General features: G+C 46.2%; 2 protein-coding genes and 2 non-coding genes across 5 annotated transcripts; all 4 read right to left on the bottom strand.

Moving 5' to 3' along the window:
- Nucleotides 1–38962: 38962 nt before the first annotated feature.
- On the bottom strand, nucleotides 38963–41465 carry RASL11A (RAS like family 11 member A). Its single transcript, XM_055426838.2, has 4 exons — nucleotides 41226–41465; nucleotides 40798–40854; nucleotides 40614–40693; nucleotides 38963–39633 (listed from the first exon to the last, which is right to left on the bottom strand). The coding sequence occupies exons 1-4, from the start codon at nucleotides 41332–41334 to the stop codon at nucleotides 39160–39162; spliced, it is 720 nt and encodes a 239-aa protein (XP_055282813.1). The 5' UTR covers nucleotides 41335–41465; the 3' UTR covers nucleotides 38963–39159.
- Nucleotides 41466–52158: 10693 nt separating this feature from the next.
- Nucleotides 52159–57668, bottom strand: RPL21 (ribosomal protein L21). Of its 2 annotated transcripts, none has more exons than XM_055426344.2 (6): nucleotides 57600–57668; nucleotides 54200–54278; nucleotides 53887–53948; nucleotides 53309–53421; nucleotides 52367–52517; nucleotides 52159–52282 (listed from the first exon to the last, which is right to left on the bottom strand). In XM_055426344.2, the coding sequence occupies exons 2-6, from the start codon at nucleotides 54264–54266 to the stop codon at nucleotides 52193–52195; spliced, it is 483 nt and encodes a 160-aa protein (XP_055282319.1). In that variant the 5' UTR covers nucleotides 54267–54278; nucleotides 57600–57668; the 3' UTR covers nucleotides 52159–52192. The 2 variants fall into 2 exon arrangements, with proteins under 2 accessions (XP_055282319.1, XP_055282320.1); XM_055426345.2 differs by having other exon boundaries at nucleotides 57544–57621.
- LOC129556674 (small nucleolar RNA SNORA27) lies at nucleotides 53149–53275 on the bottom strand. The gene has a single exon (XR_008686075.1). It is a non-coding gene; the product is annotated as a small nucleolar RNA SNORA27 (small nucleolar RNA).
- Nucleotides 53523–53593, bottom strand: LOC129556671 (small nucleolar RNA SNORD102). Its single transcript, XR_008686071.1, has one exon. It is a non-coding gene; the product is annotated as a small nucleolar RNA SNORD102 (small nucleolar RNA).
- Nucleotides 57669–71015: the final 13347 nt, after the last annotated feature.

Raw genomic sequence — 71015 nt, 5'->3', positions numbered from 1 at the left:
GATCCCTGGTCAGGGAGCTAAGACCCAACATGCTGCAAGGCAGCTAAATCGGAGCGCCACAACTAGGGAGACGCCTCTATACCGCAACGGAAGATCCTGCATGCCACAACTGAGGCCCGATGCAGCCAAATAAAGAGTATTAAATTAAAAAAAAAAAGAGTGGCTGGCCCTGAATATTCCATCAGCATGGCCTCAGTGCCCACTCCTCTTCGCCCCCTGGTCTCCACTGTCCCATGCACTAAGGAACGGTCTGCCTGAGAGCCCTAGAAATGCCTCTGCAACACTGACCCAGCCCAGCCTCGGATGCTGAGCCAAGTGCTTCCAGCCTCCTCAGCTCTGCCTTCCCTTCGCACTGTAACTGCTTGATCTCACCTGCCAGGCTGTGCGTGGCCATGATGCCCTCAAGAGATGCTCTCACCTGCTGACCCTGGTCAGTGCTTTTCCTATTAGCTCTCCTCTCCTAAAACCAGGACTTTGGAGAGAAGTGCAGAATCCAAGGCTACGTCTGAGCTGTAAGGGATGGTCTCAAAGCGAGCTTCCCTCTGATCGCTGGAACTTTCATTACAAAACGGCTTGGGGGGGGGGTTGGGGGGGGAGGGGGAGGGTTGGATTTGTTTGAGGCAAGGAGGAGGGTGTGGGTCAGGAGTGCCCCTGAATTCTTAGAGGGTTGCTGTCTGGTCAACTGAGGAAGCCAAGGAAAGCCGGTGGATACAATGGAGGAGGGTACATGGGAGACCACCGTTCCCAGACTCCTTGCAGCTGAGACTGTGGGTCATGGTAGGAGCATCAGGAGCGGGTTGTACTGCTGCTGCCCTCCAAGCCTATCTGTGAACACGCCCACCCAGGTGATGGGCTTTTCTGCATCAGCGCGAGCAAAGTCTGCCTCTTACCACGCCTGTTCACTAGCCCACGGATGTCCAGAGGCAGGGCACCAGGCAGCAACTCTGATGCTCTCGTGTGATTCAGGACCTAGACAGGTGATTGTGAAGCAGGAGGCTTCCATTTACAACCTGTTGCCTTAGATATTGCCATGATTCTATAGGCAATTTAATACCCTTTGCCAAATCCCTGTCTGATGAAACTCATCAAGAGCACTCTGTCCTCTGCAAGTCAAATCTCCCCATGCAGGATGTGAAGACCTCCAAGGTCACGTGTCTGTGGCGTTGCAAAGAAGAAACTTCTAGATTAAAGAAGCAAAACAGATATAACTGAACGCAAGCTCCTGTCCTGGAGTGAGAGAAATGCTAGAAAGCTTGTTCTTGGTCAACTGACAATTTGAAAATGAACAGTGGCTTAAGTTAAAATTACAGGCCTATGAAAATTCATGCACTTGATGACTTTGGTTATGTAAAAGAACATCCCTGTTCTTAGAAAATACACACTGAAGTATTTAGGAGTAAAGGTTCTCAGTGGATGTAACTTACTCCCAAATGGTTCAAAAAATTGAGATGTGGAAAGAGGGAGAGAGAGGATGACAGAGCAGTAGAGCAGATGAGTGAAAGTGTTGACAGTAGGTGAATCCGGGTGAAGGGTTTATTACTGTTCCTTTTATATTCTTGGGTTTTTAAAAAATATTTTTTTATTTTTGGCTGCATCGAGTCTTGGTTGTTGCCCACAGGCTCTGGAATGTACAGGTTTCATTGTCCTGAGACATGTGAGATCTTAGTTCCCCAACCAGGGATGGAACCTGAATCCCATGCCTTGGAAGGCAAAGTCTAAACCACTGGACCACCAGGGAAGTCCCCTCCTTTTACTCCTCTTGTTTTTAAGGAGACGGTCACTCCTAGGGCCACAAGTGCTTCTTAAGCCAGGGGCCTCAGCACCTCTCTGTCCCCAACCCCAGCCCTGAATGTCCCTCCTGCCATGTCCCCCTAGCAAGTCACTCCACCTCCCTGGGCTAGACCAGTGATGGACAGTCCCTTCGCTCCCGGCCATCCCATGTCCTCCTGCCCCAGGCTTGCTTTGATGTGTCCCAGATGTGTCTTCACAGAGCAGACGGGCTGCCCCCACCAAGCTCCCCAGGGCCCGGGGTAAGGATTACGTTTTCCTTCATTTCCTCCGCCCTTCCTGTTTGCTTGCAGCTGTCAGAGCCACTCTCCTCCACTTAGCCAGGGAAACTGAGATTATCGCAATGCCGTTTTACAGTGAGGAAAGGAATCAGATTCTAATAAGTTTTGTGTGGGAAATGAGTTTCTTAAGTACCAGGCTGAGCAGTTCCATATTGTAACTGAGGGAAAAGGAGCCTGAAAAATCATTAAACTCTCTTCTTCGGTGAAGAAAGATGAACCACAAGAGAAGGGCCATCCACTGACTCAGTCTGCAAAATTACCAGCGCCTGGGGGAACTTCGGGTCCCTCCTGACAAGTAGAGGGAGGAAGTAAACACTTGTAACAATCTTTAGCAGCTGTACGTTTGTCAGAGACCACTGGCTGCTCCTCCATGGAGCTATAATCCTTACATCTGACTACTAGACTATCCGCTCGGGTGTTTACACAAGTACCGCAAATTCAACTTACCCCAGACATAATGTAACATCCCTTCCAAATCACTTTCCTGCTACCCAGACCCCTGCTACCCACCCACCACAGGCCATCCGGTCCCGTGGCTGGAAACCTAGGAGTCACTGGATGTTCTAGACAATTCACTGGCCCTCATTAAGTGCAGCATCATTTGCAGATGCCGTGGGGTCTAACCTTGAGGTCTAACCTTGGGGTTTAACCTTGGGGTCCACCATCCTGGGATCTAAACCTGGAGTCTACTCTGGGGTCCAAGCCTGGGGTCTAAGCATGGGGTCTGCCCTTGGGGGCACCGCTCAGGACTCCATGATGCCCCCTTGGTGGTCTATGCTGCGGCCAGCATTCTGACCCTCAGCGCTTCTCGCCGGGATCACAGAGTAGCCGCCTCACTCCTTGTCCCCTTTAGTCCAGTTCCTCTGCAGACAACCCTCTCTCCTGCTGCTTTTATTTTTCATGCTTTTTAATATCTCATCTGCAGGTTAGAAAAGAAACACAAGAGTCACCAGTGCCCAGCTGAAGAGAGAGAGGCTCTTTAGAGGAGCCGTGCAGCCCCCACCCCAAGCATCCTCCTGCTTCTCCCCAGGGGGGAACCACGACCCTGATCCTGAGAGGGCTTTCACGTTTCTACACACAGTCCAGAGTCAGGTCCTGGAGTCGCACGCGACAGACCAGCTGAGACTGTATGGACTCTCTGGGTTAATTAGGGGAGGGCCGGCGTCTTCAAAGCACAGAGTCTTCAGTCCGTGTACACCGTCTACGTCTGTCCTCCTTTCCTGCACAATGCAGGCCTATATTGAAGTCTGGTAAATATTTGGTTATTTTCCCCCAAGTTGTTCGTTGCTGTTTTACCAAATGGCAGTTGCTTTTAGGTTGATCTTGGATCCAGAAATCCCTAATTTATCTGCAGAATCTACTACAAAGCTTTTGAACAGCGTCACCCAAAGCACGTTCCTTTGTGGACAGGCGTTCACACAACGGTTTCGGGTTCTGAATCCAAACATCCTGAGAGGGAGCATGCTGGTGTTTCTGGGGGCTAGACACCCCTGACCTGGTGAGGGGTAGCTCTGTGGGAGGAGTGATCACCCAGGCGAGGCAGGGTTCTCTGAGCCCCCTTCTGGGTCTGCACTGAACTGGGTCCTGGGGGACCGGCCCCACTCTTGGGGGTCTCCTTCCAGCCCGGTGGAAGTTAGAATTACTTATTCTTTGCCAGACTACAGGGGTTTCTCTCCTGAGAACAGCAAGTGCCCACAGCTTCCCTACTTTCTCCCCTGGAACTGCCCCCAGGCTCCCTTCTTCCCTGTCCCTCCAGTGTCTTTCCGTGTCTGGCTTTTCCTCTCCACGGTAGCTCCCAGATCACGGAGCCACTGAGGGAGCAGGGAACTCACCCCCGCCCACCCAGCTTCTGGTGAAGTGATTGCTGAGTGCAGCTTCATTCCAAACGGCTCTGAGGGAACCTGGCACTCAGAGTCCTCATGGGAGGGACTCACCAGGCTCTGCTGGACTCTCTCTAGCGATCACATCCTTGCTCGCCTCCTCCCCACCTTGCTATCCAGCCTCTCTGGGAGCCGCTTCTCCAAAAACTACTTGTCTTTCCATCTCTTCCTTCTGTTCCCTTTTTAGTAAGAATATTTGGCCTGATCTGGGTCTTCACCAGACACCCAAGTGGGTAGGAATCTCCAGGCACACGATTTAGTGTCCAACTGTGAAAGCAGGGTGCCCTCCCCATGATTCAGAGCAGGAACTCAACACAGGGGAAGATTGAGCCAACAGACTGAGCAGAGGGCCACGGGGTGGCCAGAACCAGCAGCAGGGAGCCGGACCCCTACCCCCACCAGCTGGGAGGCAGGGCTGAACCCCCAGAGGGCCTGTCTGCAGGAGGTGGGGCCCCAGAGCCCACACCGCTGCTGCTGAAAGAACAGAAACCAGGTGGAGAGGTGGGCAGACGAGGCTTGACAGCAGAAAAGCAACAGGCCATGGACCAGCTTCCAGCAGAGAAACCTGCTACCCCAAGCTAGGGCATTGCTTTCTGTTGAAAACATCCATGTTGAGAGCACATCCCTCCCAATCCAAGAGTCACCCCAGAAAATTCAGGGTCAACCAGTTGACCTGAAATACTCAGCAGCTTTGACCTACAGAGAAGTCATCAGAAGTCCCTAACCTGACCCATTTCCCTGCATCTCCAAGACACCTGCAGCCAGGAGCTAACCCCTGTGACCTCCGAGCTCCACCAGGATCCAGGGACGCAAGCCGGGGTTCAGTGACCTGCCAGAGCTGAGCCCGTGGGCTTCAGCCGGATGAGGGCCCTCCCCACCCCCGTGGGAACCCCTGCTTGGGGAGCAGCGTCAGGAGGAGCCCAGTCAGCTCTTCCTGCAGCCCCGGAGCTCCAGCAGCAAGAGAATGATAAACAGGGCTGGCGCAGCTGGCGCAGGGACTTTGTGTCGGGTCCCTGGGAAAAGAGGACTGGCCTCAGCATAGCAGGGTGATCTGTCATCATTTTCTGGGGGCTAATTATGGGCCGGAAACCAGAACTTTGCCAATTTTGCCCTCTCCTCTGAGGACAGCAGACAGCTGACAAAGGTTTCACTTTGGGCAAAATGGTCCGACATGCCGTGACCTAGATTTCCCAGGCTCAAAAATAAGATCAAATGATTTGTTCAAAACTGGGCCACCACAACACTGTGAGAGGTGCTGGACGAGCCAGGGGCTGGGGAACTGTGATGTCTTGGGAGCCTGACAAGATCACCCGGCTTGTCCCCTGCCTTCAGACAGGCACTGCTCATGGAGTCCGCACGGATGAGGGGTTTTTCTCATCTTATAGTCCTTCTAAGCAGATTTCACACTACTGTCGGTTGACTGTTTTGTTTTTTTCATATTTATTTATATGGCTGTGCCAGGTCTTAGCTGCAGCAAGAGGCATCTTTAGTTGTGATGTGCGAACTGTTAGCTGCAGCATGTGGGGTCTAGCTCCCTGACCAGGGATCAAGCTGTAGCAGGTGGGGTCTAGTTCCCTGACCAGGGATCAAATCCAGGCCCCCTGCACAGGGAGTGTGGAGTCTTAGCCACTGGACCACCAGGGAAGTCCCCGTGTCAGTTGATTTTGACGGTCAAGAGCTTGTTAAGAAATCCCCCCACCTTGCTGTCCTAACTCACACAACCTGCACCCCTTGCACAAGCCCTGTCTGCCTCCTTATAATTCCTGGTACTTGCTATGCTGACCAACGATGACCCGCCTGTCACTACCCCAGGAGACGGCCACACCTCCGAGGCAAGAAGTCAACATCCCCAGAGAAAAGACAAAATCCAAAGATCTCCGCCAGGAAAGAAAATGTGGGAGGATGGAAGCAAATCTGGCTGCTGGGGCCACAGTCCCTCAGGACCTGCAGGAGCTCAGAGGACTCCCAGAGCACAGGAGTTATGAAAGGCTTCTGTGCTGTGGAGGAAGTGCAGGAGCTGGACCAACAATTATCCACGGAAGGACCTCGGGGCGAGCATGTGACAGCTGTGTGACACGGCTGGTCACACACGGCTGAGTGTGCTGTCTGGTCCCCCTGGCTACACTCCAGAACCCCCCACCCCAAGATGAGCATTCCCTCTAAACTTCTCTAGGGAGCAAGCTTTGATGGAAATTTTGAGCGGTACTGTACTGTAGCGTTTGTTTAGCGGGAATATTGGGCTGTCGTTTCTTTTCATCTTGGGCTTTCCCAGTGGCTCAGCTGGTAAAGAACCCAGTCACTTGTGCTTGGTTGCCCAGCTGTGTCTGACTCTTTGCAATTCTGTGGACTGTAGCCCACCAGGCTCCTCTGTCCATGGGATTCTCCAGGGAAGAATACTGGAGTGGGTCGCCATTTCCTTCTCCAAGGGATCTTCCTGACTCAGGGATCGAACCTGCATCTCTTGCATTGGCAGGTGGGTTCTTTACCACCGAGCCACTTGGGAAGCCCAAGGCTCCACTCCATGGGGTCTCAGAGTTGGACACAGCTGAGCACGTGTGTACACACTATTCACCTTGCTGCCCAAATGCTCCCTGGTGCTTCTCTCATCCCTTGCTTCATTCCCCAAACATTTACAGAGCAGTCACTGTGTGCTCAGGGTTGAGGACTAGCTGTGAGCACAGTCTGCGTGGTGCCTGTCCTGCGGGAGGGTCCAGTCTACAGGGAGCAGGTTCTCCTGTTCCTGAGCCTGTGTCCCTGCTATCCCCTCCCTGGCTGTCTCCCTGCTGTCTACTCTCAGGGCCTTCTAAATGTGCGTGTGATCTCATGTCTCTGTGAGACCCCTGTGTTCTACCTGCGAGGTGATGTTGGGAAGGTACGTGGTCCAGAGGGTTCCAGAGGGTCCCAGTGGGGTCGGTGGTGCTGTGTGGACGCTGAGCCACTTCTGGGCCAGGGATTGCTCACTTCAAGACTGGCCTGTTTCAAAACAGACATGACTGACAAAGGAAAACCCACTAGGCTGCTATTAAAGTAGCCAGGTGCTCGCTCCCTCGCCCTCCACGATGAGTCACAGTTAATCCCTAGACTTAATGACATAGCACAGCTGGAGGAAGCCCCTGCTACCAGGAACATGAGTGATAAGGAACCTTGGCAATAGGACTGGACTTTCTGGCGCAGGACCAAGCCGTCGCCAGCCAGACTCCAGCCACTAGGGTTGGGAGATCAGAACCATCGCGCTATCACTCCAGCCCCGCGGCTTGGCGTTATCCGGCAGAGACGGGGTGAGAGTTAGACACACAGCATGGGATGACACAAGGCAGTGATCTTCCAGAGGCAGGTAGTTTGCAGGACACCCACAAAGGCGTTTTGCCTCTTAACCAGCTCTCCCTCCTAACCACCTTAACCTGTTCTCTAGAACGAAGGAAGAAGAAATTTTAACTACCCATGGGCCCTCTATGAAGTGTTTAGAAAAAGATGAAGCATAAAACTTGCCTGAATGTTACACGGAAGCCTGGATGGAAGGGGAGCTTGGGGATGAATGGATACATGTGGCTGAGTCCCTTGGCAGTTCACCTGAGACTGTCACATTGTTAATCAGCTACTGTGCTCTACTTAGTCACTCAGTCATGTCTGACTCTTTGCGACCCTGTGGACTATAGCCCACCAGGCTCCTCTGTCCATGAGGATTCTCCAAGCAAGAATATTGGAGTGGATTGCCATGCCTTCCTCCAGGGGATCTCCCCAAACCAGGGATCAAACTCAGGTCTCCCGCATTGCAGGTGGATTTTTTACCAACTGAGTCAGCAGGGAAGCCCATTAATCACCTATATCCCAATACAAAATAAAAAAATTTTTTAAAAAGAAAATAGATACATGTATATGAATAACAAAATCACTTTGCTATACACCTGCAATTAATACAACATGTTAATTGACTGTCGTGGTTCAGTTGCTCAGTCGTGTCCGACTCTTTGTGACCCCATGGGCTGCAGCACGCCAGGCCTCCCTGTCCTTCACTATCTCCCGGAAATTGCTCAAACTCAAGTCCATCAAGTCAGTGATGCCATCCAACCGTTCTGTCATCCCCTTTTCTTCCTGCCTTCAATCTTTCCCAGCATCAGGGTCTTTTCCAATGAGTCGGCTCTTCCCATCAGGTGGCCAAAGTATTGGAGCTTCAGCTTCAGCATCAGTCTTTCCAATGAATATTCAGGGTTGATTTCCTTTAGGATTGACTGGTTTGATCTCCTTGCAGTCCAAGGGACTCTCAATAGTCTTCTCCAATACCACAATTCAAAAGTATTAGTTCATTGGTGCTCAGCCTTCTCTTTATGGTCCAACTCTAACATCCATACATGACTACTGGAAAAACCATACCTTTGACTAGATGGACTTTTGTTGGCAAGGTGATGGCTCTTCTTTTTAATATGCTGTCTAGGTTGGTCATAACTTTTCTTCCAAGGAGCAAGCGTCTTTAATTTCATGGCTGTCGTCACCATTTGCAGTGATTCTGGAGCCCAAGAAAATAAAGTCTCTCAGTGTTTCCATTATTTCCCCATCTATTTGCCATGAAGTGATGGGACCAGATGCCATGATCTTAGTTTTCCGAATGTTGAGTTTTAAGCCAACTTTTTCACTCTCCTCTTTCATCTTCATCAAGAGGCTCTTTAGTTCCTCTTCTCTTTCTGCCACTGGAGAGATATCATCAGCATATCTGAGGTTGTTGATATTTCTCCTGGCAATCAACTGTACTTCAACATAAGATAAAAAAGTTAAAAAAAAAAAACTTGCCTGCAGTGATTGGAATGGCCTCTTAATGCCCACATCTGCATTTTCCCAGCTGAGTTTCCCTGCAGCCTTTGGCCATAGCCCACTGTGTGACCGTAGCACTGGGCAGAGCAGAGCAGCACCCAGACAGAAGCCACAGGAAGTCCTGGCTCCGTTAGGATTAGCACATGACGTACGTTGAGTGTTTTCCCAGACATATCTCGTACAATGTCCCTCTAATTATTTACTAGACAAGAAAAAAATTCTGGGGAAATTGAACTGCCTGACTAGGAATGGCTGATTGTTTTTCTTTCTTCTCATCTGTTTCCTAGGAGAAATAATCCTCCAGTGAACCCCAGGCAGCCATGTTTCTAAACAAGCATGTTCGGTATAATAAGCCTGGTAAACTATTGTATTAATATTAACTCTGACTAGCTAGGCTCGGGCAAAGTGCCAGGCTCGAGCATCAGAGGATTCTCTCAGGCCCTCTTGAATCCAGACATCAGCTGTTACCTTTGGGTAACAGCATTTCCACCAGGCTCTGAACCAATCGATCATTTCCATGCCCTGTTGGAGGCAGCTGCTGAAGTTGGAGCTAGAGCACGGTTTCATTTTTATTTCAGATGGAACGAGCATCTAATTGAACCCTTACACAATGGCATTCCAGCCTGGAAAATCTACCTGCTGGTTTCACCACCAGCTGGGAGTTCTCAGAAGCAGGTGACACTTCCGCAATAGCGGTGGCGATTTCATGAAATTGCAGCTTCTGGCTTGATTTCCCCTTCAACATCGCTTGCTCGTAAAGCCAGTGACGGAGGAGAGACACTGTCGCCTTCTACGCCAACTTCAACTTAGTCACCCCGAGTGATGTACACATGCATAACCACTCTTGTCTCAAAATAAAGCAAGGAAGGGAGTCAGAAGAGGAGTGAGGGGGTGTCTGCTTGCCACCGCGCCCCTCCCGGCTCCTTTTTCTTCAGTCTAATGAGCTGTTGTTAATTCTTTTCCTCCCACTCAAGAATGATCACATTCCTGTTCCTTTCATAGTTTCCAGTAGAAAACACACTTATTTTCCAGAATAATATTTCTTTTTTTTTTTTTTGCCCTAAAGCAGAAGTGCTTCCAGATTGATAAACAAAGTTTTGTGACTTTTATAAGACATCAGTGACTAAAGTTCTTCACTAAATTTGAATGTGATTCTGAGTCATAGTTTTAATTATGCTCATTTAACTTTGTGTTTGGGGGTTACTGCTCTAAGAGTTTTTACATCAATTCAAACAAAAGTCACCAGAAAAGGATGTCTATATAGGGGAAAAGCTAGGTAAACCAGAGAATGAGCCATACCAAACATCCGAGTACACTGAATAGCTGTTAAAAAGAAGCGTTAGCCATGAAAACTGTTCAATTTTTTAAAAAGATCAAATTAGGTAACCTGATCTTATTTTTGCAGGAACAGAAGTACGGGTGTGTGTGAAGGTGCTCAAAGTGTACAGAAAGGAGCCTGGGGAATCGCACAGGAGCCCTGACAGTGGGGGCACGGCGCGAGGGAACTGGTGTGGGAGTGGGAGTAAGGAGGGGGTACGTACTTTCTTTCATTCTCTCTTCTTGGCCACGTGGCAGGAGGAATCTTAGCTCCTTGGCCAGGATAGCACCCACATCTCCTGCATTGGAAGTGCAGAGCCTTAACCCCTGGACGACTAGGGAGGTCCCGAGGTATGCTTCTTTGATTCCTGTTGTGTCACTGGATCTGTTACAGGAGAGTATCTCACATCTGTAATATATATGTGTGTACACATACACACGTACACTCGTGAGTGAGGATGCATGCGTATAAAACAGAACAGTAACTTTAAATTTTATTCCACTGCCACCGCAGTGTCCATACAGTAGTATGATCACTCCTGGAGGCTGGAGACTGATCCTCCTCTTTAGTTGATGGACTTTGGGAGGCTCTATCTTTCCTTTATTGCAACAACTCCCAACCTTGAATGCAGATTAGTATCACTCAGGAGCCAAGGCCACAGCTCAACCAAGGGAGCAAGCTTGGCATCCCTAACAGTGGTACACGTGGCACTGGGCCTCTTGAGGTGATGCCACAGGCAGCACTTCATTTCATCTGTGAAGCATTTCCTCCACCTATGGAGTATTTAACCTGCCCCTAAATGAAGGCTTTGGGGCTTCCCAGGTGGCACTAGTTGTGAAGAACCTGCCTGCTAATGCAGGAGACGTAAGAGATGCCGGTTTGATCCCTGGGTCGGGAAGCTCCCCTGGAGGAAGGCATGGCAACCCACTCCAGTATTCTTGCCTGGAGAATCCCATGGACAGAGGAGCCTGGAGGGCCATGGTCCCTGGGCTCTCAAAGAGTCGGGCACGACTCAGCGACTAAGCACAATTAAGCCTTTAGTCCTACCTTCAATGCACAGAAAATTCGATAGCTAGGACATCAAGATAATAACACGACAAGGATGTAATTAGGCATGTGGGACATTCTACAAGACAAACTGGCCTTGCCTCTTCAGAAAATCAATATGATAGTGGAAAGCAGATCAATGGATGCCTGGGCCCAGGAGCAGAGAGGGAGAGTGACTGCGGAGGGGCACAGTGGAGCTTTTTAGGCTGATAGAAACTTGTATCTTGATTGGCGTGATGATTATTAACTGATGCTTGCATCTGTCAAAGGTATGAACAGTACATGTGAAATGACTGCAATTTACAAAATCTAAATTATACCCCAGTACAGTTGATTTTAAAAACAAAAACAATATATCAGTGTCAAGAACTGAGACAACTGGTCCATATTTAAATAGACTAAAGAGCCTTTATAACCAGATGTGATGAGAGAAACTTGGTAAATGTGGGCTTGAAAAAAAATGAACAATCAAGAAAGGCGCTTTGGGAATAGCTAGGGGAATTTAAACATGGACTGGATATTAGATCATATTGAAGACTTTTGAAAATTTCATATGGTTGTGTAAGGCAATATTCTTATTATTAGAAGATGATTAATGAAATATTTAGGAGAGGGGACTTCCCTGGTGTTCCAGTAGTTAAAACTCTGCACTCTGCGATCCCTGATCAGGGAACTCGACCCCATTCACCCCAACAAAGAGTAAAGATCCCGCGTGCTACAACAAAGACCCAGCACAGCCAAATAAATAGAAATAGATAGAAGTAAATATTTTTTAAAAGATCATATGACTCTCCTACTGGAAACTCTTCAATTGACCCCCACTGTGTTCTTGCCTGGAGAATCCCAGGGATGGGGGAGCCTGGTGGGCTTCCGTCTATGGGGTCACACAGAGTCGGACACGACTGAAGTGACTTAGCAGCAGCAGCAGCAGCACTAAAAATAAAATGCAAATATCCTCCCAGGTCCTTCCTGATCTATTTCTTGCACCACTCTTTCAGCAGTTCCCTGGCCTTTCTGCTCCTCGAACATGTTAAATTTCTTACTCCCTGAGGACCCTTGGAATGGTCTTCCTATAGGTCTGCTCATGACCTCTCACCCTTGTCTCACATCACTTCCTCACTAGCCCCTCCACCACCCAATCACCCCACTCCCCTCTAGAGCCTTCAGCCTGGGTTATTTCCACCTCAATGCAACCTCTGCTATGCCCACTTTCTGTTTTCCCTGAACATCCTTTTCACTTTCGACCTTTCTTCTTTGAGAATAGCACAGAGCCAGATTTTGTTAATTTCTCATAAGTATTAATTTGTTACTCTGCTCATTAGTACATAATTCAATATATGATTTAACTGCCCAAGTTTATCATGATGGCTTGTTTCCGAGACTTGTCTCTACCAGATAATTCTTGGTTTTCTATTTATCATGCATTTTTCATGCTTCTTTTTGCTCATTTCCTACCCACGATATTTTTTTATTCTCTTAGTTTCTTCTTTTAGTTTGAAAATTATATATTTTATTTCTTTTTTATTTAATTTTATTTTTGATTGCCCTGGGTCTTCATTGCTGCACACGGGCTTTCTCGAGCTGCAGTGAGTGGGGGCTCCTCTTCTCTGTGGTGCATGGGCTTCTCATTGCTGTGGCTTCTCTTGTTGTGGGGCGCAGGCTCTGGGCACATGGGCTCAGTAGGTGTAGCATATGGCTTTAGCTGCTCTACGGCATGTGAAATCTTCCTGGCCCAGGGATCAAACCTGTATCCCCTGCTTTGGCAGGTTGATTCTTAACCACTGAACCATCAAGGAAGCCCTACATTGTATTTCTATTGTTAAGTATACTTGTAACCATGGGTACTTAACAAAAGTCTGAAGTTAGTATACTACTCTTCCCAGAGAACAAAATGAGGCTCTCAGAATCCTTTCATGCTATACATCAACAGTCATGCTAAAGTATTAGTCCAACTTGTCATGAAAGTACCTTGAATTGGCTTTTTTTGTGTTTTACAACCAGTGAAACACATCACTGGTTGTAAAATGTGATGTTCATGTTCTCAAAGCGTTCGTGGCGTCTCTCATGAATCTTCTCCAACACCACAGTTCAAAAGCATCAATTCTTTGGCAATCAGCTTTCCTCACAGTCCAACTCTCACATCCATACATGACCACTGGAAAAACCATAGCTTTGACTAGATGGCCCTTTGTTGGCAAAGTAACATCTCTGGTTTTTAACATGCTCTCTAGGTTGGTCATAATTTTTCTTTCAAGGAGTAAGCGTCTTTTAATTTCATGGCTGCAGTCACCATCTGCAGTGATTTGGGAGCCCCTAAAAATAAAGTTGCTCATGAGTCCCTAAAAATAAAGTCGCTCACAATGGAAATAAAGTTTCCATTGTTTCCCCATCTATTTCCCATGAAGTGATAGGACCAGATGCCATGATCTTAGTTTTCTGAATGTTGAGCTTTAAGCCAACTTTTTCACTTTCCTCTTTCACTTTCATCAAGAGGCTCTAGTTCTTCTTTGCTTTCTGCCATAAGGGTGGTGTCATCTGCATATCTGAGGTTACTGATATTTCTTCTGGCAATCTTGATTCCAGCTTGTGCTTCATCCAGCCCAGCATTTCTCATGATGTACTCTGCATATAAGTTAAATAAACATGGTGACAATATACAGCCCTGACGTACTCATTTTCCTATTTGGAACCAGTCTGTTGTTCCATGTCCAGTTCTAACTGTTGCTTCCTGACCTACATACAGGTTTCTCAAGAGGCAGGTCAGGTGGTCTGGTATCCCCAGCTCTTTAAGAATTTTCCATAGTTTGTTGTGATTCACACAGTCAAAGGCTTTGGCATAGTCAATAAAGCAAAAGTAGATGTTTTTCTGGAATTCTCTTGCTTTTTTGATGATCCAACAGATGTTGGCAATTTGATCTCTGGTTCCTCTGCCTTTTCTAAACCCAGCTTGAACATCTGGAAGTTCACGGTTCACATACTGTTGAAACCTCGTTTGGAGAATTTTGAGCATTATTTTGCTAGCATGTGAGATGAGTGCAATTGTGAGGTAGTTTGAGCATTCTTTGGCATTGCCTTTCTTTGGGATTGGAATGAAAACTGCCCTTTTCCAGTCCTGTGGCCACTGCTGAGTTTTCCAAATTTGCTGGCATATTGAGTGCAGCACTTTCACAGCATCATCTTTCAGGATTTGAAATAACTCAGCTGGAATTCCATCACCTCCACTAGCTTTGTTCATAGTGATGCCTCCTAAGGTCCACTTGACCTCTCATTCCAGGATGTCTGACTCTAGGTGAGTGATCACAGCATCGTGATTATCTGGGTCATGAAGATCTTTGTTGTACAGTTCTTCTGTGTATTCTTGCCACCTCTTCTTAGTATCTTCTGCTTCTTTTAGGTCCACACCATTTCTGTCCTTTATCGAGCTTATCTTTGCATGAATGAGCAAAGTAGTGTCTCTGCTTTTTGAGACGCTGTCTAGGCTGGTCATAGTGTGTTTGAAATGAGTCCTTCTCAGTTAGTAGACGTTGTTCTTAAAAGTGTTCAACAGCAGGAACGACGACAGAAGCACGGAGATGCGACACAGAATACAGGTTTTCTGGTAGCAGCACTAAAAATGAGTAACCTAAGGAGGGCTCCCCGGAGAAGGCAATGGCACCCCACTCCAGTCCTCTTGCCTGGAAAATCCCACGGACGGAGGAGCCTGGTGGGCTGTAGTCCATGGGGTCGCTAAGAGTCAGATACGACTGAACGACTTCACTTCACTTTCACTAGGTTGGTCAGGGATCAAACCCATGCTCCCTGCATCCCTGCATTCAGAGTGTGGAGTTTTTTAACCACTGGACCACTAGGGAAGTCCCATGAACTTACTTTAATGAGCATACTTATGGATTTTGCTTAGTATTATACTCAAGCCCGGTACAAAGTCATAAAATTGGCTTCATTTTATCATTTTTTAAAAATATTTTATTTATTTTCGGCTGTGCTGGGTCTTCGTTGCTGCATGTGGGTTTTCTCCAGTGGCAACTAGCAAGGGCTACACTTCCTTGTGGTGCATGGGCTTCTCATTGCAGTGGTTTCCCTTGTTGCAGAGCACGGGCTCTAGAGCGCGAGCTCAGTAGTTGTGGCACAGGTGCTTAGTTGCTCCACAGCATGTGGGATCTTCCTGGCCCAGGGATCGAACCCGTGTCCCCTGCGTTGACAGGCAGACTCCTGTCCACCGTGCCACCAGGGAAGTCCAAAGTTGGTTTCATTTTAATGTCACAGGCCTGTTTGTTTGTTGACCTTATTTTCTAAAGCTATTGGGTGACTTTCATTTCTCTGAGTTTTTAAAGTTATTATCTATCTGTGTGCCTTTACAGAAGCAATGATACTTTCTTCCTAAAGTGCCCTTGCTACTTGTTCTCTGGTCAAAGAGTGCCTCCTTCATCATATTCAGCCTTCTCTTCGAAGCTTCCTTTCTTCCTTTCCAGAACTTACACAGGACTGGAAAATAGACTCTTGAACCTTGTGCACCAGAACCCAGGGGAAAGGAGCAGTAGCCCCACAGGAGACTGTCCTGAACTTGTCTGTGGGTGTCCCAGAGCCTTCGGTGGAGGCGTGGGATGGTGGTGGCCTGCTGAAGGGTTGGGGGAACAGAGGGTAACAGTACATGCATGGGATCTTTTGAGGGAGGTCACCATTATCTTCATTACCTCCACCACAGTTTGGCCCCAGGTAAATAGCAGGGAGGGAACACAACTCCACCACAACAGAAAATTGGATTAAAGATTTACTGCCATGGTCCCAGCATCAGAACAAGACACAGTCTCTCCCTCAGTCAATCCCATCAGGAAGCTTCCATAAGCCTCTTATCTTTCTGCATCTGAGGGCATACAGACTGAAAACTATAACCGCAGAAAACTAACCAATCTAATCACATGGACCACAACCTTGTCTAACTCAATGAAACTATGAGCCATGCTGTGTAGGGCCACCCAGGACGGACAAGTCATGGTGAAGAGTTTTGACAAAATGTGGTCCAGTGGAGCAAACCACTTCAAACCACTTGCAAATCACTTCAGTATTCTTGCCTTGAGAGCTCCACGAACAGTATGAAACAGCAAAAAGATAGGACAATGAGAGATGAACTCCCGAGGTCGGTAGGTGCCCAATATGCTACTGGAGATCAGCACCTTAGGTCTTGGGAATAACCTGTGGGTAAGAAATTCTTGTCCCTCAGCAGTCTGGAGATGTCATTAGGTAGCTGCTGGCATCTGCTAAACCTGCTGTCAGTCAAAGCATCCTCGTTTTTAGGTGCCTGTCTTTCTGGTGATGCTAGGCTGCTGACATCCTGTGGTTCTCCCTGCTATGTTTGTGTGAGGACATATTTGTGTCTATTCTGCATAAGACTGGGTGTGTCCCTTCAATCTAAATGCTCATCTTTTCTTTTCCCTTTTATTACTGTGACTATATCCTACATTGAAAAGACTGCATGACTGTACAGGTACAAAAGTAGTAAAATAAACACCTGGAGCCGCCAACCAACTTAGGAGACAGAGCTTCATCAGAATATCAGAAGTCCCTGTGTACTCTCCCTGACCACACCCCTCAGCATCCTCTAAGAGGTATTTGTACACCTGACTTTTACATCAACAATTCCCTCGTTTTTCTTGAAGGATATACCACAATTGTATGAGTTTCTACACAACACATTGTTTGATTTTGCCTATTAGTCTGGAACTTCCCTGGTGGTTCAGTGGCTCAGACTGTGGTCCCAATGCTCTGGGGTGGGGTGGGGTGGAGGGAGTCTGGGTTCGATTCCTGGTCAGGGAGCTAGAACCCACAAGCCACAGCTAAGAGTTTGAATGCCAAAACAAAGATCAAAGTTCCTACGTGCCACAACTCAGCCAAATAAATAAATAAACCTAATTTTTTTTTAATTTCAACTATTATTCTACTCTGTATTACTATAATCATATATTCTCCATGCTTCTGTGACTCTTTTCATTCAGCATAATGCTTTCGAGACACATTCTTATTAATACATGCAGCTATAGTTCACTTAAACTACTGTATGGTATTCCATTATATAAATATACCAGGAAATAAATATTTATGGTATGAATAAGTATATGAATAAATAAATTTACCATTACACACAGCCCCATTCTGATGACTAAATTTTGCTATCAACATCAATTTTTGAAGGAGGCAAAGATTTCCTAAACAAGACAGAAAAACTTTGGTAATAAAAGAAAAAAAATGACTTCAGTTGGAAAATATTAAAATGAAGACTCCTATTCATCAAAGAGACATTATTAGCAGATAAAAATAGAACCTACAGATTGGAAGAAGCATTTGCAATACATGCTCAACAAAGGACTCACATTGTGAATAGGAAAAAAAAACCTTCAAATCAATAAGGAAAAGAATATTTCGTAGAAATAATGAACAAAAGACTTGAACAGAAACTCAACAAAAGAAGATATCCAATAAATATCTGAAAAGTTGTTGACTTCATTAGTCACCAGGGAAATGCAAACTATAATTTTAATGTGATATCGTTATACACCTACCAAAAGAGCTAAAGGGAAAAACACTAAATACTGCAAGGGTACAGAGCAACTTAAACTCCCACCTACTTCTGGTTGGTATGTGAATTTGCCAAACAAGTTTTGGAAAACTGAACATAAACTGAATGAAACCTTAACATATGCTTTCTCCACAATTCAGCAGTTCTACTGCTAGGTAGAGATAGGTAGAGACCCACCAAAAATGTATATAATGATTACATTCAACACAATCTCAATCAAAGCACCAGAAGGTTATTTTGTGGATATCAACAAATCAACTCTCAAGTTTATATGGAGAGGCAAAAGACTTAGAAGAGCCAATGCGAGTTTTAAGGAGAACAACAGAATTGGAGGACTCACACCGCCTAACTCTAAGGCTTATTATAAAGCTGCAGTAATCAAATAGTGTGCTCCTGGTGAAAAGATAGACAAATAGAGCGACAGAGCAAAATGGAGAGCCCATAAAGAGACCCACTCAAATATAGTCATCTGACCTTTGGAAAGGGAGCAAAGGCAATTCAATGGAGAAAAGATAGTCTTTTCAACAAATGGTGCGGATCAGCAGGACATCAACACATTACACAAACAAACCAAGAATCTAAACCCAGACCTTATACCCTTCACAAAAACTGCCTCAGAGTGGATCAGATACCTGAATGGAAAATGCAAAACTATAAAACTCCTAGAAGATAGCATAGGAGAAAATCTAGATGACCTTGGGTTTGGCAGTGACATAGATTCAACACCGAAGGCACAATCCGTGGAAGAAAGAAGGGTGAGTTGAACTTCATTAAATTTTTAAAAATAATTTAAACATTTTGTTTCCTATTAGGGTTCAGTCAGTTAACATTACTGGGATAGTTTCAGGTGAACAGTGAAGGGACTCAGCCATACATATCCACGTATCCATTCTCCCCTCAAATCCCCTCCCATCAGGCTGCCACACAACATTGATCAGAGTTCCCTGTGCTATATAACAGGTCTTTGGTGGTTACCCATTTTAAATATAGCAGTGTGTACACATTGGTCCCAAACTCCCTAACTATTTCTTTCCCCTATCCCTTTCTCCTGGCAACTACAGAACTTCATTAAAATTTAAAACTTCTGCTCTGTGAAAGACACTGTCATGAGAATGAGAAGATAAGCCATAAGCTTGGAGGAAAAAATTGCAAAATGTATATCTGATAAAGAACTGATATCTACAGTATGCAAAGAACTCTTAAAACTAAATAAGAAAACAAAAATGAATTTCAGTTGTGCAAAAGGGAATTCCCTGGCAGTCCAATGATTAGGACTCAGTGCTGTCACTGCTGGGAGTTTGGGTTCCATCCTGATTGAGAAATTGTCCCACAAGCCACTCAGTGTAGCCAGAAAAAAAAAAAAAAATGAGTGAAAGATCTGAAAGGACACCTCATCAAAGAAGACATATTACTACAAACGGCAAATAAATATATGAAAATATGATCAACATCGTAGTCATTAGGGACTTGCAAATTAAAACAACAATAAGCCATCACTGCACACTATTAAAATGCCTAACACCTCAGCTACTGATCACCCCAAATGCTGGTAAGAATGTGAAGCAACGAGAACTGTCACTCACTGCTGATGAGAATGCAAAATGGCACAGCCAGGGACTTCCCTGGTGGCCCGATGGTTAAGAATTTGCCTTCCAATGAGGGGGGTACAGGGTGGATACCAGGTCCGGAACTAATAGTCCATGTGCCATGCGGTGTGGCAAAAAACCAAAACAAAACCAAAAAAACCGTTCAAGTCCATGACCCTGTAAAATTCATTTGTTTAAATCATCTGCAATGATTTAGCCTTCTCCCAAGACTGACTTGGAAAATTGCCTTAAAGTAGTGTTATTCTCACTGCTTTTGTTGTTGTTTTAATCACTTCAGTCGTGTCTGACTCTTTTGTGACCCCATGGACTGTAGCGCCAGACTCCTTTGTCCTTGGGGTTTCCCAGGCAAGCATGCTGATTGCTTTTTTGTATTATAAAGTCATTTTATCTCAGTTATAATTTTATTTCCATTTTAATGCTATGACTTTGTTGCAATGATCTGAAAAAGCTAATTTCAAAGAAGGATTATTTTCTCATTTTTATGATCATGTTCTTATATCCTGTAGAAAAATATTGTCTGAAATGTGAAGAAGTCTTTTCTGATTCGAAAATTTAAGAAAATCTTTTTTCTATAAAATGTTACATGCTTGAGCCAAAATCTTTCAGGACCCACTTTATTCTCTGCAAGTAGCAAACCGAGAGAAGTTGCATTTTCTATCTTGATGCTGTATCTACACAATTTGCAACTGATTAAAATGAATAAACACTCGTGTGTGTGTGTTAGTCACTCAGTCATGTCCAACTCTTAGGGACCCAATGGACTGTAGCCCACCAGGCCCCCTGTCCATGGGATCCTCTAGGGAATAGCATATGCTTTGGGGAGCTTTTTGCCAGAATTAGTAAATTGCATTCTGTTATCCTCATATAAGGGGCTTCCCTGGTGACTGAGACAGTAAAGAATCTGCATGCAATGCAGATTCCTGGGTTGGGAAGATGCCTTGGAGGAGGGCATGGCAATCCATTCCAGTATTCTTACCTGGAGAATCCCCAAGGACAGAGGAGCCTGGCGGGCTGCAGTCCATGGAGTCGCAAAGAGTCAGACATGACTGAACTACTAAGCACACATATCCTCACATAAACCTTCAAAAAGACACCATAGAAACAAGCTTTTTGTGAGTGATAAATGGGAAAAGGCAGAACTTCCTGCCCAGTTCATGTTTAAGATGAACAATGAATGATAAAAAATGATAATGTGGAGTGGTAAAAAGGGAAATCATTTTGTGGAGGAAGATTTTGGGTGGAGTGGCAGATTTGACAGCTAGGACAATTGCTATGTGATTTTGCAATTCAGTTATCATTCATTTCTAAATTTCTTTTCCTCTGTCTATCTCTCTCTGCAGGATGTTTCAAAGTGTTTCAATAGCAAGAAAGGGTCTTTTAAATAATTCAAGCAGAATGACACCTGTGCCTCTTTGTGATTCATCCCCCTATCATCTGTGTCTCTCTTTGTTATCTCTGGAAAGACAAACACCATTCAGGGACTGAGCCCAGGTCTGGAGAGCTCCAAGGATAAGCATCAACATGCCTGAAGTTACCAGAGAAAGAAAACCCAGAGAGGGGGCCTCACACCTGCCACCAGTATATAGACTTGAGGTTTAAATCTTCTGCTCACTTCCCTGGCATTTCCCCAAGTTGTCCCTTTGAATAACTACTAAATAAGTCCAGACAATTGTCAGGTAACATGTTACCCCATACCTGATGGCCACTGTTAGCTAACTTTATATTTAAGCAGACATATGGTAGCTCAGCTGGTAAAGGATCCACCTGCAATGCAGGAGACCCTGGGTTAGGAAGATCCCTGGAGAAGAGTAGGCTACTCACTCCAGTATTCATGGGCTTCCCTGGTGGCTCAGATGTTAATCTGACTGCAATGCGGGAGACCTGGGTTTGAACTCTGGGTTGGGAAGATTCCCTGGAGGAGGGAATGGCAACCCACTCCAGCATTCTTGCCTGGAGAATCTCCATGGACAGAGGAGCCTGGCGGGCTACAGTCCATGGGGTCCCAAAGAGTCGGATACCACTGAGCGACTAAGCCCAGCACAACACATAATGGTTTTTAAAACAAAGTGTTTCCTTCACACAGAAAGAAAAAAAGATATTGAACCTTAATTATCTGGGCTCTGGCAGTCCCCAGGGTCTAGGAAGCAGAGAGAGGTGGGGCAGAGAAAACATCCTCAACCCTCGAGTCCAACACATGGCTAGAGTTTCAGAGGTTCCCCCACCCCTGGCTCCAACACTGACAGCTGTCAGTGGGGAGTCAGGAGGTTTTACCACCTAACAGGCTGACAGATCGCGCACATCATGAGTCTGCCTGCTCAGACCCAGTGTCTCCTTGGACCACTCCCGGCTCTCTTCCCCTGTCACAGCCTTGCTCACTGCTCTGCCCTCCAGTGCTGTGCCGTCATTTAGAGCAATTAATAGGGCATCTGACGCACCGGGAAGATCACGGGGAGTGTTGTCAGAAGCCCCATCAGCTGCCAGCAGCTCTGCTTTGCTGGGAGGGTTGTGATTCATGAGGGAGGGCACCCAGCCCGGCTAAAGGAACTGGGAGTTGGTGTGTTTGCTCTGCTTCCCACTGCACAGAAAACAGGGGCCGTGCCCTGCTGCCCCAGCCCCCAGCCCCCTGGCACACAGGCAGGCCTTCCCTTCCCCAGAGGAGGAGGCCCAGGGCGCTGCCCCTGCACTCCTGTTACTACCGCCGTCATCCTTCACCCCATTCCACTTCTCCCTCCAATATGAGGGTAGAAAAGTGGTGTCAGCCTGCAGCCCTGGGAGCCTTTGTTGGAAGGGGCCAGGGGGTGGAAAGGGTTCCTTCTGGCGCCTGTCCAGTCTAGCAGTCACAGATTCCTTCTGAAATTCCTCCAGGTTGGAGCAAGACCCCCAAGCAGGATCACTGAGAAACTACAGAGCTTCTTCAAAAGGCCAAACCCTAAGCTCCCAAGAAGGGTTGTGCCTCCCTGGTACTTTGCTGGTGGTCCAGTGATATAGACTTCATGTTTCCACTGCAGGGGGCATGAGTTCAATCACCAGTCAGGAAACTAAGATCCTACAAGCTGCATGGTGCAAAAAAAATTGAGGTAGAGAGACCTAGCTGCTAGCCAACTGTTGTTCAGTTGCTCAGTCATGTCTGACTCTTTGTGCAGCCTGCCAGCCTTCCTTGTCCTTTGTCCTACACCAACTCCTGGAGTTTGCTCAAACTCATGGCCATTGAGTTGGTGATGCCATTCAACCATCTTATCCTCAGCCGCCCCCTTCTCCTCCTGCCCTCAATCTTTCCCAGCATCAGGTCTTTTCCAATGAGTTGGCTCTTCGCATCAGGTGGCCAAAGTATTGGATCTTCAGCCTCAGCATCAGTCTCTCCAATGAATATTCAGGGTTGATTTCCCTCAGGACTGACTGGTTTGATCTCCATGCAGTCCAAGGGACTCTAAAGAGTCTTGCCCCTCTATTTTTCCTTAGTGAAAGAACTAGGGGTGCCAAAGACACTCAGAGAAAAGTCTACGTTTCCCAGCTTCTCTTGAAGCTGTGTGTGACTAAGGAGATACAAATGCAAGTATTGTGTAGGACTCTGGGAAGATTCATAAATGAAAGTTAGGTCATGTGGGATCCTCCTTCCTGCTGCCTGGAACTTAGATAGCTGGTGCGCCACACCCATCCTGGACCATGAGGAAGACCCCGAGGATAAGAGGTACACACTAGCTAGAAGGGCAGAAAGATAACGGTTTCCTCAGTCTTAGATGGCATTAAAACTACCACTCCAGCCCAAGGTATCCCACGCTGGACTTTTTTTTTTTTTTTAATTCATTTGCTTCATTTTTGAACAGTGTTAGGTTTACAGAAAAAACTGAGCAGAAAATTCAGAGAATTCCTCCTACCCACGGTTTTCTTGCTTAAATCAGAATCTTGATTGAATGTGGTACATCTGTTACCCTCAATGAAGTAATATTGATGCGTTATTTATTAACTAAAGTCCATAGTTCACATTAGGTTCACTCTTTATGCTGTACATACTATAGGCTTTGACAAATGAAAATGACAGGGATCCACCATTCCTGTATCATATAGAATAGTTTCACTGTCCAAAAATCCCCTATGCTCCACCTGTTCATCCCTCCCTCCCTTGGAATCCCGGACAACCACGGATCTTTTTACTGTTTCCATAATTTTGCCTTTTCCAGAATATGCTTAGATAATACAAAGCCTTTTCAGACTGGCCTCTTTCACTTATCAATATGTGCATAAGTCTCCTGCATGCCTTTTTGTGGCTTGAAAGCTCACTTCTCTTTATTGCTGAATTAGTATTCCATAGCCTGGAGAAGGCAATGGCACCCCACTCCAGTACTCTTGCCTGGAAAATCCCATGGATGGAGGAGCCAGGTAGGCTGCAGTACATGGGGTCGCTAAGAGTCGGACATGACTGAGCGACTTCACTTTCACTTTTCACTTTCATGCATTGGAGAAGGAAATGGCAGCCCACTCCAGTGTTCTTGCCTGGAGAATCCCAGGGATGGGGGAGCCTGGTGGGCTGCCATCTATGGGGTCGCACAGAGTTGGACACGACTGAAGCGACTTACAGCAGCAGCAGCAGCCTGGATGAACAACAGTTTATCCACTCATCTCATAAAAGATGCTGGATTGCTTCCAAGTTAAGGGATGTTTTAGATATGAGAAGAAGCTTCTTGTTTATTTAAGCCACTGTCATTTTGGAGTTTCTATTGTAGCCAAAAGTAGTACTCCTAACTGACATGCCTCCATTTTAAGAAAGACTCAACCAAGTTCCAACTAAACCCATAACCCATGCAGCCCCTCCTAACCAGGCCCTCCCCATGTGCAGTGTCTTCTAGGCCCCAACTCTGCCTGCGGGAAGAGGGAGGAAACAGCTAAACTTAGAATCCCAGTTCAACAGAAACTTGTGGGGAGGGAGGTTTGTGTGGAGGGGACTTCGAAGGAATCCCGTGATGAAACAACAGGTCCTGCTTACACTCCTGGGGCAAAAGTGAAGTGTGAGTCACTCAGTTTTGTCCAACTCTTTGTGACCCTATGGACTGTAGCCCGCCAGGCTCCTCTGTCCACAGGCTCCTCCAGGCAAGAATACTGGAGTGGGTTGCCACACTCTCCTCCAGGGGATTTTCCTGACCCAGGCAGGCAGATCTTTACCATCTGAGCTGCCAAGAACTTCACTAAATCATAACCAGGATAAAAAAGATGACTTGCTTTCTCCAAACCTGGATTCCTCACCTCAGGGAAGAAGTCAAGTGAAAAGGAGCCCTGAAATGTATATTTCTAACTGGTCAAGAACTAATTCAGCCAGTGTCTGCCCCTCACCTACCACATGCCTTGCACAGCTGTGGGTTGGGTGGGCACATTTCTTCTGGTGTAGTTCTTACCTGCACAAGGCACTGAACATTTTCCTGGAGCACCTGCTCGCCCTCTGGCAGGTCACTTGCCAGGTAGGCAGGTATTCCCATTTTTTCTCCTTCTTGGCTCCAGCCTAGTTGTTTCTAATGGTTCCTGTCATTGAGGGAGGAGTCCTTGGCTTCTTACCTGGTCAAGGGATGACCTCTCTGACTTCTAGGTGCTGCTGCTTCTCGTTTCTTCTCCAGCTCATAACCTCCAACCCCTCAGACCCTGGGCACCTCTCCAGCCCTGACTGGTGCCGTCTCCCCTCGAGCATTTAGTCCTGGCCTGTGGATTGCCCTTGTTTCCACTGGCCTACCTGTCCTCGTCTCACCTGTCACACCTGACTGCACCGATTCAGCCCACACTCTGGATCTCAACCTCTGTTTCATCTCGAAGGTTGGCTTGTTGAGTCCAGCATGAACTGGGGCCACTTTCCTCTCCAACCAGCTTCCATGCTGGCTGCCCAACCCTCCTGAACCTCAGACCATTGTCCTATATCATCCTGGAACCAACAGTGTGTCTATACAAGGCAAGGAAGAGCAACAGGTAAAATATTTGGGAAAATAACACTGGCACAGTCTCTGCAAAACTTTTCCCAGCAAGGAGGGAAAAGGGTGCCAAATGAGAGCAGACACTCTTGGAAGGGATTCACCATCATTTATCAATGTCCTATTCTATTTGATTAAGCTCTACACGACAGCCAAGGGATAATACACATTAGAGCATAAACGATAGATATGAAGACAAGCAGGAATCATCTAAGAGTTAATTTCAACAACAATAAAAATGCAAATTTCTTGGGTGCCTACTTTGTGCCAGATGCCTGTGCAATTACGCGTCACTTCACTTACCCCTCACACAAATCGCGTGAACTGAGGGTGGAGAGGCTGGGTTCTTTGAGCAAGTTATAAAGTGGTGCAGTGGGAATTCCAGCCCAGATTTAGCTAATCCGAATGTGGGCTAGTTGCTGAGTGACTGAAGCCAGCAAGAGGCCCACAGAACAGGGGGACTCTCCTGGGTCAGTCTCACTCAGACCGACTCTGTGCTCTGTGATCCAGAGACTGTCTACAGAGGAGACAACTGGGGCTTGTTAAGGAAAGGAAAGGGAAGATAGCGCTGTCATGTCCGACTCTTGTGATCCCATGAACTGTAGCCTGCCAGGCTCCTCTGTCCATGGGATTCTCCAAAAGCACATCAAATGGAACTCCCCTGGTAGCAAGAATCTGCTGCCAATGCAAAAGACACGGGCTTGATCCTGGTCCAGGAGGGCTTACATGCTACTAAGCCTGTGTGTCACAACTACTGAGCCTGTGCTCTAGAATCCGTGCTCCACAACAACAGAAGCCACTGCAATGAGAAGCTAGTGCACCCCAACCAGAGAAAGACCACCTGCCTCAACAGACCCAGTGCAGCCAAACATAAAATAAATGATTTTTAAGTTAAAAAAAAAAGCACATCTAAAGAATGAGAATGTCTGATGTCTGGTGTTGGGGGTCCATGGATCCAAGTTGAAAATTTCTGGAAACAGAGAGTGATGGAAATTTCAAATTGCTATTTCTCCAGACCCTAATGAAAATGTAGACAGCTGTCCTGATTCAGAGCTGTCAAACCATCCAGATGATGCTCGGGGCACGATGGCACAGGGCCCCCCAACTTTTGGGGTCCCTCTGCTGCTAACTATTGCCTGCCCACCCACCCCGGCTTCCATGATTGAAAAAGGACAAATATTTCCCAACCCCTGTGATTCGGTCCTGGAGTCTTCATTTCCACTGACTTCTCTGACTGTGCCATCTCGCCCCCTGCCTTCTCAGTGGGGTTTTATGTGATACGTGCTTTCTCCTTTGTGAGGCGCACCCCAGTCTGCCCCCACTGGTCATTCATGCAGACTGAGAGGAGCTAGCTACAAAGGACTTGTACATAATTGCAGACTGAGAGCTGAGGAGTCACCTCTAATCCTCTTTATCCTAGCACAAAACAGAGGTCGGGGGAGGGCTTTCCAAGATACTGAAAAGACACAGAATGGACGCCTTCTCTGCTTTGACCCTCTCTCCTGTCAGCCTGCAGAGGGTCAGCGCCTCAGCTCCCAGGGTGAGGTCTGTCCATATCCCTGCCATCTGCAATGGGAGGTGGCGGCACCCGCATGCACACATGCACACATATGCCCATCTGTGCACACACTTTGGGGATCCTGCTTCTGTGCTGTGCTGATGCCTCGGGGTCCATCAGCCGCTTCTGCTGCCCTTCCACGTGGTTCTCAACTCCGCTTCAATCCACAGCCTCCACTGGACATTACCCAGCGAGGAAGAGGTCTCAGCCCTTGTTATAATCCATTGTTAGCTATGTTTTTGGTACATTTTGAGTGTTATTCCTTTCCTTCGTGTGACATGTTTACTGCTATCTCCCCAGTCACTTTCAGCACTATTGAAATTCCTCCTTTGTGAAACTGAATAGCCAGAATTAAATTACTAGAGGCGCTCCTGTTACAGGCATTGATATGGGACTGTAGAAGATGTTTTGCCCATGGGTCCCTGGTTTCACCATAGTCCTTGTCAGTTTGCACCAGAACAGTGACACCCAGACTCAAACCAGCTGGGAGCTTGAACACCACATCACATTTCATGCACTTTACTGAATCCTAATGTGGACCCACTAAACACCACTTAGCAATACAACAGGAAGATGTCTACTGGGTCAGAGTCCTCAAGGGACTGAGTCAGGAGGCATGACTGTTCCTTGGGTGAATTCAGCTTCTTCAAAAGGCTATTTGAACACTGCCAACACTTGAATATTTTGTAACTGTTTTCCCAGCTGAGTAAAAAAGAACCCAATTCTATAACTATACAAAAATACTACTCCTGGGGTTTACCATAAGATCTTTGGTTTCAGTGGTAAAGGATCCACCTGCCAATGCAGGAGACATGGGTTTGATCCCTAATCCAGGAAGACCCTACATGCTGTGGGGCAACTAAGCCCATGTGCCCAACCACTGAGCCCGGGAGTTGCAACTGCTGAAGCCCGTGTTTCCCAGCAAGAGAAGCCACTGCGGTGAGAAGCCCACTCACTGCAACTAGAGAAAGCCCATGGGCAGCAGCAAAGACCCAGCACAACCACAAATAAATAAATAAAATGATTTTTTAAAAAGACCTTTGGTTTGAACTCAAAGTCAGATTCTAGACTCGACTGGTAAGTTTTTCTTGCTAAACCACGTGACACTGGGATGTCCCCGGTGGTCCAGTGGCTAACACTGTGTGATCCCAGCGCAGGGGTCCAGTGTCAATCCCTGGTCAGGGGACCAGAACTCACATGCTGCAACTAAACACAGCCAAATAAACAAAGACAAATGAATAAACGACTCCACATTGTCAAATGAATCCATATTCCAGAAAAGAAAAGACTCCAATCAACCTTGGTCTGGAGAAAACATATTTGAAACAACTTGTAAAGTGGTACAAGTGGTGAGCCGCCTGGGGGAGTGCGTGTGAAATGGGGTGGACAGGGACAGAATGAAGTGAAGATGTCCAGATTTCCACTTTATGCCTTTTTATAGTTTCACAGTTTTCTGAATTACATAATACACCGGTTTTAAAAACGTAAAACAGGAAAATTCTGCTCCACCAGGTATATTTGACTCTGGGCATCTACAGAGATGCGGTGATAGTAGTAAAGAATCCACCTGCCAATGCAGGAGACATAAGAGACACGGGTTCGATCCGGTTGGGAAGATCCCCAGGAGAAGGAACTGGCAACCCATTCCAGTATTCTTTCCTGGAGAATCCCATGGACAGAGGAGCCTAGCTGATTACAGTCCATAGGGTTGCAAAGAGTCAGACACGCCTGAAGCAACTTAAAATGCAGCACATGATATACTGCTATTATCACATTATATCACCCAATAAGCCAGCTTAATGCCAATGACTGGACATCGAATGGCACAAAGCTCTTAATGTTTGCACAAGGCGGTGTGTAGAGTGGAGAGAGCACGGGAGCAATCATTAAAACAAGGCTCTGATTCCTGTGCTGCCACATTCGAGTTATGTGGTCAAAGCTGGTAGTCTTTCTGAGCCTCGGTTTCCTCCCAAAAGTGGAAATAACAGCTTCACTGCCTAATTTACAGGCTCCTTCCATGGCTGAATGACGCAGCAGCCATGAAAAACGTGTGCAGGCTCCAGAAAGCTGCACCAGAGCAAAGGTCAGTTACTAACAGAAATTCCTTCGCTTCTAAGGAGCTGCCATGTGGACAGCGGGTCAATGACACGGGAGCCCAGCTCCGTCAGTCTTGAGGCTCCTGCTCCCCTCCTCTCCTGCCCTGCGGTCAGCAAGGAGGGATGAAACAAGACCACGGATGGCAGAGAACATTCAACCAGCTGCAGGGGTGGGGGAGTGGTGGGAGGTGGCGTGGCCCCAATGACACGGACCTTGCAAGGTAGGGACTCACAGGATCTGAGCAGGTCAGTTTGGCCTCTGCCACAAGCATGAAACACTTGGATTGTCAACCCTCTTCCAGAAGAACTTATACAAACAACCTCTACCCTCAATGCTTGCATTTAAAGGAATATTTACAAACATCAGACTTCTGGTTCCTGGACAAACTCAGCATCATCAAGACCACATTCTTGTCAGGGCCAAGTAGCCTCATGTAGTCATCCCTATGTCCAGCCTCCCAGCACAAACAGAATAAGAACACGTAAAGTTCAAATTAATTTAATCCGACCCTTGGCAACCATCCACTCTCCTGTGACCCGGATAGTCCCTTAGGCCACTTGTGCTGTAATTTCTGTGACTCTAATCAGCATTACTAAGAGTAACGGAGGCAATGAATAGTTTGGGTTTTTTCCCGTCGTTTACTCAACTCACTTCAGAGTAACAACCAAGCACCTACTATGTGCTTGGGGCCCAGGGAGGAGGCATGAAGGGGTCAGAGGAGGCTCCATGGAGGAAGGAGAATGTGCGTCTGCTCTTGCAGGCAGGCTAGGAGCTGGACGGGCAGGAGTTCCATGTGGAAGGAGCACACGAATTTGGGCCTGGAAACAGAACAGACAAAACTGTGTTTAGGGTTGATGAATACATAAGGTCTGGTAGGAACCAAGAGAAGATTGTGTCTGGGAAATTCGGACTGCCACTCTAGACGGGCAGGTAAGACTCGACTGTGACTAACGAGGGAGGACCCCTGCCTCCGACAGGCTTGAAGTCAGCCTGCAGAGATCAAGGCAGGAGGTGCAGTGGCCTTCCTTCCAGGGGAGAGGGTGGAGGGAGTGGGGAAGAACGATGCTGATGGGCTGCTCCGACGACCGTCTGCACAAGTTTACCCCCACCTGGAGTCTTCCATGGCTCCGGATCCTGACCATCCTTCCAGTGGGCGTTCGGATGTGTGTGTCAGTGTGAGGGAAGTGACGTGACTGCCTGTTTTCGAGCATCTAAATCTGTCACCAGTTGAATGACTTCACTTGGAATCGCTTCATGGAATGAGTATTATTATTACTCACACAGATACACCTTTCAAATGCCCGGATGGCTGGGAGAAGAGAGAAGCTGGGACCAGTAATGGGTCTCTGAGACCTGAGCATCTGTTACAAGCCCCTCCTCCAAGTGTCCCTAAAACACAATCACAGGTGAGCACGCTGACTTCTTAAAGTGCGCTGGGGAACGGACACAATGAAAAGGGGGACTGAGGAAGGGGTGCTCCCGGACTGCAGCCCATGGGGTGTCATGAGGACTCATGAGTTAAACTGTCCTCAGTCCTAACTGTCTGATACAACCGGTCATTCGAGCAACCAGGGCCTTTCTGTTCAAAATCATTGGTCAGGTGCCTCCTTCTTGCTTGTTCATGGCACTCAGGGTTTTCAGTGTACTGAGAAAGAGAAAAGGGAATCTTGTAAAATGCTCTTTTTTTTTAACCTTCTGAAGCATGAAATTAAAAAAAAGTGGTCTGCTTTGTGCCAAAGGAACCACACCTTCAGAAAGATTCAACAATGCTGCTCAGGTAGTCATGTTGAGGGTCTGAAATGCTACTGAAGTATGTTATTTTCTAAAAGTGACTTTGCCAATAAATGTTGGGCTTTGGACAGAAGAACCTAAAAATATTAGAGCTGGGTTAAAGGAGATGGGCAAGACATGACAGTTGAATAACGTGATGCGACTAGATCTCCTGCCACAGGGAAAAGACGCCATAAAGAACATGACTGAACGCTAACTGCATCCTTGTCAGAATCACAGTGAGAGGCCTCTGCCCTGTCGGTTCACACGCCTCCTCAGGAGCTACCTGGGTGAAATCGGAAGAAAGAGACAGACACCTCAGACTGGTAGGCAGCAGGTTTAATAAGCAAGGGAACTCACGTGGCATCTGACAACAAGATCTCTGCCCCGCCCTCGAGAATCTTGAAAGTTTACCCAGAGGCCTTAGCTGGGTGCAGTCAGACGCACAGTCCAGATGGTCTGGACACATCACTGTCTCAAGGCTAAGTCCCCTGCAGCTTCTGGGAGCAGGGAGGACAAGCAAAGGGCACATTCCAAGGACAGGGGGTGGGGTGAAGGACCTCCAGTTGCCCGGGGCCAGCTGTCAGGTCAAAGCAGAGGTCACATCTTCCTGGGGAACTCCTCCAGATCTCCACCCTCGTGATCGGCTCTCACAAGCTCACATGCCCTCTCTCCCACAGTGTGTCCTGCATGGTCAGCGAGGGTCCCACTAACCAGAGGTGGCTCCTCTGGAGGCAAGCTGGCAGCTTTGAAGGCAGATGTCACCGCAACCATTCAGGCATATGCAAGAGAAAGCATGGATTAAGACAGTCATTGCTGGAACTTCCCTGGTGGTCACACGCCACACTCCCAATGCAGGGGACCTGGGTTCAACCCCTGGTCAGAGAACTAGATCCCACACGCTGTAACTAGATCCCACATGCTGCAACTAAGACCTGGCACAGCCAAATAAATAAATATGGCCTTGGCCATCGTCACATTTACCTTTAAGGTGGGAAACCCTCTGCGCCACTCAGTCACCTTTCAGTAGGTGCAGTGGCTTTTGCCACTGCTCGGTGTCAGAACCCCTACCAATGTCTGGATTGACCCTTCACCTCAAAGGTGTGGGTGGGAAGTGGGGACCACCTACTAAAGCAGTTGCTGAAAATGCCAGATATTTTCTTGGCCTCTGTCTAACTCTGCAGCCCCCGCGGTTGTTCTCTAGCTTACCCAGTGATTCTGTGAGTTACTTCAAAGCCTTTTTAATAAACCCCTGCCACCCTTTTTTTTTCGTAATCAGCCAGAGTCTTTTCTATTGTTCGTAAGTGAAAACCTTGACGGGTGTACCATGCAATAGTCAAGGTCAAATGCTTCATCAAGAGAATGGAAGCAGCTTCCAGGGGTGCCTGCAGGGGGATGAATGGCTTGGAAAGAAGCACAGTACAGTGGTTTTCAAATCAGAAAGACTTGGACTTGACTCTCAGCTGTGCCATTCTACCTGCTGAGAGGCTTATGAGAAAGTTAATGAACCTCTCTGAGCCTCATTTTCCTCAGATGAAAACAATGAGTTACTCTAATAGAATCATTGGGAGGGTTAAATGAGTGAGTGCACCTAAATTACTATACGTGATTGGCTAAATTACTCTATGTGTCAACTTGACTGGGCCATGGGGTATCCAAATATTTGCTCCAACATTATACTGGGCATGTCTGGGAGGGCCTTTCTACATGAGATTAACATGTGATTCAGGAAACCAAGGAAAGCAGATTGCCCTCCCTGGTGTGGGTGGGCCTCATCCAATCAGTCGAAGGCCTAAATAGACTAGAAAGGCTGACCCTTCCTTAAGTAAGAGGGAACTCCTTCCAGCCTGATTGCCTGGAGCTGGGACATTCATCTTTTCCTGCCTCTGAACTCAGACTGAAACACTTGCTCTTGGATCTTGAGTCTAGCTGCTTCAGACTAGAAACACACCATCAGCACTGCTGGGGTCCCAACGCTCTGATGGCAGAACTTCTCACTCTCCATTATTACATGAGTCAGTTCCTTGTAATAACAGTCATAAGAGGGCCTTCCCTGGTGGTCCAGTGGCTAACACTCCATGCTCCCAGTACAGGGGTCCTGGGCTGAATCCCTGGTCAGGGAACTAGATCTCACATGCTGCAACTAGGAGCTTGCATGTCACAGATAAAGATCCTGTGTGCCATAACTAAAACCCAAATAAATAAATATTTAAAATAATGATAATAAATACAAATACATCTTTATTTTGTTGGTTCTGTTTTCTGGAGAACATGTGCATGTTACGGTAGGTAATTGCTGTTTCTTATCTAATTATCATGCGACAAAGACATAACCAGCCCACAGATCACCAATGGCCTCTCAAACATTGGGGCGAAGCCTCATATTTCCTCTATCTGGAGAAATTCATTGGCCTTTCTTTTTAAACCTTTTTCTTTTCCCTCTCTCTTGCTCCCCACCCCAGCAAGTACACTCACCCTGAGTTGGGGTGGGGAGGCACTCGTAGCCCCACTGTGCACTGTGAAGCTCTGCTCCAGCAGTAAACCACTCTGCAGTGACCTGCTCACTGCCACAGCCCCTGGAAGGTGACCTTCAGCTCGCCTCTTCCTCCCTGGCAAAGTGCTAACCTCCCGCCTCCTGGAGAAAAGAAAGCACGTGAATCACCAAGGCTGCTGTGGAGGTATCTCCTCCAGAGAAGAGTCTGGGGAGAGAACACAGCCCTGGGGCCCGCACGTGTTGGCCATGCCCATCACCCCAGCTCCCACCCACTGCCCGAACTCCCACCCCCATAGCCTTCAAAGCTGCAGCTCAGGGAGGAGCTCTCGAGGGAAGGGCAGCCCTGCCACCTGAATGCAGCACCAGCCTCACCTGCCTCAAGAGCCACAGCACCAGGCCAGTCTGGCCCCCTGCTCGTGTGACACCCCTGCCTTCCCCCCTTCAAGTCTGACTTCCCTGGTTAAACAGGAAGCCTGGGGTGGAGTCCAGGAGTCCGGACTGGGATCTTGCTCAGGGCTTTCAAACAGGAGACAGCCTCAGGACTTCAGGGTGCTTGTGGAAATCCAGATTCCTCTTCCAAGGCTCAAATACTAGCGTCAGGGTCCCAGGGATTCCCCTAGAGGTGCTGGCAGGCCCTATGGAAGGCCAGGGAAGCAGCCTCCGAAATTCTTTCTTCTTCCTGGAGCCAGGCCTCCTGGTTCCTGGCTTAAATAAACTGAGGCCACTGTGTGACTTCTCTTAGCCTCAGTTTCCTTATCTGAAAGATGGGAATGATCGTAACAGTACCCAAAGGATTGTGGAGAAAATCAAGGTGCTGCTGCTGCTAAGTCACTTCAGTCGTGTCTGACTCTGTGCGACCTCATAGACGGCAGCCGACCAGGTTCCGCCGTCCCTGGGATTCTCCAGGCAAGAACACTGGAGTGGGTTGCCATTTCCTTCTCCAACGTGTGAAAGTGAAAAGTGAAAGTGAAGTTGCTCAGTTGTGTCCGACTAGTAGCGACCCCATGGACTGCAGCCCACCAGGCTCCTCTGTCCATGCGATTTTCTAGGCAAGAGTACTGGAGTGGCTTGCCATTGCCTTCTCCGAATTAAGGTGCTCAGTCAGTTCAGTTCAGTCGCTCAGTTGTGTCCAACTCTTTGCGACCCCATGAATCACAGCATGCCAGGCCTCCCTATCCATCACCAACTCCAGAGTTCACTCAAACTCATGTCCATAGAGTCGGTGATGCCATCCAGCCATCTCATTCTCTGTCATCCCCTTCTCCACCCGCCCCCAACCTTTCCCAGCATCAGAGTCTTAGCACATGGTAAAAGATTAAGAATTGTTAGCTATTATTATTGATTGAATAACTGCCCCTTGGCAAACCTTGTTTTTCCCAGATGTGAAGTGGGAAAAATCACGTCGTTCAAAGCAACTACTTATACCTTTTAGAGTGCTCAAGTACGCCCTTTCCTAAAACAACTTCAAAATAATAATAGTGACAGGGGACTTCCCTCATGGTCCCCTGGTTAAGAATCCATCTTGCAAACCTCAACATGAATCAGCCATAGGTATACATATGTCCCCTCCTTTTTGAAGGTTTGACAGAAAGCAACAAAATTCTGTAAAGCAATTATCCTTCAGTTGAAAAATTGAATTAATTAAAAATTTGTTTAAAAGAAAAAGAATCCATCTTACAACGCAGAGGATGCAGGTTCGATTTCCAGTCTGGAAATTAAGAATCCACCTGCCACAGAGCAACCAAGCCTGCGCAACACAACTCTTGAGCCCGAGGACCACAGCTCGAGAGAGTCCGAGCACTGCTGCCATGAAAGATCATGCAGGATGCAGCAAAGATCCTGCATGCCACATGGTCAAATAAATAAATTAAATAAATGCTTTTAAAAAATTTTTTAAAAACAACAATCATACAACAACCACAACGGAGTACCCCGTGTGTGTCAGACTCCAACAACAATTCTGCTTGACGGGAAGTGTTAGCTCCACTTTAAGATAAGGAAACTCTTCTTTTTTTCACTTTGCCCAAGTTCACAGGGGATCGACGACAAGGCAGGGTGTGAAGCTGGTCTCACGCAGGAGCCCACCTGTGCGGCCTCCTTAAGGCAGCTTGGTAACTGTTCTTTGGCGGGAGCTCTGGAATCTTCCCAATTTTTCCAGAGTTATAAATCCATGTGAGTGTTTCCAGACAAAATAATCTTTGCTGTTTTTAACACTGTTCTTCTAATGTAAATAGAGAGTGCTGGTAAGAAATGGTAGCAAGTGTTTTTACAACTTTGCGCGTTAATCCTCATGAAACATGAAATGATGCTCAAAGGAGATGAAAGTCTTAGTCACTCCATCGTGTGCGACTCTTTGCAACCCCATGGACTTTAGCCTGCCAGGCTCCTCTGTCCACGGAATTCTCTAGGCAAGAAAACTGGAGCCGGTTGGCTTTTTGAATGAACTTTTTGCCCAACCCATATATAGGGTCGATAAATAACAAGGTCCTACTGTATAGCACAGGTAACTATGTTCACTATCTTGTGATAAGGAGACTTCCCTGGTGGTCCAGTGGTTAAGACTTTGTCTTTCAGTGCAGGGGACTCGGATTTGATCGATGACCAGGGATCAAAGATCCCACATGCCTCACCCTCAGGACCAAAACAGCAAACTATAAAAAAAAAAAACAGAAGCAATATTATAATGAAGTCAATAAAAGACTTAAAAAATTGTCCACATCAAAAGAAATCTTAAAAAAAAATAAATCCTGTGATAAACCATAGTGGAAAAGAACATGAAAAAGAATATCTGTATGTGTGTAACAGAATAACTTTGTTGTACAGCAAAAATCAACACAACACTTACCTAGTGGCTCAGATAGTAAAGAATCTGCCTACAATGCAGGAGACCTGGGTTCAGTTCCTTGGTCAGGAAGATCCCCTGGAGGAGGGTATGGCAACCCACTCCAGTTTTCTTGCCTGGAGAATCCCATGGACAGAAGAGGCTGGCAGGCTACAGTCCATAGGATCGCACAGAGTTGGACACAGCCGAAGTGACTTAGCACACAATGTAAATCCACTATACTTCAATTAAAAAATTAAAACTTTTTTTAAAGGGATGATACCTACTTTGTTCAAGTAGACCTGCTCTGGAGAACATTCTCTTTCCAATTCACCAAGAGAAGAGCCACCTCTGACAGTTTGATGGAGGATGCCCAAAATATCTTTTGGGGGGCTGCTATTATGCACGGGAGAGGCTTATAGGTGCTGTGGGGCTGAATTCAATGATGATGACACGTCCAGTCTTGAGAAAGCTGATTTTCTACTGGGGTGGAGGCACCTGATGGCATTCAAACAGGAGATGACTACGTTTCTTTTGGGACCAACAAATTTCTACTCTGTTGAATGTCTGCTCGCACAACCCACTCATCACTTGCGTCCATTCACTCGCCTTGAGCCCTGGCTAACTTAATGGTGTTTGAAAAATCATTGTTTGGGGATTCCCCCCCCCAGATCACATATTTCAAAGTAGCTTGAGACAAATTTCAGCCAAGTCTTTCCAAATCTCCTTTTGGAGACAGATCAAATGGTAAGGATAAACTATTAACCACACAAAGTATGTTCACATTGTAAATTTGAATTGGTAACTTTGCATCATGAGCAGTTAAAATTGCGACACATACAAGGGAAAAAAGCTACTCGAGCCCCACATCTTTGACTAAACAGTCATCTGGTCTCTCCTATTTGCTCTTCTGTTCACTGCCACCTTCCATGGCTATTTACTTTAATCCATTTTCTTGAAAGGGATACTAATAAACTCCAGAACTTCTGTGGTGCCCTTCATCTCAATATGAGCAAAACAAATTTATTTTCTTCTGTTCTAATTGATTTATCTTCCCATCATTCAAGTTTGCTTTTTTCATAGGTCGCATGTCAAGTACAGAATGTTTGCAGGATATACCACTTAGCCATTTGGACCCTGTCCAGTCCTCCAGAACCTCACTGATAGGCATGGTAATTAAATCATTCTGCAGTTTAAGGGCAGAATTAAAGTCGAAGCTTGACCAGAAGGAGGATGATTGGTGGATAAAGAGTCAGGAATTTCAAGACAGAGTGATGATGGGGAGGGGTGAAGAAGGACCAAGGATGCTTAGTTCCTCCCCCCTCGTGAGGATGGAGGTGGCCCCCCCCAGACTGATGATGACACTTTGGAGGGAAGGCAAACCTTACGAATATGCATAGACTGTCCTGTCCTCAGCCATCCAAGTTTTCAACATTCTGCCAAATGTTTCAGGAGTTCTACCCTCGTCAGCAATATTTCCTCTCTGCCACTGCTAATAAAGAACCTTCAACTACTCTGATTACCTCCTGCCCTCATTCTCCAGAAGTGACAAGTTATTTCATCATCATCTGCCTTGATTGTTCTGGGCACCAAAAATAATGTAGTCACTCATTCATTCATCCAATATTTACTGCAAACCCCCCAGCCTATGTGAAAGCACTGGGCTAGGAGCACTGGAGTACAAAGTCATAAAATGCCGTGACTGCCCTCAAGCAGGTTGGGTTATAACACAAATGCTACAGGAGGATTCCGAGAGGGCAGCCCGGGAGTTGAATATCGTATGGGACTTGAAAGACCTTTTAGGTGGAGAATAGGACAAAACATTCAAAGCAGTAATTTGTGCCAAGGCAGGGAGGCATGAAAGAACCTGGTGAAGAGTAAGAAAGGCAGAGTGTTCTGTTGGAATGAATTGTCAGCTCTGTGTGTGTGTGTGGGTGTGGGTGTGTGTAGGGGGGCAAGGGTTTTGGGAGGAGGGAGTAATGAATCTGGAGAGGTGGTAAGTAATCCTGATTTCATGCCTCATTAATATTTTATCTAGTATATAAGGGGAAACTAGCTGAGTTTTTTCAATCACAGAAACAAGATGATCAGGTTTGGTTTTAGTAAGTTTGTCCAGGTGCGAAGAAAGAAACCATTCTGCCAAGAAACCAGGGTCTTGTCCACATGCTGGCCTGCCAATCCAGGCAAGTGCTGCAAAGGCCTAGATTAAGACAAAGTGATGCTTTAGGGAAAAATAGGAGAACAGACAGACCAGGTGCCCCACTGGTGAGGGTAAGGGAGACAGAGAGGGGTGGAAAATTTTTAAGCAACTCCAAGGAGGGTGTACTTACTGCCAATGGCAATACTCAAAGGGAGATTGCATCTCTAATATGAAGGAGAGGATAAACTTCCATTTGAATCAATAAATGATAATGTTATTCATGTTATAATTTTTTAGCATCTATGTGCAAGGAACCTCTCCCCTTGAAAATTACCTGGTGTCAATTTCATGCCTGGGGAAAAGTGCCCGAATTAAAGATGTGTGTGGGAGCACAGGCTCAGTCAAGCCCAACTCTTTGTGAACCCATAGTCTGTAGCCCACCAGGCCCCTCTGTCCATGGGATTCTCCAGGCAAGAATACTGGAGTGGGTTGCCATTTCCTTCTCCAGGGGATCTTCCTGATCCAGGAATTGAACTCGAGTCTTTTGCATCTCCTGCATTGGCAGGCAGGTTCTTTCCCAGCTGAGCCATCCTGCAGCTATCCAAATCCCATTCCTCCTCCACAGACTCTTCTTTCTCCCACAGATTCCTTCTAAACCAACCCCACACTGCGGAAGCCACCAATCAGAGTTCAGACCCAGGGCAAGCTCAGAGCAGTTCTGGGCTCTGGTGCAAGTATGATTTCTATAAAAAGACATTTAAAAACAAGGAGCAAGGTTACCATTTGCCTTTAATGGAAAAGTGGCTAGCCGCTAGTTTTTTAAAAACCTTTTATTAAAAAAAAAAACAAAACAACAATCTTTATCCAACTTCTAGACAATCACTGTTTGAATTTTCAGAAATACATATACACTTGAAAACCAACAGTCTGTATAAAAATAAACTCTGAGTGTCTGATTAAAAAGGGGGACCCACCCCCCGCAGTCTTCTCAGCAGCACGAATGCAGGGGCTAAAAGCAGCGGCGGTGCTGCGTCTACCCCAGGGCGGGGGCAGGGGGGGCCTTGGCCTTGGAGGACAGAGCCTGCTTGAAGCGCCTCTTGAGGTCCTGCATGTTGGGAGAGCGAGGCCGCGGGACGACCGACGCCCTCCTCCTCTCTGCCCCCAGGTTGTGCAGCTTGCTTACTTCTCTGCACAGATGCTGGAACGCATCACATACATCTTCGTAGTTCTCGCTGGTGGAAACTTCCAGGAACAGGCTGCCCAGCTCGTTGGCCAGCTGGACGCCCTCTCGGGTCTGCACCTGCCGGGCATGCAGCAGGTCCCCCTTGTTGCCCACGATGACGACGGGGGCTCTGGAGTCGGGGTGGACCTTCCGGATGTGCTGGTGCAAGGGGCGGATGGCCAGGTAGCTGTCATAGTCGGTGATGGAATAGACCAACAGGAAGCCCTCTGCCCACTGCACGCACTTGGACAAAGGGTCACCCGCCTGCGTGAGGCTGTCCTGGACCTGAAAAGAGCAAAAAGAGCCCGGATCAAGGAAGGCCTCGGTGGGAAGGCACCGAGAGAACATCAAAGCCACCCTTGGGAAAAAACATTGGAAAGAGAAATCACTAAATATAGCTTTCAGATGCTACCCGGCTTCTGCAGGAGGCTTTTAACATGGAAAGACCCGATCCTCAGGCAGGGTCCCGGCCTGGGTTATTTTCTGAGCTGTTACCCATGCATCACTTTTAAGCTTGGCAGGTTGTCTGTGATGAACCCTGGAGGTCTGACTGAAGAAGGACTTCAGTGAGAACTTTCAACTCAGGATGGCGCAATTTTTAGGGAACTAACTTCGAACAAACAAAACTTTGAGCATAAGCCAAGATAAATACTTATTCCCAAACCCATAAAAATATTTTTAGCATGTCCTTCTTGAGAATGTTACAGAAACAAATTCCTTCTTTCAGACCTTCCCTCCCTAGAACAGAGAGCAATTAGTAACTTGTTAATCAAGTTACATTCCTGACAGCTTGGCCAGGGGTTATCTGAATGCAAGTACTGCAGAAACAGCTAGAAACTGGAGCGCTTCGGGGGTCCTCCTGGAGAGAAGACCCTCTCCAGAGTCCCACCCCATAGTTTTGTTCAGGCTCCAAGGCTGAGCTCTTACGGAATTCCTGGGATCCCTGTAACCAGTGATGCCCGGGCTGCTGCTGCAGAGAGAAGGTAAGCCTGACTCCCCGTTTCCGAGGCGGTCGACAGGAGGGGGCGGCCTCTAACGACCTCCTCTCCCTGCCCCCTCTCCCTATCTTGGCCGGTTTCTAACACTCCAACGACTGGGACCCCCTGGGGACGGCCCACCCCTGCATCTCCTGCCATGGCAGGCGGATTCTTTACCACTAGCGCCACCTGGGAAGGCCCCTGCATCTCAGTGCACAATCGGCTCGCTTAGACACCTGACTCCGGCGTCCGCAAGCGCGTGGGCCGCCGGCTCCCCGCAGTCCTTACCTGGATGCCCCCGGGGGTGTCCTGGATCTGCAGGGAGACCTGGTCTCCCTCCACGTACACAAGCCGCGAATACAACTTGCCTGGAGGATTAAGGAGACTTGGGTTTTAAATTCTCACACTCAGGAAAAAAACAAAAAAACAAAAATCCAAGCACGCAGCCCCAACAGCGCGAAAGGAATCTAACCTGTATTCGGCTCATAATCGCCGATGAATCTCTTGGTCAGGAAGCGCACGATCATCGCTGAAAAGGAAAGAGGAAAATTTAGCTGCAGGACTAGGACGAGACTTCCAAAGCCGATCGGCTCGGGAAAGAGGGCGTGACCGGCCGCGGAGCCGCGGTTACCGCGCGCATCCTCAAGGCTCCGCAGCGCCCAGGGCGCGGCCGTGGCCTCCGCAAGTTCTGAGGCGGGTGAGGCCGTGGGTGTGCTACCGCCGCACCGGGCACCACACAGGTTCCCACTGGCTAGGGCCCGGGCGTGGATGCTCCGGGGGAAGCCGCAGGAGGCCGGGCGAGCGGGGCGGGCGGCAGGCCAGCACGCGTGCGGACACGAGCGGGTCTCCCCTGCCCTCCCCCGCCCCGCGGAGAGCCCCCCTTGTTCCCGGGGCACTCACCGCTCTTGCCCACGCGGCCGGCGCCCAGCACGGCCAGTTTGATGTCCTTGGGCAGGAGGTAGTCGGAGGAGGACTCGGGGATGGGCGCGAGGAGAAAGTGCCCGGACATGGTGGGCGGCCACACGGAGCGCGCGCTGGAGCGCGGGGACACCGGTGCGCGGGGACCGCGGTGGCCGGCGCGGCTGGCCAGGCCCGCGGCTTTTAAAGGGCTGGGCGCGCTGGGGGCGCTGCAGCCGCCTCCTCTTCCCGCCCCTTCCCGCAGCGGCGGGCAGGGGGCGGAGCCGGAGGGCCCGGGAGACCGTCGCCACCGCGCTGCAGCCTGACGCTCCGCGCCGGCCCCCGGGCCCTGGAGACCCCGCCTCCACTGCGCCCGCGTTGCCTGGGGGGCCCCTGCATCCCGCAGAGGCGAGCCCTCGGTCTCTGGACCAGTGGGTGAATCTGAGATCAGAGTTACGAGCGGGGGGACGAAAAGAAGAGGAAACAGGCGATCGGCCTGATGTTTCCGTATCAATGGGAAGGATAAGCTCCTGTCCAATGTTGCCATTTGTATCGTTGAAACATGCTGAGGGGCGGCATGTTTTAAGAAGTATTAAGAAGTGCCCCGACTGTCAGTGGAAGGGAGGCGCGGTCAGTGTGACCTCGCTCCAGATTTGTGAAGGCCCCTTGGGGGAAGCTGTCGTTCACAGCTCAGGCTCCAAACCCAGCCTGGCTGCTGACGCCGGCGGAATTGACTCGTTAGCGACACTCAATCAGCGTCCATCCACTGAGAGCTCTGACTCCGGAGATCTGACTCCATCAGATCCCGTCCTAGGACCTGAGTCACTCGTTCTCTTCGTTTTCCAAGTGTTTATGTCTAGGTGTCAAGTGGAGTTTAGGGTAGGCGTGGAAGGGGGAGGAAGAGGACACAAAAGCAAAAGCGGGCCTGTCTTGGGTTTCCAAGCCCTCAGTGGCCAGGCTAAACAGCCTGGCTCTCAGTTCCCACCCTTGAAAGGCCTTGACTCTGACCCCTCTCACACCCACATGGGTTAATCGCCAAGTTCCCGCCTTTCTTCTGCCTCAGTCTCCTGGGGTCTCTTCTGCTCCCTGCCTCATGCTCGCCTGGCTTCTTGCCTGAAGAATCTGGGAGTGGACTGTTTCCCTCCCCCTCCCCCTGGGTTCGCTTCCTCTGATCTCTGTCATCCCCAGCCTCCTTGCACCCCAGTGATGCACTCTCAGGACACCCTTGGCAGCACTGACCCCCAGCTGTCATTACTGCCTGGTGGAGTGTTTATTTCATGTCTGTCTCCCAGAATGCAGGGCTTCTAGCTTGGTCTTGGGTGCCCAGCTCATAGTGGTATCTTGCTAAGTCGCATCAGTCGTGTCTGACTCTGTGCGACCCCGTAGACGGCAGCCCACCAGGCTCCCCATCCCTAGGATTCTCCAGGCAAGAACACTGGAGTGGGTTGCCATTTCCTTCTCCAATCTTAGGAGGCCATTAATAAATGTCAGTTCACTGACTGACTTTCTGAATGAATAGGGTCGTCACTGTGTAAACTGGTGAAGATAGAAGTCACATGTGTAACCTCATCCCCAAACCCTGGTTTTGAGATTAACTTGCTCTCAGGAGAAAGTGTCCCAAGAAACACCCTGAGAGGGACTGCCTTACGTCAGCTGAACTGGCTTTTGGCTCTGCACAAGGCAGTCCCTTTCTGTGCAGCCTCAGTCTGACTGGAGAGACGTGAAGCCCAGTCCCTCCTTCCCTGACCGGGGAAAAGTCCCACAAAGATGGTGGTGACTTCTTACAGAACCACCTTGAAATCACCGGGTTCAGTGGCAGGGACCTGGGCTGTTGCCTCTCGGGTTCTCTTGGCCTCTGCTTCTTGAGCGCAGAATGGCTCCTGCTTCACCAAACATCAAGTACTCATCCAAGCCAGAAGGGAAGGAGGGGCCCCTCTGTCTCTTTTTATTATGAAATAAAGTAATTCTCGGAAGAACCCAGGAGGCTCTCTGACGGCCCGGTGGCCGGAACTGAGAAGCTGGGAATGAGTGTTTCCGATGCCCGGCAGAGAAGACCAGGACTAGCTCGAGTCAGCTCCCCTGGAGGTGACACACACTGCTGCTATGCTGGGAGCCAGCGATGGATGAGGGGACACGTGCTGAGCGGCACTCATGGGCTCTGTCCACACACCCTTCACTCTCCTGAGGCTGAAATGTAGAACTTACAAGGGCCCCTTTCTTGGCTGAATCGTGGTCGTGTCTCCTCACCTGACTTCCTTACCTTCTCTGTGGTGTATATAGGATCTTGTAGGTTCAGGTCGCCCCATAGGGAAGATTCCTGACTGTTCTCTGCCCAGCGGCAGTTACATTCTGTCTGTACTTACCTTTGCTCAGAGAGCTTGCGATGTTACTCCATTTCCTTGGAAAGCTCTTTGCATTTACAAACACACGAGATCACCCATGACCTTTCAATGCAGATGTGTACCTGAACGGTAGAATTATAAATAGCCTTGCCTAAACTGTAGTTGCTTGTCTTCTATTTCGTTTGAATTTCTTTGTGTCCAGAGTTATGTAATATGGCGGTGCAAGCAACATAACACAGGCATCCTGAAGTGGTTTTAAAAAGATAATAGAAGTGTGTAGGCACAGATATGAATATACAGATCCGTGGGTGTTTAGAAGTGTGAAGAGTAGATTTTGTAACACGCAAATAGCAGGTTCCGGACGCTATTAACCTTCACCAGCCGCAGGAGCTTGATTTCCAGCCCTAAACAAAACTTTGCCAGGGGTCCTCCTGGACTTCAAGAACATCTCTTCCGGCACCATCACCAAATATCAGCTACCTCCTGTGTATCCTAAATTCCCCAGTATAAAAATTAGGCTCTGCCCTCTACCCACTCCCTACTTTATTTCAGTTCAGCCATCAAATGATTGAAATCTACTCTCAGCAAAGCTGCTAAGCGCTGGCACAGAACACAGAGAACAGCTTTCTATTATCAAACATTTACCAAGAGGACAACAATGTGTAAGACACTCTTACCTGCCTTCACAGACATCCCCATTGTGAAGTTAATTAAAATAATTATCAAATTATCATTTATACATTATTCTTGAGTTTACAAAAAAATTCTCAATTATCTTAATTCTCCTTTAATCCTGTGAAATGTGTAAAAAAAAATTTTTTTTTAACTTTTTGGCCACGCTGAGAGACATGTGGGATCTAGTTCCCTGATCAGGGATCAAACCCACACCCCCTGCAGTGGAAGCGTGGAGTCTTAACCAACAGGATGGCCAGGGAAGTCCCTTTAATAACTTTTAATGGAGTATAATCTATAAAAGTATTGAAACACTATGCTGTGCACTTAATATAAGTCAGCTATACTTAAAAACAAACTCATGGATATGGAGAGCAAGACTGGTGGTTACCGGAGGGGAAGGTTGGAAGGGAGGCGAAACGAGTGAAGGGGGCCACCTATATGCTGATGGATGGTTAACTGTAGCTTGGGCGGCGATCGCTTCGCAGTGTACACAAGACGCTGGTTTATAATGCTGCATACTTTGACATTATGTTAGAAATATGAGGTGGGGATCGGTTATCAGGGAAAGCTACAGGGAGAAAAGACTGGTCTCGGGCATACTGGGTGGATGGAAACACAAAAGGCAGAGACAGGTCTTATCTAGCTGGGGGAGCAGCATGAGCAAAACCAGGAAGGCAGGCCGTGTGTGGCACAAAGTCTCAGATTAGACGCAGTAGACCCTGATGCTGGGAAAGATCGGCGGCAAGAGGAGAGACTGGGGCAACAGAGGATGAGATGGTTGGATGGCATCACCGACTCAATGGACGTGAATCTCAGCAAACTCTGGGACACAGTGAAGAACAGGGAAGCCTGGGGTGCCACAGTCCATGGGTCGCAAAGAGTTGTGTCATGTTGTGTCATGTTGTGTCATGTTGTGTCATGTCGTGACATGTCGTGTCGTGTCGACTTAGCAATTGAACAACAATAAAACGATCCCAAAGGTTGGGGAGCAGACTGTGGATGGTAGTGAAGGCCATACTGTGGCTTCATCTGGGGGCTCCTGGACACCCCTGACCTGTCCCTGAGAAGGCGGCCCCTAGTACATGCAAGTGCCAGAGCTGTGAGTATGCAAAGGAGACGTCTCTGCTCTCAAGCATCTTCAAGCTGTTTGCTTACTCATCTCCTGTGAGAAATTAATCGGAACACTTGTTCTTTCTCAGGAGCAGACACAATCACATCTCCCCTTGAGCTAAGCCATCATCTCATTTGATAGACAGCAAAGAGTACCCCGTGGCATCCCTTTTCTAACCCAAATGATTTCCATAAACTGCACTCTTGCTGGGAAAGTTCTGTGAGGATTCTCTGTGCCTTTTTTATGCATGACTCTGAGAGATGGCCCATCCGTGGCTCCTCACCACATGGCTCCTAATGTTTGAAAAGACCCACAGTAGAGTCTTGGATGGTTGTTCACGCCTCTGTACATTCTCCAGTTCAGCATAATAGCTGCAGTTGCTGCCTTAATCTTTTCATAACCAAGCAATCTGCCTAAGATTCTATGAAAATTTCTTGCTTGAACAATACCAATTTTTTCCTTTAAAATGGGGCTGGGATGAATATGCTATAAACGCTCATATTCCAAACAAATCAAATTCAGCTCAGAATTCTCCTGTACTCAAAAAGATAAGATAAACCTGTTATATTATAGTGATGCTTATTGCTAAATTTTAGCAATTGTTTATATTTTAGAATCTTTCCTATCCTAGTACAGAGAAAAATGCAAATCTACACTAATGGGAATATAGAAGAGATATGAAACTGAGGTTTTTTTTGTTTTGCCAAACATTTAGAAGGAAATTTCAGAGATATAGTTTACTCAATCCTTCAGATTGGGTTCAGCTGAACACGAACATAAGGCCTTCAGTGATACCTGGCTAGATCAGAAGAGAAAGTCCAAGAAGCCACACAGCCTCAATCACGATTGTGGCTCTTAATAAGAACAGGGTGAAATGTTTTATACCTAGAATATTTTTTTTCATTCTCATTGGTATGCGTGGAAAAAAAAGGAATTGTACAGTAAGGGATTCATTTATAAATGCATACTTTGTGATGGTTACTCATTAAAGGACCTGCATTTCAAGGCAGGCACATAATTTTATCAGCACACACAAAGCTCAAGGGTTTCAATTTAATTCATCTCCACTAATCAAACCTTCCAAGCTCATCTGTAAAATAGTTGCACTAAACGAGAGATGTGCAAGAGAGTTGGAAATACAGATGAAGAGCTTCAGAGAAAGTGAGCTCTGAAATTGAGTCTCAAGTTTATTCAGTTCAGTTCATTTCAGTTGCTCAGTCGTGTCTGACTCTTTGCGATCCCATGAATCGCAGCACGCCAGGCCTCCCTGTCCATCACCAACTCCCGGAGTTTACTCAAACTCATGTCCATCGAGTTGGTGATGCCATCTAGCCATCTCATCCTCTGTCGTCCCCTTCTCCTCATGCCCCCAATCCCTCCCAGCATCAGGGTCTTTTCCAGTGAGTCAACTCTTCGCCTGAGGTGGCCAAAGTATTGGAGTTTCAGCTTTAGCATCAGTCCTTCCAACACCCAGGACTAATCTCCTTTAGAATGGACTGGTTGGATCTCCTTGCAGTCCAAGGGGCTCTCAAGAGTCCTCTCCAGCACCACAGTTCAAAAGCATCAATTCTTCGGCAATCAGCTTTCTTCACAGTCCAACTCTCACATCCATAGCCTTGACTAGATGGACCTTGGTTGGCAAAGTAATGTCTCTGCTTTTTAATATGCTATCTAGGTTGGTCATAACTTTCCTTGCAAGGAGTAAGGGTCTTTTAATTTCATGGCTGCAATCAGCATCTGCAGTGATTTTGGAGCCCAGAAAAATAAAGTCTGACACTGTTTCCACTGTTTTCCCATCTATTTCCCATGAAATGATGGGACCAGATGCCATGACCTTAGTTTTCTGAATGTTGAGCTTTAAGCCAACTTTCCCCTCTCCTCTTTCATCAAGAGGCTTTTTAGTTGCTCTTCACTTTCTGCCATAAGGGTGGTGTCATCTGAGGTTATTGATATTTCTCCCAGCAATCTTGATTCCAGTTTGTGCTTCTTCCAGCCCAGCATTTCTCATACTGTACTCTGCATATAAGTTAAATAAGCAGGGTGACAATATACAGCCTTGACATACTCCTTTTCCTATTTGAAACCAGTCTGTTGTTCCATGTCCAGTTCTAACTGTTGCTTCCTGACCTGCATACAGATTTCTCAGGAGGCAGGTCAGGTGGTCTGGTATTCCCATCTCTTTCAGAATTTTCCAGTTTATTGTGATCCACACAAAGGCTTTGGCATAGTCAATAAAGCAGAAGTAGATGGTTTTCTGGAACTCTCTTGCTTTTTCCATGATCCAATGGATGTTGGCAATTTGATCTCTGGTTCCTCTGCCTTTTCTAAAACCAGCTTGAACATCTGGACGTTCACGGTTCATGTATTGCTGAAGCCTGGCTTGGAGAATTTTGAGCATTACTTTACTAGCATGTGAGATGACTGCAATTGAGTGGTAGTTTGAGCATTCTTTGGCATTGTCTTTCTTTGGGATTGGAATGAAAACTGACCTTTTCAAGTTTATTAGGGATGGCTAAAGATAAATCTAGCAGATCTCACATTTGAGAATGCTTCTCAATCATCCAGAGAGCTTGTTTAAAGTGCCAGGCCCCACCCCCAGAATTTCCGATTCAGTAGCTCTAGGGTAGGTCTGCATTTTTAACAAGTTCCTAGATGTGTATGCTGCCTCTGGGGCACCATACTTGAAGAACCACTGCTCCTAGAAAGAACTTAGGAGGGACAGAGGTGGAACCTCAAGAAGATCCAAAATAAAATGGCCAAGGGAGTTAGACAGGCAGTGAACTTGGTGAAAGGATGATTGCAGAAGGGCCTTTCCAGGTGGCATAGTGGTAAAGAACCTACCTGCCAATGCAGGAGACACACACATGCATGATGGCCGAAGCCTTCGAAAGGAAAAAAATTTCCTGGCTCTGGCAAATACTAGGGACATGAAGCCAAATTGGAAAAGTCTCCAGATTTAATGAGCAGGTATTTGGTGACCTGTAGGAGTAGTTTCCAGAGAAGGCAATGGTAAGCCACTCCAGTACTCTTGCCTAGAAAATCCCATGGATGGAGGAGCCTGGTAGGCTGCAGTCCATGGGGTTGCTAATGGTCGGACATGACTGAGCGGCTTCACTTTTACATATTGGAGAAGGAAATGGCAACCCACTCCAGTGTTCTTGCCTGGAGAATCCCAGGGAAAGGGGAGCCTGGTGGGCTTCCGTCTATGGGGTCACACAGAGTTGGACACAACTGAAGTGACTTAGCAGTAGCAGCAGGAGTAGTTTCATTAGAGTGGTGTGGGCGGAAGCCAGGTTTGAGTGGGAGACTGGGAATTAAAGCTACAAAAGAAATGAGACACAGGAGCTGAATCAACTGCTGGCTCTCAGTGGTCCATAAGCTGAAATGAAGACATCAGTAGTGGAAAGGGTCAAGCAAACAAGAGAAACCAAGAATAATTGGTGAAAACAAGGACTCTGTAATTGTTAATCTCTCAAAGCCTTATTTTGCCTTGCCTTAAATAGGATTTCTGATTGGACTCCTTCTCCTAGGTTGTAACTTCCTTAAGGGTAAATTAGCGGAGGTGATAGTCCCATCTCCTAACTTACTGAATCTGACTTTGGCTGGAAGTGGTACAAGATGAGGTCAGAAAGGCAGGTAGAGGCCCGATGATACAGGGCTTTGAATGTGAGAATAAAGGTCCAGCAGAGATGGCAGTGGAGGCAAAAGGAAACCAGGTAAGTGATCCAGAAGCTAACGAAAGCCAAATTCAGTAATGTTCCCACCAGATTAGCAAGGACTAAATTATAACGGCGCTTCCCTGGTGGCTCAGATGGTAAAGAATCTGCCTGCAATGCTGGAGACCTGGGTTCGATCCCTGGGTCACAAAGATCCCCCGGAGAAGGAAATGGCAACCCAGTCCAGTATTCTGGCCTGGAGAATCCCTGTGGACAGAGGAGCCTGGCAGGCTACAGTCCACGGGGTCACAGAGTCTGACACGACTGAGCGACTCAGCAGCAACAAATCAGCAACAGCTGGGGAGACTGCAAAGACAAGCATCCTCACTCACGCACACAGTGCAGACCCGTACACCCCTTTAGGAAAGCCATCAAAATCAGTCAAGCGTCTGAAACTCAGTAGTGCCTGAGGACGCAGATTCAGTCTCACCATTGACAGCAATTTACAAAACTGCTGAACACCGGAGGAGTTCCCATTTCCTGGTGACCTCCCTTCCACGTGGCCAGTCCCATCTGCAGCCCGTTCTCTGGTCTAGCCTCAGCAGCCCTTCAGCACTGAGGTGTCCTACGCTCCTCCATTTCCTTTTTGACAAGTCAAATTACACTGCATTTAGTGAGTTAAATGTGGAATCAGACTCAAAGCGCACAAAGGACTTCTAGAAAATCCTTTGCTCCAATCTGTCGGACTTGCAGACGATCCTCATCTTACAGGAGCAACACAAAACAAGGTTAACATGACTTGCTGGAAAATGAACAAAGGTTTGAAGTATCTTGATGTTTCCACATTACATGAAATATTAAATAACCCCAATTACTGAGCAACGTGGTTGGTTAGCCCTCAAAATTCAGAAACACTGTAGTTTAAAACAGTCACTGTAGTCAATAAATGCTCTTGAATGAGAAAAGCACTGCCTTTTAAAACAAAACGAGTAGACATCTACTTTAAGTGGTTTTATTTCCCTGTAGTTTATATAAAGTCCACAGAAAAATAAAACCACCTAAAGTAGATGTCTACTTTAAAAAAAAAAAAAGGCAGTGCTTTTCTCAACCAAGCATTTATCAAGGATTTATGTGCCAGGGGCTTCCCTCATAGCTCAATTGGTAAAGAATCTACCTGCAATGCAGGAGATCCTGGTTCCTGGGTTGGAAAGATCCTGTGGAGAAGGGATAGGTTACCCATTCCAGTATTCTTGGGCTTCCCTGATGGCTCAGTGGGTAAAGAAAATGAAAGAAAGTCGCTCAGCAGTGTCTCTTTGCAACGCCATGAACTATGCAGTCCATGGAATTCTCCAAGCCAGAAAACTTAAGTGGGTAGCTTTTCCCTTCTCCACAGGATCTTTCCAACCCAGGGATCGAACACGTCTTGGGATCTTGGGAAACGTTTTTTTTTGGGGGGGGGGTGGGAGGGCAGATTTCATTCCATCAACCTAAACCAGATGCCACCTCCAACTGCAAGCACTTTAATACCATTCCTTAACATGCTTTTATCAGGGATGGTTCAACTATGATTCAAGGTAAATGAAGGACAAGCAGAAATTCCATGAAATGAAGAAAGTCAAGTATGAGTGTTTTGGGCCAAGACAAGTGTACGTGCAGAACTGGGGCAATGAACGAATTTTCCTAATAGAGCCATCATGTAGGAAAATAACTATTCAGTAGGACCTGGACTAGTTACAGCTCAGAGTTACAGACAGCTGTTTTAATATTCCTGCCTTGGATGCAAACTCAGCAGATCATGATGTTGTCTGTCAGCAAACAGTTTGACACCATGTTGTGTGTTTTACATGGTTTCCAATCAAATCTCCACAACGACCCTGAAGGAGGGGGAGCTCTTTCATTCCTCTTTGCAAAGGCAGCAGAAGCGACACAGGTTAAACAGGATGCATTATAAGAGGATCAGTAAATGTGAAGTCCTGAAGCTACTCTAACAGTAGCTTCAAGAAATGGAGAAAAGTGAGACTAAAAAGGCAGGAATGAAGTGGCTGTGAAGGACATTCATAAAATAAAATTTTCAAAGAGGCAAAGTGACTTCAACTGGTGCATAAGTGGTACCATCAACTTACCTTGAAAAACACAGAACAGGAATGCCAACAGATACAATTCATTAAGGTTTTCCTTTTCTGCAGTGGTGGTAAACAATTTCTTTTGCCCAACAGTCATGTTTAAACATAACCCTCCAGCACTAAGTGCGTATCTTTAAGGGCAATTAATAACCAACCACACTCCAAGACTCAGTGCCAGGTTTGCTGGACTCCAAAGCAGACCTACGGCCATCCCGCCACCCCAGATAAAACCGAAGGCCACCAATTCCAGGTTTTCACTCATTCACAGCATTTACTAACATTATACACAGGTTCTTGTCTCTAAGTGGGGAGAGAACACCCTTTAAACAAGCTTGCTACAGGTATTACCACAGAATACTGAAGGCAGGGGAGTGGGATGGGATCAAGCCCCTACTGGACGTTTACCACATCCAATTAAAAATACCCAGGAAGTAACAGAACCTAAAATGTGCTCCAAATACACAAAGTAGCTTTAAAATATTCTTACTACTATGAAGCAATAAATCCTTGCCCAACTTTCCCTCCTCATAACCTTGGTAATTTACTTGACTTGTACCTCTGCTTTCTTTCATGCAGAATGGGCAAAAATGAACTTATTCCAAGTTTTTTGAGTACATTTTGTTAAGTGCTTAGAAGGCCACATCAGTTTAAACAAAAAAGGTCTTCCGTTTTTTAACACTCCACTGAGCACTGCTGCATGAATGGTCTAAACAGCTCAGGCTTCAAAGTTAAGTTCCTGAACCTCAAAACACATCTAATTATGATGCAATAAGAAGTAATCAACTTTTCTTGAACTTAACTATAATGCAACAGATAATCTTTCATTCATTATATCCGTCCCCAAAGGGATTTAATATAGGCTATTTTCCAAGTAAAAATACTTTATAAATAATATCTGGCAGTTTATTAAAAAATGGAGCATACCGAACAACAAACTTTCTTACATCTTTCAGGAAGAAAAAACACTAATTTTGAAAAGACATCACCCACTCAATTTGGACACAACACCTCTACTCAATTAAGAGAAACATTTGTACAGTCCAAGTCTTTATTTTTACACCTATCAGGCCATGAATTCATAGGGAATGGGCTCCAACAGTTCAGGTTCCTTTCCATTGGTCCTCACAAAGTGTGCTTCTCTGGGTGGAGCAGGCTAAAAAAACACAAGGGAATAATTATATAAAGTACTGTAACTCAATTTCAAACTCAACACCAAGAAACCCTGTCAAGCACTCACCTGGCGCTTCAGCTGAACCCAAGTCCCTTTCTCTTTGGCTTCCTTCTTTTTCTGATCATTTTCCTTCACACGTTTCAGAAAGCTATCTCGGCTCTTAGAGTGCTTAATATGCTCAATACGCACATTAATTCTCTTGGCAAGAATCTTGCCCCTGGAGAAAAAAAAGAGCCTTGTAAGTGCTTCATCAACAGCACAGCCTAAATTCAGAGAATCCTTTCACGGGTTTCCCATTAAACCAGAACCTCTACCCAGACAGGATAAACCAACAAGATGACAGCAAATTTACAATCATTTATTAAATCTTGCTGAATTGGGTGTTGAGGCAAACAAACATCCCCACTCATAAGCTCTCTTCTGTGAGATGACAGACTCTGAAATACCAAATAATTTAAACAAAACTAGACCACTAATACCGGAGAAGGCAACGGCAAGCCACTCCAGTACTCTTGCCTAGAAAATCCCATGGACGGAGGAGCCTGGTAGGCTGCAGTCCATGCGGTCACTACGAGTCAGACATGACTGAGCGACTTCACTTTCACACATTGGAGAAGGAAATGGCAACCCACTCCAGTGTTCTTGCTTGGAGAATCCCAGGGACGGGGGAGCCTGATGGGCTGCCGTCTATGGGGTCACACAGAGTCGGACACGACTGAAGTGACTTAGCAGCAGCAGACCACTAATACAATTTACAACTTATTAAACATCTTACTTTCTGAAAACTGTAACTTAGTTAACATACTCCATAAGATTTTAACATTGTAAGATGCAAACTAACTTTATTACGATGTTTCCTCTGACAGGTTACAAGACAAACACCCAGTTTGCCTGAGTTTTAAAAGGTTATTTCCTTTGCCCCACTTGAATGACCAATAAAGACATAAGTCCAATTGGCAAAGTGAAAGGGGGTGTGAGGCAATATACAAAGAATTAGACCTTACTTACTTAACTTGTTTGTTTACAATGATGCCAACAGCATGCTGGGTGACATTGTAGACTCTCCCAGTTTTGCCATGGTAACATTTGTGGGGCATTCCTTTTTGAACAGTACCCATTCCCTGTTTAGAAAGGAAATCAATGTTATGCCAGCAATTTCCCCCCTCCTTTTAAACCTGATGTAAGATATTTTAATTTTCTTTTCTTTAAAAGGCAACTCAAGAGCTCTCAGAGCCGGTGAAATGTCATTTTCATGTTGCTTTAAGCAATCAAAAAGACAATCATCATTAAGCTCTGGAGTGCCAGGACACATACACTCATGATTTCCCCCCAACTGTTCCACTAGCTGTTAAAAACAAGTAATGAGAAAATTCTTAAGACTCAAAAATAGCATTTTAAAAGCTTGTTTTTGAAAGTAAAATTACAATAGCCATTCCACACTCTTAAGGAGCTCCTTCTCAGTAAATGGATTTCCCCTCAATTAGGAAGATAAAAGGATGCAATACACACTGTTCAAATTTCAATATTAAACACAACTTTTCTAACTTCTGTTACTCCGTGGTTAATTCTCCAGTTTTATAATTTACCTTAATATCTACAATATCCCCCTTCTTGTAGATTCGCATGTATGTGGCCAAAGGAACAACTCCTGCCAAAAAAAAAGAAACAAAGTAGTCAGTATCAAGAGTAAAAGAAATACTTACTAGCCTTCAACACACTACTTTTTGGCTGTTAGAAGTACTTTATCTTGATAGCCAACAATTTAGAAATTATATATAAAATGCATGTTTTGTATGTATTAAAAGGCAGATGCTGATTAATCAATGTCACTTATTTAGAACACATTATATGAACTGCAACACACAAGTAATAAAACAGAAGGAGGGTGGCTCTACTCACCATGTTTTCTAAAAGGCCTAGAGAACATGTAGCGGGTGCCCCTCCTCTTTCCCTTTGTGTTGGTCATTTTGGCGAATTACTGAAACCAGAAAGCACAGAACAATCAAATACAGTGTCAACACTGACATCATCCCCTTTAACCAAAAAACATGTAATTACAAATGCACTCATTTCAGTAGCACCATCAGAATTAGGCAACAATCTACAAGGTTGGCTCACCAATCAATAGCTCTTATAAAAGGGTAAAAAGCAGTAATTTTACCAAGATTTTTGCCAAAATCGCCTAAAAAGCCGAACCGGATTTCAGAATCCAAACCAGTACTTTCCCTATGAGAATATAAAAACACAACAGGACTCTGGCATACTATTTCTGAGACTGCCAAGAACACTGGAATTACTACAAGGCAAAGCACAAAACTCAGTCTTTTATTCTTGCGTATTGGGTAAAACCCTTTCAACCTACAGGTTTCTCTTATACAGTATCTATTAACTATCAAAAATCTCTAACTCACTTCACATATCTAATTACTCAGTTGTTTACCACGAAATGTAAGGTTTATCTACACCCTGTTAAACTTTTCACTGTTTCCCAAAAGGTCAAAATAATGGTTTTAATTGCTTCAGATCACCCAAGAGAACTACCACCGCTGGCAAGAACGCCTACCACAAGAACACAAGTTAGAACAGTGTTCTAACCTAAATCACTCTTAACGTTAATTTTCAAAAAAAGTGACTCCCAAGAATCTTTTTCATATGACTTGCCTGGCAAGGAAACAGAATAATGTTTTAGCTAACCCATCAAAGTTAAAACCACTGTGCACACTTACTTCACATTCTACTAATTACTCTGTAATGGTCTATATGGGCAAAGAATATTAAAAAAAAAAAAAGATATACGTACAACGGATTCACTCTGCTGTACACTACATACTAACATAACATTGTAAACTGACTGACAATACGCCTATAAAAACTTTTTTTTTAAAGATTCACAACAAAAAAGGCAGGCAAGAAGAATCAACCCTAAATACTGCTTCAATTCTGAACTCTTACGTTTGCACTAACTTCATATAAACTCGCCTTCCAGATGTTCAAGCAGGTTTTACAAAAGGTAGAGGCACCAAAGATCAAACTGCCAACATCCGCTGGATCATGGAAAAAGCAAGAGTTCCAGAAAAACATCTATTTCTGCTTCATTGACTATGCCAAAGCCTTCTGACTGTGTGGATCACAATAAACTGTGGAACATTCTGAAAGAGATGGGAATCCCAGACCTCCTGACCTGCCTCTTGAGAAACCTGTATGCAGGTCAGGAAGCAACAGTTAGAACTGGACATGGAACAACAGACTGGTTCCAAATAGGAAAAGGAGTATGTCAAGGTTGTATATTGTCACCCTGCTTATTTTTAACTTATACGCAGAGTATACTATGAGGAACGCTGGGCTGGAAGAAGCACAAGGTGGAATCAAGATTGCTGGGAGAAATATCAATAACCTCAGATATGCAGATGACACCACCCTTATGGCAGAAAGTGAAGAGGAACTCAAAAGCCTCTTGATGAAAGTGAAAGAGGAGAGTGAAAAGGTTGGCTTGAAGCTCAACATTCAGAAAACAAAGACGCTTACTCCATGGAAGGCAAGTTATGACCAACCTAGATAGCATATTAAAAAGCAGAGACATTACTTTGCCAACCAAGGTCCATCTAGTCAAGGCTATGGTTTTTCCCGTGGTCATGTATGGATGTGAGAGTTGGACTGTGAAGAAAGCTGATCGCCGAAGAATTAATGCTTTTGAACTGTGGTGCTGGAGAAGACTCTTGAGAGTCCCTTGGACTGCAAGGAGATCCAAGCAGTCCATTCTAAAGGACATCAATCCTGGGTGTTCATTGGAAGGACTGATGCTGAAGCTGAAACTCCAATACTCTGGCCACCTCATGTGTCAAGTAGACTCACTGGAAAAGAGTCTGATGCTAGGAAGAATTGGAGGCGGGAGGAGACGGGGATAAGAGAGAATGAGATGGCTGGATGGCATCACCGACTTGATGGACATGAGTTTGAGTGAACTCCGGGAGTTGGTGATGGACAGGGAGGCCTGGTGTGCTGTGATTCATGGGGTCGCAAAGAGTCGGACACGACTGAGCAACTCCACTGAACGTTCACCAACAAGGAAGGAGACATGATCTATGGGTATGAGTAATGTAAGTCATCTCTTGACTGCTGAGCCCAACCGTTTCAATTCTCAACTCTAGGCACTAAGTTCATACAAACTCGCCTTACGTTCATAAACAAGAAGACATGCTCTGTGGGTATCAATAAAGGAAATCATCTCTTGACTACTGACCCCACTAGTTAGAAATCCATTCACGACCCAAGACACATGACTTGCCTTTCTCAAAGTCAAAATGAGATCCACAACGTAGCGCATCTCGCAGTTGAGCAACTCTGGCAGCTGGCTGCTACAAACTAGCCTGCTAGGCTCCTGTCCCGGGATTCCCCAGGCAAGACTATTGGAGTGGGTTGCCATTTCCTTCTCCAGGAGATCTTCCGGACCCAGGGATTGAACCCGGGTCTCCCGCATTGTAGGCAGACGCTTTACCGTCTGAGCCACGAGGGAAGTCCACAAACTAGACAAAAACACGCAAAAACTAAGGCTAAGTGGTTTCTCACTTATCTCGCCCCCCCCGCGCCAAGCTTCTAAATCAGACACAACTATTCAGGAATCCCTTCACTCAACACTTGCTGCCCTGCATTAACACACCCGTAGCCAACAAAAGCATTTTCCATTTGTCCAACTGGGGCCCCGGGACAACATTTACACGACCCGAAATCACTCCCTATCTATGAACGACTAACGGCCTCAGTTTCTTAGTCCAGGTGGACTCTGGGCACCTCTGCGGTTCTCCGACCAGGACCCCAGGCTTACACACACACACAGGCCTCACCAATCCGTTCCTACCACCCTTAAGCCCCTAGCCCGCAGCACGTATACTTCAGCTTCTGCAACGAGAATAAGGATACCACCCTGAAGGCATTCGAAAAGAGAGGGTCACGCGGCCCCAGAGCCGGTCCGAGGAATCCAGGACAGCGGGGCTGAAGCCGTGCAAGCGCAGGAGGGACCAGTTCCCTTGCCCCGACAGACCCGAGTCACGTCACCCTGGGGCCGCGGCCCCGCTTCTCCCGGGCCCGTCCCCTCCGCAGGTCGCGGCCTCGGCCCAGCCCCGCGCCCGCGGTCCCGGGTCTGGATGGACACGGCCCCACCACTCGGGCCAGCGGCCCCCAGAGAAGCTAGACAGCCTCTCCAGGGCTTCATGCGCTGCCTCAGCCGCCACAGGGTTGAAACTCACGCCTGAAGGACAGGGGGAGAGATGGAAGGCGGCGGGAGCCACGCGCAGGGGTTTACCTAGAAGATGGCGGTTCCGGCCGAAAAGGAGGAGGCGGCGCCGCGCATGCGCCTTTCAAGGGCCTGTGGGCTGCCCACAGCGCTGCCTGAAGAAACGCCAACCGACATCCATTCTTTCCTCGGGGGAGGCGGGTATTGTCCCTGAGGACGAGGAGAGCCTGTGAGGATACTGTCCTTTCTTGCGAAAAAGAGGGCAAGGTAATCGACCGACACAGGCTGACACTTAGCTCTTGCCAGACAGCCCGGAAAGGGGCCTTCAAGAGCGCCCAACGGGCGCCGACGTCCCGAGCGTGCTGACGTCAGCGCCTGCGTCAGACGCCACGCCGGGTGCGGGCGTGTGCGTGCGTCCTTGGGCAGCACCCGGGCGTGCGAGGCTGTAGGTCTGTGCTCAGTGCTGCAGGCTGAGGCGATGGCTATGTGGGCAGGAAAACCAGGCTATAGTGAAGAAAGCGTATTGCCCGGTTTGTACGAGTTTCAGACCTTTTTTTCTCTTAATGCGTAAAAGCATACTACACACCTCCTGGTAAGTTCGTTCGTGTTACAACCACTTTGGAAAGCCACAGGGCAAAATCTAGTGAAACGGAATATGTACGAATAATCAGATTCCGGGGATTTCCCTGACGGTCCAGTGGCTGGGACCCCGCTTTCCCAATGCAGCGGTCCCTGGTTCCATCCCTGGTGGAGGAGCTAGATTCCCATCTACCGCAACTAAGAGTTCTTGTGTTGCAACTAAAGATTCCGCAGGTTTCAATAAGGATACAGCTGGCTGCAGCTAAGGCCCTAAGATGGAGGGGAGCCAAATAAAGAACTCTTAAAAATACCAGATTCTGGCATTTTTAGTTGTTGGCCGTTACAATCACTCCCTTCCAGCTCCCACAGGTCATCTTTCCTTTCTTACGATTCTCCTTGCTAAGGCTCCTTGGATAAACGCAGCCTCTGCCTTCTCCCTGACCGCATCTACACAGCTGAGCGTCATCCTCAGCTGCACACAGGCCAACTGCGGTCACTATAAGAAGTCATTTCTGGGCTGTAGTTTGCGCACAGGGATTTTGTTTTCTCCAACAGATAGCAATGTTAAGCCATGTGGCTCAGATGGTAAGGAGTCTGCCTGGAATCCGCCTGCAATGCGAGAGGCCTGGGTTCCATCCCTGGGTCGGGAAGATGCCCACTAGGAGGGCATGGCAACCCACTCCAGTACCCTTGCCTAGGGAATCCCATGGAGGACTAGAGTCCATAGGGTCACAACTGAGAATCGGACACAACTGACGCGCGCTCACACACACACACACACGATTTTCAGTTCAGTTCAGTCGCTCAGTCGTGTCCGACTCTTTGCGACCCCGTGAATCACAGCACGCCAGGCCTCCCTCCCTGTCCATCACCAACTCCCGGAGTTCACTCTTAACTTAAAAAAAAATACTGGGAATTCCCTGGTGGTCCAGTGGTTAGGACTCTCTGAGTCCACTGCAGGGGACATGGATTCAAACCTTGGTCTGGGAACTAAGAGCCTGCACTTCAGTTCAGTTGTCTCCGGTTCTTTGATACCCGATGAACTGCAGCACTCCAGGCTTCCCTGTCCATCACCAACTCCCAGAGCTTGCTCAAACTCATGTCCGTCAGGTCGGTGATGCCATCCAACCATCTCATCCTCTGTGTCCAGTTTTCTTCCCACCTGCAATCTTTCCCACCATCAGGGTCTTTTCCAAAGAGTCAGTTCTTTGTATCAGGTGGCCAAAGTATTGGAGCTTCAGCTTCAGCATCAGTCCTTCCAGTGAATATTCAGGGTTGATTTCCTTAAGGATTGGCTGGTTTGATCTCCTTGCAGTCCGGGGGACTCTCAAGAGTTTTCTCCAACACCACAGTTCAAAAATTCTGACAAAACATGGTCCACTGGAGAAGGAAATGACAAACCACTTCAGTATTCTTGCCTTGAGAACCCCATGAACAGTATGAAAAGATCCTGCAAGCCGCAAAGTAAAAAAAAAATCCTTACTTGTCATAGTAAAATTGTTCTATGTCAAATTTCTATTTTTTAACAAATCCTGTTATTTATCTCATCAGTGGATCTGGACTAAGGGTAACAAATGGTATTACTCTTATCCTAAGAAAAACATAATTAGTATGAAAACAATAGTATAACAGTGAATTCCAAAATTAAATGTGTTCTTGCTGTGGCCTACCGTTTTAGACTTTGTACATATGTATTTGTGCATATGTATGTATATATTATATATCTTTGTACATATGTGTGTACATATAGCTGTGTGTATTTTATATATAGATATATATATCTGTCTATATACATATATTTGGGTAGGGAGGGAGAAATTGAGATAGAATTTTTAAATATATATACCGTGAAATGCACAGATACTAAGTGTTCATTTGGATAATTTTTGACTAATATATACAATCTACTATATACAATTGGTATATATACAATATACTAATATATATATACTCTACATATACAATTAGTATATATACTAATATATACAATCTTATAACCAATATCTCCAAGCAAGATTAGAACATTTCCCTTCCGTCGATAATTCCCTGTGCTTCTTTCCAGGTAATCCCCTCCCCAACTAGAATAATCCAATATTCTGATTTTTATAATCATAGATTAGTTTTACCTATTCTTAAATTTCACATAAATGGAAATGTATGTACAATATGTACTCTTTGTTGTCTGGCTTTTTTTTTTTTTTCAACTTAGTGTTTCTGAGTTTCTATTATGTTGTTGCTAGTATCAGCAGTTGAATTTATTTTTTATTGCTAAGTAGTAGTCCACTGTATGAATATACCACAGTTTGTTTATACATTCTTCTTTTAATGGAAATTTGGTTGTTTTTTTTCCCTTGATTTTATGCTGTATGAATAAGTGTTAGTTACTCAGTTGTATCCGACCCTTTGTGACCCCATGGACTGTAGCCTTCCAGGCTCCTCTGTCCATGGAATTTTCTAGGCAAGAATACTTGCCCTTCCCTTCTCCAGGGGATCTTCCTGACCCAGGGATTGAACCCAGGTCTAATGCTGGGAAAAATCGAAGGCGGGAAGAAAAGGTGACGACAGAGGATGAGATGTTTGGATGGCATCGATGGACATGAGTCTGAGTAAACTCTGGGAGTTGGTGATGGACAGGGAGGCCTAGCGTGCTGCAGTCCTTGGGGTCGCAGAGTCGGACACAATTGAGTGACTGAACTGAAATATTCTTGAGGATATGTTTTCATTTCTCTTGAGTAAATACTGAGAGCATTGCTTGATCATAAGGTATGTCTAACTTTGGAGAAAATTGCCACATGGTTTTCCAAAATGAACCTTTATTTTAATTATTTAGCATTTTCCTCTGAAGAGAGACTACAGCATTTATTTTTAACACAGGCTTTTAAAGTAGGTTTGTGTCATTAGCTCCATTGTACAGACCTGAAAACCAAAGTGGTTTCCTAAATGTCTGATGGTCAGTTTTTCCTGTTTGAGATCATTAACTGTAAAAAGAATAAGAAAAGGCTTGAAGGTTAAAAAGAAATGTAAAGTAAATTAAATGTAGAAAGTAGGAAGACTCAAAATTCATTCAATATTTATAATCATCTAGATTAAAACAGGTACCATTCTGAGGGATGGGACCATAAAAAAGAATAAAACATGATCCTTGCCCTCAAGGACTCCAAAGAGCTTGGTGAAAGAGGAAGGCCACAGACGGTTCTGGGTGAACTAGCAGAGGACACCGAGTGTGAGCAACACAGGATTTCTGTGGCTGATCCACTGCGCCAAGCTGAGTGGAAGGGGTGTGATAGAAGAGTCCCTGGTGAGAAAGGAAGCTTCGCAGAGAAGGATGAACTTGATGAAGGAGGCACTGTTTGACCAGAGAACAAGTATCAAGGGTATTTTAGGCAGAAAGTATCATTGCTTCTGTAAAGGCATACAGATGGATAATAACTTTAAAAACTCAGAAATGAAAGTCACCCAATAGCTTTAGAAAATAAGGTCAACAAACGAACAGGAGTGTGACATTAAAATGAAACCAACTTTGGACTTCCCTGGTGGCGAGGCGGACAAGAGTCTGCCTGTCAACGCAGGGGACACGGGTTCGATCCCTGGGCCGGGAAGATCCCACATGCTGTGGAGCAACTAAGCACCTGTGCCACAACTACTGAGCTTGCGCTCTAGAGCCCGTGCTCTGCAACAAGGGAAACCACTGCAATGAGAAGCCCATGCACCACAAGGAAGTGTAGCCCCTGCTGGTTGCCACTGGAGAAAACCCACATGCAGCAACGAAGGCCCAGCACAGCCGAAAATAAATATTTTTTAAAAATGATAAAATGAAGCCAATTTTATGACTTTGCACCGGACTTGAGTAAAATACTAAGCAAAATCCATAAGTATGCTCATTAAAGTAAGTTCATGGGACTTCCCTAGTGGTCCAGTGGTTAAAAAACTCCACACTCCCAATGCAGGGATGCAGGGAGCATGGGTTTGATCCCTGATCCATCTATAGACAGCATATTAAAAAGCAGAGACATTGCCTACAAAGGTGCGTCTAGTCAAGGCTATGGTTTTTCCAGTAGTCATGTATGGATGTGAGAGCTGGACTATAAAGAAAGCTGAGCACTGAAGAATTGATGCTTTTGAACTGTGGTGTTGGAGAAGACTCTTCAGAGTCCCTTGGACTGTGAAGAGATCAAACCAGTCCATCCTAAAGGAAATCAGTCCTGAATATTCATTAGAAGGACTGATGCTGAAGCTGAAGCTCCAATACTTTGGCCACCTGATGTGAAGAACTGACTCCTTGGAAAAGACCCTGATGCTGGGAAAGACTGAAGGCAGGAGGAGAAGGGGATGACAGAGGATGAGATGGTTGGATGGCATCACTGACTTGATGGACATGAGTTTGAGCAAGCTCTGGGAGTTGGTGATGGACAGGGAGGCCTGGTGTGCTGCAGTCCATGGGGTTGCAAAGAGTCAGACACAACTAAGTGACTGAACTGAGCTGGGGAACTAAGATCCCTCAGGGTGTGTGGCTCACTAAATAATAATAATAATAAAGTAGCTCATGTTTCTATTTCCTTTCTGTGGGAAGATACTAGCAAAGTGTACATTTTGTTTTATTTGGGTTTTCAGAAGACACTGGCAGTTAACTCCAGCAAGGCAAATTTTCTAAGCTAAGAGAAAGCGTGGATGTGCCCTCTTATGTGTGAGACCCTAGTTGAAGACTCCGCTTGAGTATCAGTAAACTCCATTGCATTTGCCTTTGTCTTGTTGGATTGGCACGAGGACAATTTCAAGAACTGATGAGTTTCTAGTGTAAAAAGCATATAATGAGAATTCTTGTCTCCGGGAGAATGTCAGTGTAATGATAGCCAAAGTAATGAGGCAGAAATATCATGAATAATTGAAAAACACATGGTGAAGAATAATTATGCAGAATAATCTTTTTTCCATTAAAATTTTCATTTGAGATCTTGAGAAGAAAAAAAAAAAAAAAGAAGATAAACTCCTTTAAAAAAAAAAAAATCAGGTAAGACAGGACTTCCCTGGTAGTCCAGTGGTTGGGAGTCTGCCTGCCAGTGCAGGGGACATAGGTTCGATCCCTGGTCTGGGAAGATTCCCAAATGCTGCAGGGCAGCTGAGCCTGTGTGCCACAACTACTGAGCTGACATGCTGCAACTACTGAAGCCTGCCTGTCTAGAGCCCATGCTCTGCAACAAGAGAAGCCCCAGAAAGCCCACACAGTAAAGAAGACTCAGTGAAGCCAAAAATAAAAATTAATTGATGTTTAAAAATCAAGAAAGACAAAGAGTGTACCCTTTCAGAATTTGATTCTCTCCATGAAAAAGGTATAAACAAGCTTGTGTCCATGGGATTAGGCATTCAAACTGAATCTCAACTCCCTAACTCAGATCCGCTCTATCTGCATCCAGATTTTTCTGTTTCCAAATCCTACTTCCTCCTCCAACTTCTAAAATATCTTCAACTGCCCTAGACGTTAAGGCCAGAGCACCATGAGGAAGAACTGAATCAAATATCAGCAACCTTGAGGCAGAGAAAGTATTGAAGGGAAAGTTGGGAAAGCCATTGCAGTGATTTTTGGAGACCTAGTTATGCTTTGACAGTAAGGCACAACCTGGAAGTGTGGAAACAGATCCAATGTAGGCTTTTCTAGTTTGCAGGAAGCATCTAGGAGATTGTCAGACTTGTAATAAATTCAAGGAGAAGACTAGTTAGTTGGAGTCAACTTATTCCTAATGACTACATTAGTTTTTCCAGGTAACACCGTCACTTGGAGCCATTCCCATCTCTTCCAGGCAAACTGACCTTTTGTATTTGTAGAGAAGGAAGGAAGAGACTATCCCTCTGATCCCATACTCTTGCTTCATAATAATTTTGAATAGGGCTGACAGACCAATTTCATGTCTATTGTTAGCCCTTATTGACTATGGTTACCTGGGCCTGCATTGAGAAATTTCTTCTTGTTTTTTTTTTAATGACCTTATTCAATACTCAAAGCAATAAACATAATATCAAGTCTTTATTTCACTTCAAATTTCAAGAAGCTAAGTTGAAAATCAATTGGTCTCTCAAGGTCCAAGCTTCATTCATGTGGCAAATTAGAACTTACTGGTTCAGAGACAGAACACTTTTTCTTAGAAAGGTTCAAAAGATTTCTTGGATAATAAATGGGTCTTACAGAATGCATTTGGATGAGGTAAGTGTAAATGAATCAAGCACAATGGATTAAGTTATCCTTAATTTATTTCATTTCCTATTTATTTATTTAGAAAATTGTTGCACTTTGGGGACTTCCCTGGTGGTCCAGCCCTTAAGATGCTGCACTTCCACTGTAGATGATCCAGGTTCGATCCCTAGTCAGGAAACAAAGATCCCACATGCTGCATGGCTTGACCAAAAAAATTAAAAGAAAATGTTACATTTTGACTCCCTTCACCCCTTTTTCCCACCCTTCATCCCCCTCCACCTCTGACAACCACCAATCTGTTCCCTATACCTTGTCTTTTTTTAAAAAATTTTAGAGTCCACATATAAGAGAGATCAGGCAGTATTTCTCTGACTTTCACTTAGCTTAATGCCCTCAAGGTCATCCATGTTGTCACAAATGGTGAGAACTCTTTCTTTTTTTAAGACTGAGTAATACTCTATTTTTTAATAAGTAATACATATTTTTTTCAATGTGTGTGTGTGTACACAAATAAACCCTAAAGATATATCAATAAACTGTTAGAACTAGTAAATGAATTCAATAAGGTTGCAGGATACAAAATCAATACATAAAAGTCTGGTATATTTCTATATATACATTGCTAACTATCAGAAATTAAGGAAAATTCCTATTTTTAATTACATCAAAAAGAATAAAATTCTTAATAATTTTAACCAAGGAAATGAAAACCTGTATACTGAAAACTATACCACATTAAGGAAAGAAACTGATGAAGGCACACATAAGTGGAAAAATGCTCTATTTTTAAGGATTGAAATGAAATTAATACTGTTAAAGTGTTCAAACTATTTGAAGCAAGCTATAGATTCAGTGCAATTCCTATCAAAATTCCAGTGACAACTGTACGGCTGCTGAATTGCCTTGAACTGACTTGGATTTTTAATATATACTGTAATTAGGCTAATTTTGCGTTACTATTATTCTGTTATGTCTATGAATTTCCAGTGAAACTGCTTGTTAGGTCAAATCTCTGGGAAAGTCACATAAATATGGAACTAGCACTTGATGAGACTTGTTAAAAATTTCTCTTGGAGACACTTTAAAGAGAAATCCACATAAGTTTTCTCAAAACAGTCTTTCTGGTTGTCTAATGAAATAGGTGAGCAATTAGGCTTTGGTCCTCTGAGTAGACTCAGAATTTTCTGCTGACTGGCAATGTCCTGTCTCCACCTCTCTGCTATCATTCAGGTCCTTGGCTGTACTCTCAGGGAATAAAGAAGAGTTTGTGGTTGAAATATTTTGACTACGGTACTTGCTGACAAAAGACTAAAACCTTTTTAGCCATTAGAAAAATTACTTGGGCTACAGTTTCATAATGCCAGGAATTTCTGAAATAGAAATTTTTGGAAAACTGACAGTAACTTTAACCATGAACCACAATGATATCAAAATGCTTCTGCAAAATGAACATACAAAGTGGTTTTGAAAAATTTTAGCGCTGGAGTTTGTAGCTGAAGCAAAAAGTGTTATGTGAACAATCTTTGTCAGACATTATTTTAGTGCTGCTAATTTTCACAAAGCTTTCACATTTTGCAAATGCAATCCCACTGCCAACTATTTTCTTCAACTAGTTTTCAAGCATCTGTGATACTTAACAGTTGGTTTCTGTAGTATTTGAAAGCTGATTTAGGTGCACGAAATTGGTAATGCTCAATTTAAATAATTTGGTAAAATTCTATTTTAGTTGATCTAGGAGAAGATATTTGAAACTGGAGAATAAACTGGATAGGAAACTTCTTAGGGTAGTGGTCTGATTTCTTTGGCACAGTGGATTCCAAAAAATGTAAATGTAAGTTTCATAATGGTAAGGACTTAGTCACTTTGTATCCAGTGCTTAGAGAGTGGAGCATGAACGTGGCTCAATCATGTCCGACTCTTTGCAACCCCCGTGGAGTGTACAATTCATGGAATTCTCCAGGCTTCAGTTCAGTTCAGTCGCTCAGTCGTGTCCGACTCTCTGCGACCCCTTGAATCACAGCACGCCAGGCCTCCCTGTCCATCACCAACTCCCGGAGTTCACTGAAACTCATGTCCACAGAGTCGGTGATGCCATCCAGCCATCTCATTCTCTGTCGCATGTAGTAAATGCTCAAGAAATAATTGGAAATAGGGATGGGAAAAATGGAACTGGATGGGAGCAATAAGATAGCCCAGTTGGTTCAGTGTCACTATGGGTAATTTAAAAAAATAACTGGTTTATTTATTTGGCTGCATCAGGTCTTAGTTGTGGCACGTGGGGTCTCCCCTGGGGTCGGCAGGCTCAGTAGCTGTGGCCTGGTGGGTGTAGTTGTCCCACAGTATGTGGGATCTTAGTTCCCCAGCCAGGGATTGAACCCACTTCTGCTGCATTGGAAGGCAGATTCTTAACCAATAGACCACCAGGGCAGTCCCTGGGCACAACTTGGTAACACTTTGCTAGTTGAATGTTCCCATTCCCTGTATAACTCAGCAATTCTATCAGTAAGTACCCTACAACTGCTTCTGCACATGGACACAAGATTAAAATGGTATTTCTACCTTCTTTTCTGCAAGCATTGAATAGATGCAGAGTCTATCTCTGTGGGTGAAGTGACCTAGAATTTTAGTTGTATGCATAACTCATTGGGGAAGTGCTTAAAAATAAACAGAAGATTTTCATAGAACTATATATTCCTTTTTTACTCTGGGTAATTTTAACGTGGCATCAGACTGGCAAGTCACCTCTAATAAAATATTAACGGAAAACAGATTTTTTTCCTTCGTTGTCTAGACTATTTAATTTTGTTCTCCTTTGCTATTGTCTAGTTCCAAAAGGAGCAGCTTCATGTGAAATTTGTGGGAAGGCTGCTATTTCGAGTTTAATGCCATTATGTAGTAGCCCAGTTAAAATCCAGCAAGAAGAATGTAGATACTTCTAGAAGATGCTGAAAACTATTTGAAAAATGAAGAATTCGTAGACATAATTTCTCTAAAGTGAAACGTGGAATCATAGAGTTGGAGATTGAATAAACAGATGATTGAATGAATAGTTGATTCAAAATACATCATTAATGAATTGGAAGTAATCAACTATATCACCTGGTCCTAAAAATATTCCTCTAACGGCTTCCCTGGTGACTCAGATGGTAAAGAATCTGCCTGCAATGCTGGAGATGGGGGTTCAGTCCCTGGGTTGGGAAGATCCCTTGGAGAAGGAAATGGCTACCCACTCCAGTATTCTTGCCTGGGAAATCTCATGGATAGAGGAGCCTGGCTTGCTACAGTCCAAGGGGTCACAAAGAGTCGGACACGACTGAGTGACTAACATTTGTTTTTTCCCTAGGGAATGAAGCGTGTGATAAAGCCAGTGAATTCCATGGTCAAGATCCCACTGGCAAATGACAGCCTCAGTAAATGCATCTTTTTGCAACATTGTGGTGATAGAGAAGACAGTCTCTGAGTTCAGGAATGCTAGTGCTGGTGGAACTCCTAGGGGGCAGGGAAGGCAAGCACATGATTGGAGCAAAGATCTATCCCACTGAGGCTGGAGGGGTCTCCTGCTGACCCCTTGGGGGCTCAGTGCCATCTCAGGGTCTCAGGGTTGATCAGATGCCAGCAGGTTGGACATTCAGCCCCTGCAGAAGCCTGACCAGAGTTGGGGAGGGAATAAGCTACTGGCCTGTGTACAGCTTCCACCCCGCCTCCTATGTCCTTTGTTCGTGAGCCCCTGGAGCAGGCTCGTGGGTGACGAGGAAAGACTGACACAGGTCCGCAGGGTGGGTCAACTTGACCACCTGCTTATTGCTAGGAGCTAGATTTTCCCCTCCTCATATCCAGGAGTCTATGTATTTGGAGAAGGGCCTAAAGGGAGATTGTTGTTGTTGTTTAGTCGCTCAGGTGTGTCCGACTCTTTGTGACCCCATGGATTGTAGCCCACCAGGCTGCTCTGTCTATGGGGATTCTCCAGGCACGAATACTGAAGTGGGTTGGTATTTCCTTCTCCAGGGGATCTTCCCAACCCAGAGATGGAACCCGCATCTCCTGCATTGGCAGGAGGATTCTTTACCGTCTGAGCCACCAGGGAGGCCCCTTAAGGAGATGATTCAAGTTAAATGAGGCTCTACGGAGAGGGGGGCACTAATCCAACAGGTCTGTTGTCCTTAGAAGAGGAGGAAGACTATCTGTTCATTATAGCTCAGCAGAGCTGGAAAAAAATTGAATAAACAAAAATGAGGAACAAAGGGGAAGAGAGACGAGGAGACCTCAAAGAGCTTTCTCACTGCGGGCGCTCAGAGGAGAGGCCGGTGAGGACCAAGAGAAGACCTTCTCTTAACCAGGAAGAAAGGCCTCATAGGAAACCAACCTCGTGGCACCTTGCTGTTGGGACTTTTAGCCTCCATAATGTGGGGAAAGAAATGGCTGTTGTCTGAGCCTTCCAGGCTGTGGAATTGTAATCTGGCCACCTGTACAGATTCTGTACAGATTCCAAAACGTCCAGCCACACGTCTCTCCCACGCCCTCCCATCACTAAATGGTTTGTTTTTTCCAAATCCCCGATCAGCGTGGTGACCCTGCTGCCACTGCCCATGCATCAGGTGGCCATTCCTCAGACCTCCTTCGCTTCTCTACAGTAAGGCAGGAGGACGGCCCCACCATCCCTTCCTTCCGGCCGCCCCTACTCAGGCTGTAACTCGTGGCTCATCCCTGCCATCTGGTTCCATCCTACCATGTACATCCATGAATAAATCCGGCCAGTTTTTCCTTCTCTGCAAGTGGCTGCAGGGAGCTTTCCATCGGTCCACCAGTGTGTGTTGAGAGGGGAGCAGTCAAGCTGTAGGAAGAGGTGCCACGGAGCCTGGACCGCCCAATTTGAGGTTTCCAGATCTGCAGAGCCTGGCTTAGTGCATTACACACAGCACACTGCTGGGCATGCTCTGGGTGTGAGGGTCTGTGGGTCAGATGGTCAGTCCCTCTGGGGCCCTCAAACCATCCAGGAACTGCTTTTCAACTGGAAAAATAGTTACCAGCAGGACTACTTCCCTTGAGGTCCACTGGTTAAGAATCCGCCTGCCAGCACAGGGGACATGGCTTCGATCCCTGGTCCAGGAAGATACTAAGCCCACACACCACAACTACTGCAGCCTGTGAGCCTAGAGCCTGTGTTCAGCAACAAGAGAAGCCACTCACTAAGAAGCCCACTCATTGCAACAAAAAGTAGCCCCCACTCATTGAAACTAGAGAAAGTATCCGCTCACAGCAACGAAGAATCAGTGCGAGTAAAAACAAAAGAATTACTGAAAAAAAATTATTTATCAGCAGTTGGCTTTACTTGGCTCTTACTGGGTCTTTCCAGGTCCTCCTCACCCCCATGGCATCTCCGTCTACCACAGATTCTCCCAGGCCATTGGGTCTGCAGCTCACAGGGCCTGGATTTGTTTCAGAACCTTTCATACCCTGTATCCATTCAAAATGGGCAGCCTGGTAGGTTACCCGGTGAGTTGGTCAGAGGGGCACACAGCAACACGTGGTTGAAGTCGCCACTAATATCTTGGTGCTGTGTCTCCCAGGGGGTGTGGGGCGGGGCACAGCAGCTGTCTCCCACTTGCAGAAGAAGACATCCCAGCATGCCCCAGGCCCCTGGGACCATCAGTGATGCAGCAGCCCCTGGACTTCCCAGGGGGTTAGCTCCCAACTCCTTGGCACGTGTTTTGCCAATGTACCTAAGGCTCCTGCCACCTCCTGCTCCCTGAATCCAGTTAGCATAATGCCATCAGAGTAATGGACCAGCAGGATGTTCTGCAGAGTATCAAGGCAAACAAGTGCCCTTCCAATTGTGTCATAACAGCAGGATTTGATTTAGTTCTGAGGCAGAACAGTTATGATAGAGTGTTGTCCTTGACACATGGAGACAAACTGCTTTTAATTTTTTTGCTGATAGAGAAAGGGGGTAGTGAAAGCATTTTACAGATAATTTGGTGCATACTAGGTGCCAGAACAATGGAAACAGTGACAGATTTTATTTTCTTGGTTTCCAAAATCACTGCAGATGGTGAGTGCAGCCATGAAGTTAAAAGACGCTTGCTCCTTGGAAGAAAAGCTATGACCAACCTAGACAGCATATTAAAAAGCAGAGACATTACTTTGCCCACAAAGGCCTGTCTAGTCAAAATTACGGTTTTTCCAGTAGTCATGTATGGATGTGAGAGTCAGACTATAAAGAAAGCTGAGTGCTGAGGAATTGATGCTTTTGAACTGTGGTGTTGGAGAAGACTCTTGAGAGTCCCTTAGACTGCAAGGAGATCCTACCAGTCAATGCTAAAGGAAATCAATCCTGAATATTCATTGGAAGGACTGATGCTGAAGCTGAAACCCCAACACTTTGGCCACTTGATGTAAAGAATTGACTCATTGGAAAAGATCCTGATGCTGGGAAAGATTGAAGGCAGGAGGAGAAGGGGACGACAGAAGATGAGATGGTTGGATGGCATCACCAACTCGATGGACGTGAGATTGAGCAAGCTCTGGGAGTTGGTGATGGACAGGGAAGCCTAGCGTGCTGCAGTCCATGGGTTGGACATGACTGAGCAACTGAACTGTACTGAGGTGCCAGGAAGTGTTGCCTTTGGAACAGCCAACCCACAGCAACCCTGATGAGAGGAAGCCAGGGTTATAAACACGCCAGCCAGTCTCCAAGCTCCTGCTGGTGCCTCCAGGTACTC

The sequence above is a fragment of the Moschus berezovskii genome, chromosome 13 (assembly GCF_049115385.1).
Source record: "Moschus berezovskii isolate FMDL1 chromosome 13, NW_MosBer_1.0, whole genome shotgun sequence".
NCBI classification, from domain to species: Eukaryota; Metazoa; Chordata; class Mammalia; order Artiodactyla; family Moschidae; genus Moschus; species Moschus berezovskii.
The sequence above is the reverse complement of the archived record's forward strand: the minus strand, read 5'-3'. Positions and strand labels throughout refer to the sequence as shown.

Bases quoted from the DNA above. Each gene is read 5' to 3' on its own strand.
- RASL11A (XM_055426838.2), bottom strand. From the start codon at position 41,334: ATGTCCGGGCACTTTCTCCTCGCGCCCATCCCCGAGTCCTCCTCCGAC. The intron at 40,855-41,225 runs GTGAGTGCCCCG...TTTCCTTTTCAG, and splicing joins CGGCCGCGTGGGCAAGAGCG to CGATGATCGTGCGCTTCCTG. The intron at 39,634-40,613 runs GTAAGGACTGCG...TGCTCTTTTCAG, and splicing joins ACACCCCCGGGGGCATCCAG to GTCCAGGACAGCCTCACGCA.
- RPL21 (XM_055426344.2), bottom strand. From the start codon at position 54,266: ATGACCAACACAAAGGGAAAGAGGAGGGGCACCCGCTACATGTTCTCT. The intron at 53,949-54,199 runs GTGAGTAGAGCC...TTTTTTTGGCAG, and splicing joins TAGGCCTTTTAGAAAACATG to GAGTTGTTCCTTTGGCCACA. The intron at 52,518-53,308 runs GTAAGTAAGGTC...TTTTTTCTCCAG, and splicing joins ATTGTAAACAAACAAGTTAA to GGGCAAGATTCTTGCCAAGA.